Below are 72,089 nucleotides of genomic sequence, written 5' to 3' on the forward strand. Positions count from 1 at the left end.
CAGTAGTTGTGTGTTTTGCTTAGTTTGGTAAAGACTAATTAAATAAAACACGAAATAACAATATATACATTTGTACCCGTGTTATTACGCGCTTTCATTATTACCGTGTGACTTATTGCGCACTTTCATAATTACGATCGACTGGAGCGCATTACAGACTTCCTTCCGTTTTACATCACAAACCTTACCCCATCTGAACACATTACTCGCTCTATCTGCATATTAAAATGCACTACAGCTTTCGGACTAACGGTCTTTAACTCAATAGACACACCATCACGTTCTCCCTACATGCATGAAGTATTCCATACTAGTTTCAGTATATTTTACACCCTTGCTCCGACTTTTTCATAGTGTGCACATGCATCCAGTGAGATATACAAATGACACTTTCAGTTTCTTACCTTCGGTACGCTAGAGAGCGTAGGATTCTTCTCTCCTTTCTCCTTGTTCCTCTTCCTCGCTAGGGAATTCCCCGTCTCGCATACTGGTACAAAGCAGTTCCTACTCATTTTCACGAGAAGTGCGGCACTATCTTTTTAAAGTACGATGTCGCGCATCATCTGCCAACAACTTTCAAAACTGCTATCAAACATTTAATCTGACAGCCATGCACATACGACATCGACGGTCCGTCAGACGAAACAAGAAAATGACTTTCAACTTTCAGATAAGATCGAGGAACCAGTTGTGCCTGTGGAGCGCAAACTATAAAACCATAAACTCCGGCTTAATCCATCACAAGGCCGAGACACCAACAGAACTCATGAGAACTCACTTTATTATGACTTTCGCTTGATATTATAAGTTCTGCAATCTTTATCAATTTAATTCCGTTATTTAATAACTGTGGCGTGTTTTGTCGGGTAAATTAGCAGTATTCCATTTTCAACAAAGGCCAATCGAATGGTACACTTTATGAAAGGGGCAGGGGGTACGAGACCGTCCCTTTAACACCCGCAGCAATTTTCGCCGTTGGTCCATACTGGAAGACGCGGGAGTACAGCGGACGGAAACGGAAGTACAAGCAAGAGATTTCCACGTTTTGGTCGGCGAGCCTTGTTTATTGCCTTTGGTTACCGGATATTGTATTTATACAAAGTTATACTGCGTGTTTTTCACGTGATATCTGTCGCGTATGTTATGCCAGCCTATTATAGCACCTGCTGATGACGAGAAATGCCGCCAGGGGCCTCGATTACGAACTTTGCGCCGGTTCCTAGGCTGCGCCGAGAAAACGGCGTTTGCGGGTGGGTCCGACGTTTCTCCATTGGGAGTGACGTCACGAACCCAAAGCTCGGCGTATCTGCGTCGAGAAAACCTCGTATGCGGTTCCCGCTTTATGCGCGCTGTGTACCACTTAACCCACCCAAGTTTGTGAGCGATGAACCCATCGTTTCTCTTGAAAAATATACAATTTTCTGAAGGGCACGTGCTTTTTTTAAGTATCGTATGATGTTGATATGTTTTAGTGCTTAACTTTTTAAGAGGGGATACCAGCTCCGAAGGCCCCATGTGTAAAGTAAGTGATACTCACCAAGGAAGCAGAGGCCAAGGAAGAGGAAAGTAGCCGATACCATCTTGAGCAATTCTTGTGATATGTGGCGTTATTACTTACACGGCAGGCTGATATACAAATATCCACTGCCATTCTGGTGATCTGAAATGATCACGCTTGCGTCAATTCGTGCTCCATACACAATGGTTAATTAAAGCAAACACATCAGGACACGACGAAAAGTCACATGACTTTGATAACTATTTTTGTGTACTCCATAAGCAAGAAAGTGAGCTCTCCGGTGATACATGTTTGTATAACTCAGGCACGTGGCCGTATTGCTCACATCGAAGTAACCAGATTTCACGAGACCCCCCCCCCCCCCCTTATTGAATTTTCTCATTCGTCATCATATCTGTCTTTTGTTGTTCCGCGAACAAAATGGGTATCTACGCACTGTGAAAAATATCAGACCAAGGTGACGCACTCCGCCGTCATATATCGATGAACTTCGAGCTCGTTGACGAACATGTTCAAGCAATGCGATTGTATAGAGTGAGCTTAGAAAGAAGCAAACAAAATTCTGCTTCCTAGGAACTCCAGTAACAATGGAGAGCCTTTCGCAGTTGTTGTAGTTAACTGAGTCCTGCCGTAATTATGGTTCCCATTGTGATGGCGGTTGTCTGGTGGTCGTCGTGGCAATTACCCTGACCGAAATCACTTACGTCGGCAAAGCATGACGTCAGCCGAGATGACATTATAGGTGAATGTGAAATGTTGATCAGGAGATCCGGACATGCAAGAAGGTGATTTATGTTATGGGACATTTTTTTAAAACTTTCGAGCACACATTCACATACATTATAGGGCACTGCTTTCATACTTGAACAGTTTCACATTTCATACATTGAACTTTCGCGACCGTAGCCATCAAACTAAAGCATGGTAAAGCATGTAATAAGGTACTGTCCTCCACGACAACAGATGTGTGTCGCATTTGCTAATGTTCGTAGGATCCTGAACAAACAAGATGACTCACGTAATCTTATTAGTGACTGTTCTTCTCGACCTCTTTATCTTAACCGAAACTTGGTTATCTCGAGCTGTGACAATCATGGAATTACAGCATTGGTACCGGCGCTTATCGGCGGCATCTATCGTTGTGATCGTGTTCATCGTCGTGGAAGCGGTGTTCTGATTGGTGTAAGGCAGGATATTCTTTGCACCCCATGTCTACATTGTATTTCAACTGGAAATGTGTGGGTTAACATTAGGTTTCTACATATCATTTATCATTATCATACATATCGTTAGGTTTGTGCATATTAGGGTTGTATATAAATACATTGTACATATGCTTCGCTGTGACTTGACACAAGTTCCTCGTAATTCGCTTGAGGTAGCTCTCCGTTAAACCTTACTTTTACTAGCAACACGATTAACGGCTATGACGTTAATATTGAGCAGGGCATTTCAGACCATTTGTTGATAGCTCCCACTTGCGAAGTTCATGCTCCCGAAAAATATATTCTACTGTCGAAGACACCATTTTAGAAATTTGGAAATGCTGATGGTGTATATGATGATGATGTCAATATCAGAGGATGGGATTTTCCAAATGCTGTTAAATGTTAAAGGAAAGCGATCCGCAGGGCCTGATGCGTTTCGAACGCATTTTCGAAAATCAATCAACCTCAATCGGTCTCAAAGTATCTTTGAGTTATCTTTCGCTGTTCCTTTGATTCTGCAACTTTGCTCAACGATTGGTTATGTGTGAGGGCGGTCCCCATTCATAAAGTATGAAACAGGATGCTTGTCCAGTACTATAGGCCCATCTCACTTACCAGCACATGTTGCAACTTATTAGAACAAATTTTATACAAACACATAATTTCTTTTCTGGAAACTAACTGCCTGCTTAGTAGCTTTCAACATGGTTTCGGTCAAAAGCTTTCTACTGTCACGCAACTTGTTGTCACAATCCACGGCTTCGTTGCTGCGACCGATCAGAAAAGACAAATAGATGTCATTTTCTTACACTTCAAAGCTTATTCATACCGAAGCAGCAGAATGTACTGAAAGTCGAGTGCAATAGGGGTGGACGGGTAGGTGGATAGCGTTGAACAGACTTGCGAAACTAAAGAACACTGATAAGACACATACCGTCCACCCCTATTGCACTCGACTTTCAGTACATTGTGCTGCTTGCCAGTTTATAAACTTAAAGGAATGGGATTATCTAACAAGATTACGAACTAGGTGTCTGCCCAAATGAGAAACCGCTGTCGATACGCCAATAATATCAACGCAAACTCCGGTGAACTAAGTGTGTTTCGGGCGTGCCACAGGCTTCGGTATTAGGACCCTTGCGCTTCCTTATCTACGTTAATGAGATTACAGAAGTTATAGGTACGAACGTACATATATGATTGTTTGTAGATGACAGTGTAATTTACTGCCCAATTTCATGCCCCTGTGACGCATTGCTTTTAAATGACAACTTTGCAAGGTTGCAGACTGGTGCGACATGTGGGGAATGAGGATTAACTGTAATATGTGTTCCTGAGTCTAAGTAATAAGAGGCAGGTCACAGAATACCCTTATCACATTAACAACAGCATGCTTCAAAGGGTTGACGAAGATAAATATCTGGGATTAACGATAATATCAAATTTAAGTTGGAATAACAACATTGAAAACATCTGCAGTTCTACATTTAAGAAGCGCTGTTCACTCAGATGCAGTCTAAGACTCGCTCCGCCGGTTAACAGCCTATAGAAGATACATACGCCTCATACTAGAGTACGTCGAAGTTGTATGGGATCCGTTCGTTTAGAGACACATTGACATGCTCGAACGTGTTCAAAGATTATTCGCTAGGTTCGTTTACTCAAAATACATATAGTCAGACTTACGTTCGGAATTGTTGCAACAGGCACACCTAGAATCATTGAAGGCCAGAAGAAAAATACAGAGGTTGAAGTTTTCAGAGTTTTCAATGTCAGAACGTACCTTTTCCCACCTGGCCGTCAATCGGCAATACTCAACCACAACAAAACATTCCTTCCTTAGTGTGTATCTTGTGACATGTTTAAATATTCTTTGTTTTCTGAAGAATGGAACAGGTTGCTGCCTAATATTGTACCCATTGATTCTGTAGTAGGATTTGTTAATGCGGTTCATACGTTTTTCAAAGAGACCTCGTTTTGCGTCTTTTGTAATAAGTTTCGTCTTTTTTTTTTCTAAACTCATTGCTAGTTGTGCATTGTTGTGCTTGCTTCTGATTACTGTAATGACACCTGCTTGTGCCCGAGACTGGCTCGGAGTATTGCTAAATGAATAATAAATCAAATAAATGTCCCATCCGCGATGCCCGTTTCCTCCATGTCCACCTGGATCTGGTTGGACCTCTTCCTCCGTCTGCCGGCCACTCTTACCTCTTCACCTGCATTGACAGGTACACCCGGTCGCCGGAGGCGGTACATATGAAGGATGTCCTTTATTACAACCGATCGCGGACGGCAATTCACGTCTCGCCTCTTTGCTGACACCTGCACATTCCTTCGCGCTCGCCACCACTTCACCATGGTGAAGTGGTGGCGAGCGCCACGCATTGGTTGAACGGTTCCATCGCGCGCTGAAGACGGCTTTGTGCGCCAATCACCAATTTATGCGACCCATTGCGTAGCGCATTTGCCACTAACGCTCCTCGGCATTCGTACAACCTTCGAGGTAGGTCATGACGTTGTACTATCCACCCTCGTATTCGCGTTCGCCTTGCGTTTCCCAGGCCGGTTCTTCGACGCTGCTACTCTTGCCCAGCAGGCACCAGACCCTCTTCACTTCGCCACACGCCTCCAAGAACATATGGCTCGGTATCGCTCACTAACCTCACGCCATTCATCGTCTCGCCCGATTTTCGTGCACACAGACCTTTCCACTGCCACGAACGCCTTTCTTCGCCACGACGCCATCCGCAGGCTACTCCAACCTCCTTACGACGGCCCCTTCACTCGCGGTACACTCGCGACAAGAGACTACACTTATGCTTAAGTTTCTGGATCGGCTCGAGGTCGTATCCGTAGAACGCGTCAAGCCGGCGTTCCTGGCCACTTCGTCGGCGCCTGTCTCCTCGGCCGTCACAACCGCAAACTGTCCTACCAGCTGCGCGACGTCGCGTCCATTTTGTGCCGACTCCCCACAAGATTGCACCTACCCCGCTTCCTACCTATCCGGGAGCTCGCGGTGACGACCCCGCCTTTTTCGCTTACGTACCACCTTCCGCCCTTCCAACCCTTCCAGCCCTGCCTTCGTCAATCTCCGTATAGGGGGGGGGGGGGGGCAGTGCCGTGTATGCCAAAGGGAGTCTGGCCATCAGGAGGAGCCTAAAAAAGAGGCTTGACCTATCAATCAAACTTAGGCGCATTTAATTGGTTACAGTTTTCCTTGGGAGCTGCCATGACACCAAATTTTCTCCAAGATGGAGGCGCTTGAAACAGCGAAGCGGAGATTTCGTGACAAAAAATTTTCACAGACGACTTTCGTTTCATACTGTGAGTATATATCCTCATGTACGCATCTGCAAAATGAGCTTCAACTTTCGCTCCGCTATCATTATTTACGCGAAAAGGGGATGCTTCGTCGCTAACTTGAGGCCTAGTTAAGACCGTGATACCAAGAAAATAGCAAGAAGGACGACCTTTAGGATTTTGCATTATAAAATTGCATTTTATTCATGCATACATCTTTGCACATTTTTGATTCGATCTACTTACATTACGTGATATAAAAGTTCATAGCGGCAGTCGTCTGCTACGAAGAACCAATCACTTCTGCCAGCAACCATTTCTGCAATTCTGAGCCTTCCCAACATGCCTCTCTCTCCACGCAGGTGGCGTTGATAAAAGTGGGCGCAAAATCCGTTGTTTTGGTCTGTTACCGGTGGTATCCGTTTCAATCCGAATCAATCGAGTTTCTCCAAAATGGTGGTACCCAGTAAATAAGGGTGAGGTATAAGTACTACATTGATGTAATAATGGACAACTGTATTTCGACCTGTGATTGGCTAGATGCCTTAAAAAGTTGGCGGAGCCTCAGGTATAGGCAGGTCCCATTAATGGCCAGACTCTCTTTGGCATACAAGACACTGGGGGGGGGGGGGGGGCACTTGTAGCGGCACCTGCTGACGACGACGAGCTCTGCCTGACTGCCCCGCTCGTGCTGGCTGTTCGTGCAGTAGATCGTACGGTTTGTATCCGGCCCTCACGCAGTAAAGATGTTGTTGCACCCGTCTGGCTTGTTGTCATGACGACAAGTAAGACGAATAAGTGCTAAGGCCCGATTTTCTTCGTTATCGACAGCTTGGATATCGTCGGACCACGAGAGGCTAGTATATAGGTTAAGGCCCAAGTATTTGTACGAATTGGACAAGGGACGGGAGAAGGACCGTTGTAGTATTGACGGGCAATGGCAGACCTCGACCAAGAAAAAAGTAGGTGCCGACACTTAAAAGCACTGAGCGGTAGCAGCTGTAAGGACCATCGAGAAGAGATGGAGGTGAGGTCCTGCTGGAGGGCCAGCTGGCCTGAAAGAGGATAGAGGTCGAGGCCGATAGAGGGCGCAGTCATCTGCAAAGAGCCTGACAAAAGATGCTCAAGAACTAGGAAGATCGTTGATGAAGATATGAAGATAAGGAACGGCAGCGGTCCAAGCACGGAACCTTGCGGAACACTGGAAGAAACGGGGAGGAAAGGACAACGAACGTCGTTAATGAGTGTAGCCTGCGTTCGGTTAGAAAGTCAACTCTCGATCCAACGGAGGACATCAGGGTAAAGATTCAGCAGAGAGCGTTTATGAAGAAGGCCAGCATGAGACACCTAACCGAATCCTCTTCTGACGTCCAGAAAAGAAAACGCGTCAGTTTGGATAGAATGATCCACGTGAGATGTGGTACTGAAACGAAAGAATGCTGACTTTCGGTGGAGAGCCCTTTATGAAAACCGTACTGATACCGGAAGAAGTTTATGACCTGTGTTGTCGATACGCCATTAAAATTCCAATCATCATCATCATCATATCAGAAGAAGGTATTAGTTTTTCAAATGACAAGAAAGAGCCGTCACTTGGAAACTAATAAGTTGGAAGCTAACGATAAGAAAGAGCCGATCCAGCACCGTGTGTACGAAATTTTCGGCGCACGTCAAAAGAAGCCCTGGTAGTCGAAATGATCCGCTGTCCTACCCTGCGACAAATGCAGCTTGTCGCAACACAAGTAAGCTGGCTCAACGTATGCGTAAATCTACTCCCAATTTGAAGAAAGAGACAAATAAATAATGTGTTCCAGTATCTTACAGCCTATGCTGGTTAAAGAGATGGGTCGATAGTTGATACGTGATGACCTGTCCCCGCTCTTAAAAACGGAAATAACCTTCGCCTGACGCTAGTCACTTGAGACCACGCTCTGGTCAAGGGACTGCATGAAAATGGCACACAGGTATAATGAAGATGATTCTTAACAACTTTAATGTTAATAAGATCTAGACCACATAAACATGATAGCTTAAGTTGCTGGATAATTTTCACTATCCCTGCCTGTGTGAGCACAATTCTATCCATCCGGATAGAGATATGGCACGACATGGTAGCAGCTGAAAGACTGGGCTGAGACGTACATCTCTTTCATAGAAACACCTGCGAAGGCCTCGTTGAAGGCATCTGCGCAGCCAGCATCAGCAAGTTTAGAACCCTCGGTGTCCGTGGGAGATGTAGGATCAACACGAGAAGGGCGAATTATTCTCCAGAACTTGCGAGGGTTGTGAGAGACCGTGCCACGAGCTGAACTGAATCGAAATTATGTTTAGCCCGCCGAACAGCATTGGTATAAAGTGATTAACGCTCTCGATACCTCAAGCAGACAAAGGTGCAGCCTGTGCGTCTCGCCTGACGGAAAGACAGTTTTTTCCTATTACTAACTTTCCAGAGGTTACCGGAGCACCACGGAAAAACGGAAGACTGACGTATTACAACCGTAGGACCGTATGTGTCCACCAACTGTTCCACCAATGTTATTACGGAACAGCTGTCAGTTGTCATTAACTGAGCGTGAATTCAAGTCAGAAATGAACGACGGGTTGTAGAAAGGAAGCTGATAATCAATTTGTTTAAACTCGGCCCTGTCATACATTTCATAGTTTTTGCCCAGATGGCTTTCGAGGGCGCAATAAGCGTAACGGCACGTGGATAGCCTTATGGTCTCTCAGGGAGGCTAGGAATGAGATATCACCAAAAATAGAGGCGTAATTTACAAAAATTGAGCCAATAATTGATTATCTGGATGATGAAACTCTAGTTGGTCGTGTATACTATCTGTGATAAAGCAAAGTAAATGCATACATCAATAAAGTTAGATTATTCAAGAGAAGTACCACTGGGAACAGCCCCGTGAATGCCAAAATAATTATAATCGCCAAATACACAAATTGTTGCGTTAGGAAAACGAGGAGCAAGCACCGATAACACATCGGTAAACTGATGATGATAATGATTGGAGTTTTTGTGGCGCATCGACAACCATGGTCACAATTTCTGTATTATTTATTGTGTTGATGTGTTGTATCACTTACAGTGCACCTCTGTGTAGGCCCCAGCTGTTGTTGGCACTGACAGCAAATAAATAAATAAACAATCATGTGGAACAACAGCAACAACAACAAAAAAACACAGTATAAATCTGTCTGTCTCTGTCGCCATCTGTAAACAAGTACGATGGTAAGTGCAAACCAAATATTGACCCAACACATTTCCAGTTGAAATACGACGTGAACAGGGGTGCAACGAATGTCGTGCCTGACAGCAATTAGAACCATAACTTAAAAACCCGAGACTAGGGGACAAAAAATAACAAACACAGACAAGGTCTCAACAGGTCCCTTATATGTTTGTGCTGTTAAGCAAACCTTCAGCTGTGTTTGATACCTTGTCTGTGTTTGTCGTTTTTTGTCCCCTAGTCTCGGGTTTTTAAGTTATGGATCTATACCACCAGCTCGCTTGCTACCTCTCTATCCTCTCGTTAGTAATTAGAACACCGCCTCCGCGACAATGAACACGATCACAACGATCGATGCCAAATGGTGCCGAACGACACCATACCGATGCAAACGATAGAATGCCGGTGCCAACGCGGTAATTTCATGATTGTCAACAGCTGGAGATAACCAAGTGTCGGTTAAGATAATGAGGTCGAGAAGAATAGTCACTAATAAGACAAGGTAAGTCATCTTGTTTGTTCAGGATCCTATGAACATTAGCAAATATGACAGACACCAGTTGTCGTGGAGGACTGCACCCTATTACATGTTTAACCACAATAGGCCACGGTCTACGGTCGCGAAAGTTCAATGTATGAAATGTGAAAATGTTCTAATATGAAAACAGTGCCAGCAAACCAAAATCCATACCTGCGATGAACCCCGAACCGCGCATTGAGGCGATGCGTTCGTTCCCGGTAGGAATGCCAATCCCCGAAAAAACTCCGGAAAACGCGCAACTTGGCCACCCGAGTAACGTTCCTGCAAGCTACCCGTGGATCACCCTAGCGATCAAGCTGGGATGATACTGCGTGCGTCTTTTGAGGTATTGCAGTGAAGCATGCATGAAACCCAGAGATCGCGGTTGCCCCTCCTCCCGCTACCCGCCAACTGCCGGGGCTCAGAATGGCGAAAAGCACTGAAACTGCTGCTTTCGAATATCAGTAAAACATATTTATTTCCTAAGCACAAATTGCCTTGTACACAACACGTACTACAAACGAGACTACATAAACACCCACTGTTGGAAAAACCTCTGAAACACAGTGGGCTATTCCATCTCAAATCGAACAATCCAGTACACTTGATGTCTCGAATGAAGGGTAAAAAAATATATGTTGAAGCCATCGGTGAGTTAGGAGAAATAAACGCTTTCGGAATTCTCTGCGCTGCGCGGTTCGGGAAATAGGAAAGGAGGAAGAAACTTCCTCTCAGAAGACGATGTCGTCGCGCGCAGGTTTGAGCGCTCCCTACAGGGCTATTTCTTGTCGCATTGTAGTAATTTCTTGATCTAGCTTTAGACCACCTAGGGCACAACAGGCTCCTGGGTTGGCAGTGCTGTGTCGGTTTTTGTTTGTCTGCAAAAAAATATCAAAGTTGACTCAAAGCGCTGAAATGCACCATATTCACTGCAACTTTGCAGGCGATGTAAAAAACGGATAAGATTGAGCTTTATGCCGTTTAATTTATCATTCATGGGGTTATCAAATTATATATCATTTGTTACTTTACTCTGTCAGGAACGTAAGCGATACCTCTTTATGTAACACAATACCACCGAAAAATGACGAATTTCGGAAGCCTTTATCTAAAAAAACCCACAAAAGAACTACCCTCGAAAATTTTATATGTCGTAGGTAGTCCCTTAGACTATGCACAGAAGAAAAATCAAAATTCGGACTTGACCGGTATGCGCACTATGAATATTTTGCCACCTCTATACACGGAGCGCATTCAAGTGGTGGCCCCGTGTCCCGCGTGTCGCAAAATCAAATTTTCCAAAGGGACTTTCAACTTCTGTCTTCACATGAAAGTAATTGGTACAGTTTGAAGCCGTTCTGAGCGTTTATGTTCATAACAGTGTTGTAATCGCTAAATGTACATTGTGGAGCAACCAGATGTGCTAGCACTTTTTTGCGGGATGTCACGCATGCATTGCAAGTGCTGGGAGCCCGTGAAGAACAGAATGCTTTTACGTCTTTGTAAGAGGTATATCTGTTCAGGGTGATTATAAACAAGCATATTTAGTGTACACATTAAGTCAGGAGAGACGCAGTGACTTCCAGCATTCTTTGAAGCATTTCCTTTCTTACGGCTCCATGACCTATAGGACGGCGGAAATCACACAGAGGAAAGTGTCGTTGTGTAGTGTCTTAGGCACACATTCAAGGCTAATTTATGGTGCCTTTTGTGAATCTTACCGAAACAGTACGACTGGCGCAGCAGTCCAATATGTTCTTCGGTTCGACATGCTGCGACCATGGGAAAATCCTAGTCGGATTAACTCTCGGAAGACACCTTGCGCAAAGTTTCGCATCATTCTCGACGACAGAAGTGCACGGAGTGCCCTTATACAGAGCATGTGAGGATATCTGCATTACTGTACTGTGTCGTCCTGGCATCCCTCAATGGCCTCTTGGTTATACAGCGCTGACCACCGCCTCACACGCAGGAAAAAAGTGCTTCGGAGAAAAAAACTTTCGCTTTGCTTCCGAGATCGTCGTAGCTGCCCTAAAGAATGTGATTCTAGCGGATCAAACCAAAGGCGTATCAGAAATGGCCTAGCTGTGCAGAAGCTGCTTCAAGTACTTCACAGCAAAGGTGGCTGAATCACAGTGTCACGGGCTCCCGGGTTCTGGTGCGCAGCACCCCGGATCCATGAGCAATATGAAGATTCGGACTCAGCGAATAGCACGAAGGGTGCCGGTTGACGAAAAGGTGAAGAGAACACTTGTTTCAACAAACAAGAAATCAAAAGGTTACTCCTACAAGACAAATCGGAAATGCACAATACGAACTACATATATCACAGGCGGCAACACTTTTCCCTCAATACCTAAAACATATCCGAAACATATCGCACGGCAACAATAGAGAGAGGGGGAAAAAAAAAGAATCCAATATTCTCTGAACTCTGTCACGTATGGGCTACTGTCACAACACGACCCTTAATGCAAAACAATAAAATCCTTCAAACAATAGAAACTTAGCTCGCAGCGGCGGGAAGTCCTCGGAGGTGGCCAATCACAGTCCTCGTCCGGAAGGAGTCCTCGGCGATTTCCTTTGAAGTAGTCACACTTCACCACACACAACACTTGTTGACTCAATTCAACCTCACTTGCAGTACTTGCACTAACTTGCTGATCCCACACTTGGGAAAAACACTTACGTTCACGAAGAACAACCCGACCTACGCTCCTTGAACCTTCCATTGGGCGGGAAAGCCGCCGCTACCGCTTCCGACACAACTTTCACTTTCTTCCGACGCTGACCACAGGACGAGTGACCTTATTTCCCTTCGGTTCCCTCTTTTAACCCCTCGGGTCACGGGGCTTCCTACAATGCCCGCAAGACGTGGCCCACTTTCCCTGGTCAAAAATGGGTCGCTGCTTGCGTCAAATTCCCGGAAAGGAAATTCACCAGCTCTTTTACACAATACGGCAACACCTGCCTTCCCACGGTCGAACGGCTACTCGGGCAACCAAATCCAAGATGGACATTTCCATTCCACGTGGTCTGCCACGAGGCTTACATGACAAATGTTAAAAACAATATAAATTGAAAACCACTTTCCATTTGATATACAGTAAATGAAATGCATATATTTGTCGCACTGTGACACACAGTAAGCAGCAATGTCGCCCACATCTCAAGGAAGCTCACAGAGTGAGCCGTTTGTGCACCAGCCCGTCGTGGTCGAAGAAATCATATTATCTTAAGCCATTAACGTCACACCGCTTAAGTAAAGACGGGAGTTGGTGAAGGCATATGCACAGCGGAAACACTCCCAAATACTTTAAGAAATGGGCAGAAAGACAGGCCGTAAAGTGGAGACCGCTTTCGGCGTTGCCTTGCCAGGAACATCCCGGAGTAGATGCCAGGATTGCAGCGAGTTAGCATGTAACGTGAGAAGAGCCTATCAAGAAAATCTGACAAGGACCTGCCATCAAAAGTAACATTAAGGAAAGTGGCTCCTACAACAGCCTAAAGCAGATCATGACACGAGCACTCTCATCCACCCAGGATGATCTGCATTACTTACGTTATCTTCTTACCTTCGTTACCTTGGCTTCTTCGCTGTCAAGTTGTTTTTATTCTGTGTACTGTAAATATGCTTCGATATGAACACTGTGGACAAATGTACCTCTTATAAAGACGCAGAAGTATTCTAAAGCATTCCGTTCTTCACGGGCTCCCAACACTAGCAATGCATGTGTGACATCCCGCAAAAAATGCGACCACATCTGGTCGCTCCACAATCTATATTCAGCGCTTACGACACTGTTATGAACGCAAACGCTCACAACGGCTTCAAATACTAGCAATTACTTTTCATGTGAAGACAGAAGTTGAAAGTCCCTTTGGAAAATGCGATTTAACAACACGCGGGACACAGTGCCACCGCTTGAATGCGCTCCGCGTATAGGGGTGGCAAAAAATTCACAGCGCGCCTACCGATCAAGCTCAAATTTTCATTTTTCTTCTGTGCATAGTCCAAGGGACTACCTACGACATATACAATTTTCGAGGGAAGTTTTTGGTGGGTTTTGTTAGATAAAGGCTTCCGAAATTCGTCATTTTTCGGTGGTATGGTGCTACTTAAAGATGTATCGTTTACGTCCCTTACAGAGTAGAGTAACATATTATATATAATTTAATAGCCCAATGAATGACAAATTAAACGGCATAAAGCTCAATCTTATCCGTTTTCTAGAGTGCCCGCAAAGTTGCAGTGAATATGGTGCATTTCGGCGCTTTGAGTCAACTTCGATATTTTTTTGCAGACAAACAAAAACCGACACAGCACTGCCAACCCAGGAACCTATTGTGCCCTAGGTGGTCTAAAGCCAGATCAAGAAATTTCTACAATGCTACAATAAATAGTCTTGTAGAGAACGCTCAAACCTGCGCGCGATGACACCGTCTTCTGAGAGGCCGTTTTTTCCTCCTCTCCTATTTCCCGAACCGGGCAGCGCAGCGAATTTCGAAAGCGTTTATTTCTCCCAACTCACCGATGGCTTCAACATATATTTTTCTCCCGTTCATTCGAGACATCAAGTGTACTGGATTGTTCGGTTTGAGATGGAACTAGCCAGTGGAGGTACAAGGTTCTACCTATCCTCGCTTCACAAACATCTCTCTTGGAAGAGAAAATAGTAAATAGGTGGATTGTACAGCACACTGAGAAATGTTTGTATACAGGGTGTCCCAGCTAATATGAACCACGGTTTCAAAACAGGCGAACCATTTTACGCGAACAGCACCTGCTGAACTTTGTTAATCTGCGTACCCGTTTTTTCCTTCATGCTGCTAATAAATAACTTAGGGATAACACAGCAAACTTTTTTCACTTATTATATAGGGTCGATGTGTCTACCAGAAGATTTAGACTGGGTTGAGAAGCACCTACCCCCGTGTTGCAGTCAAAGTACACATTTTTTTCTTTTTTCAAGAAAAATGCACCACGTTACAACTTTGAAATCCACAAAAAAGGTGGACATTTTTTCATATACGCGTGGACGCTATTCTATCGAAAATCACAAAGCTCGCGTAAAACAGATTGTCACTTCTGGTATTATTTCGTATTGTGGTAATTTGGCGATCTTTTTGCTGCGAACATTGTGTAGGAAATATTGTGTACAGTACTTCAATTGGATAAACTATGCTCCAGAAGATATCACAATATAACTCCCCTCGGCATTTTTGGCAAGCAGATCTACTCGGCTGCGAAAAAGTGTCGCATTGCAACTCGCCTGCATAAATGTTCTTTTCAATAGAGATCTCTAGCAAAGAAAAAAATTCTGCTACAATGGATGTAGTACTTGTGATGGTTGTGGGCACACCTGAGAAAAGGAAGAAGCTCGGGGGAAAACGTAGAAGGTGTGACGTAACGGGCACGGACAGAGGTGCACGGGCGATTGGGTTCTGGAAGCGAAGCATTCCTGGCTGACGGTCGGCATCGTCTTGGGGGTCCTACCGCCTGGCTCTGGGTTTGAACGTCCGCCTGGTCCTGGGTTCCTGGTTCTGGCTGCGGGTCTGCTCTACCAGGTTCTGGCTGCTGGTGTGCTCCACCGGGTTCTTGCATCTGGCTCTGGGTTGCGTGGTTGCTGGCGTTGCGATGTCCGCCCCCGAGGGTTACCCATGCTCACAGTAAAGTTTCTCATTACAACCTTGTATGACTCTGTCTCATGCTGGCTTCTATCCGAACTACCCTGAGGGCTCTGGCGGCTACGTCCAGTGTAGGCACTGTGAATTGACCAGGTGTCACGTAGGTTGACTCACAGTCTGCCGCATCACAATTTTGGCGTCCGCGACAGGACGTTACGCTGACAAAGTTCTCAGGTCTCGGTGCTAGCATGAGCGGAGAGTTGGAGAAGTGGATAGCGCTTGGGAAATCACTAGGAGTGCGCGACGACGAGCTGAGGGAATGGGTCGAGGAGCAGAGAGCAATGGAGAGACAGACGAGGGCAGAGGAGCGGGCTGCGCGAGCAGCAGAGAGGCAGTTGGACGAACGAGTACTGCTAGCTGAGGAGCGTGTACTCGCGTTGCGTGTCCAAGCCGCGAATCAGGCCACAGCAGCCGTTGGCCCTGACTCGAGCGGCACAGCTAGTGAGAGGTTTCGACCGGGTTCGCACAAAGTGATGCCTGTCTTTGACGAAAAGAGGGATGACCTAGACGCCTATTTACATAGATTTGAAATAGTGGCAGAAGGACTGCGTTGGCCCAAGGAGCAGTGGGCAACAGCCTTAAGTTTATCTCTGGCAGGAGAAGCGCTGGCGGTGTTTGGACGGCTGTCGCCGCAAGAGTCTAACGATTACGAGAAGGTCCGAGATGCCCTGTTAGAGACATTTCGATATACCGCAGAAGGGTTTTGGGAAGTTCAGGTCATTGACGCCCGATAAGAAAGAGACAGCCAAGCAGTTTGGGGCACGCCTCACGCACTTCTTCGATAAGTGGGTGGAGACATCTGAAACGCCTAAGGAGTTCACGTCGCTGCGTGATTTAATGTTACGGGAGCAGTTTCTTTTGAAATGTCCTCCGGCGTTGGCCGTATTTTTGAAAGAGGGTGAATGTGAGACCCTTGATGAAACTTGTAAACGGGCTGATAAATATTTGGAAGCCCAGGGCTTGAGGACGTTGGGAAAGGGTGAGGAGGAGCCGGTAGCACCTAAGAGTGTCGCGAGAAAGCCTACAGGTTGTATGTTGTGTGGCGAGATGGGGCACAGAGCCTCGGATTGTAGGACAGCCTTCACTAGGCAAAGGCAAGGGGCCTGTTGGTCATGTGGAGAGACAGGACATAGGTCAGTGAATTGTCCGAAGAGAAGACTGGAAAGCGGCGCTAAGAACGCTTGTGTTATGGGTGTTGGTTCAGGTCTTGTGAACGATGGTAGCGTTAGTTATCGTGAGCAGCCGCTCGAGGGTCGGTACACAGGATGCACCACGGTACCCAAAGAGTATGTAGTAAATGCTGTGCATTCCAGAAATGGTGACCGGCGTACATCGCTACGGTGGAGTAAAGGTAGAGTCAATGGGCAGTCTGTCAAGGTACTCCGGGATACCGGTTCAAACATGGTCATAGTGAGGAGAGGTCTGGTAAAAGACAGCCAGCTGACTGGTCGTTCTGTGGTGGTACGTTTGGCGGACGGGACGCCGCGCTGGCTACCAGAGGCAGTCATAAGTATTGCGACGCCGTATTTGTCGGGGAATGTGGTGGCGTACTGCATGAATGCGCCGATATGTGGGCAATGTGACGGACACGAGGAGAACTGAGCGGAAGTCTCTGGAGCCTGCAAAATACTCAAGAAATGGGGCCCATGCAGTCGTAGGTGTTGTTCCACACAGATCGAGCGAGTTCGATTGTGCTAAACGGTCAAAGACAACTCAGTTTTGCCCCTGGTTACACAACTCCGATGCGAAAGAACAGTTGAGGCGTCAACAATGTGTAGACAAAGGTGACTACAGGGGTTTTGGTTCAAACAGCCGACAGTGTACCCCAGTGAATGAGAGTAGAGCACGGGGTATTTGGGCTGGCCAGCAGGCCGGCGTCAGACGTTGCTATAGCGAACGTTGTACTAGCGGTACTATGACGGGGAGAGCATGGTACAGAAGTGAAAAGGGCAATACATAAGTGGTGTACAAACGGTTTAGACAGTATAATAAGCCTGTGGTTTCGTTGTGACCAGCATTCTTGTGGAGGGGCTTGGTTACAAGTATGTGGTGTGTCTTTGTATTTTGAAGAATTTCAAATATGTATCTATACAGCTTGAGAGGAAACGACAGTAGTGCGCGCTCTTGAAAGTGGGTCGCATGCAGTCTTCGAAAGTTGTTCGTCAGAAGGGAGTGTGAGAGTTGTTGAACTGACATTTTCCTGGAATGTATATGTCGTTTCGCAAATCATTTTCATTCAAATCGCTCCATTTTCATGGGGCTCATGTAGTGTGCTACACCCCCGCACAGGTTGTGCGCGGCTGGACCAGAGTGTGTGTATTGACGTTGATGTTTCGCACTATAGCTAAAGTGACGTAACGCTTGTGTTTCTTTGAATCTATATGTTTGGTTGACAGTTTGCAGTCAGAGGTGGCTAGGAATGGTCATTGATATGTTTACGTCTACTTTAACGGGCATGATATTGAGACATTGGTATCGTATCAGTTTTCTATTTGGTGGCAGCAAAGTGCAAAGTGTCTGGATTAATGTTTTGTGACGTGGAATTGTGATTTTCTGGAGACATTGAACAATTTGTGCTTGTGCAATGTCTTGCGACGTGGGGGGTTATTGTGATGGTTGTGGGCACACCTGAGAAAAGGAAGAAGCTCGGGGGAAAACGTAGAAGGTGTGACGTAACGGGCACGGACAGAGGTGCACGGGCGATAGGGTTCTGGAAGCGAAGCATTCCTGGCTGACGGTCGGCATCGTCTTGGGGGTCCTACCGCCTGGCTCTGGGTTTGAACGTCCACCTGGTCCTGGGTTCCTGGTTCTGGCTGCGGGTCTGCTCTACCAGGTTCTGGCTGCTGGTGTGCTCCACCGGGTTCTTGCATCTGGCTCTGGGTTGCGTGGTTGCTGGCGTTGCGATGTCCGCCCCCGAGGGTTACCCATGCTCACAGTAAAGTTTCTTATTACAACCTTGTATGACTCTGTCTCATGCTGGCTTCTATCCGAACTACCCTGAGGGCTCTGGCGGCTACGTCCAGTGTAGGCAATGTGAATTGACCAGGTGTCACGTAGGTTGACTCACAGTCTGCCGCATCACAGTACTCAAGAACAACAAGTTTATTATACCTACTGTTACTTTATTACAACTTTATTAATACCAACCTTATTATTACAAATTTATTATTACTGTAGTACTCAAGTAAGTACTACGTGCCAGTGCGGATATTAAACCCACGAGAGAAAACAGGTTTACAGGAGGCAAATAATTTATCCACAAATTTATACACTGGACGAACCTTCGAGCGGGCAACGTTCTAGTCGTTTGAACATGCATGAGAACATGGCAAGACAATTTCAAGGCTGCAAATGGATGATTTGAGTGTTATAAGCACTTTAGTATGCGGAGTAGAGTATATACGAATGACAATCTTGCCCCAGATTGAGGGCGCTGAAGTTCTTTTTTTTTTTTTTTTCGACGACCCTTGTAGCTGAAGTTCTCTGCCACACCATCTGACATCAGTTGACACGGTATCAACCTAGTGGTGTCCCTTTCGTCACTGCCCCCGCATCTCAGAAGAACGTGCTCCCGCAACATTAGGAAGAGCCATGAGTTACTCAACTGACGAAAACAGAACTTTACGCACAACCTTATCCCAAATACATGTAGACAATGCGCGTGGAGTATGCGTGCGATTGTGCAGAACGTACCAATTATAGCCTTTGTGATGGTAAAGCGAGACATCGAATCACAGAAGCCCTTGACGATATTAGAATGGCTCCCTCAAGATGTCATTTTCTGCAGGTCCTTCCACTGGTGCACTTGTTAACTTGGCCAATATGAGGTCAAGCCGCGCGGTGTGGTGCTCCTGAATAAGCTTCATGGTATGCACCATTCTGAGCACCTGAGCTGTAAAGGCTAAAGTAAATGATGTAAATTGCTTTGTGACCTTTCGCTGAAGCAAAGTGGGGGTACTTACTTACGATGTGGGGAGATCTCCTGAGACAGCCCTCGAGAAGCACCTATTAACACCCTAAGACCTAGAAGAAGAAACAACGTATAAAACATGCAATCTGCCACAAAATCAAGGAAACCGTTGGAAGCTACATCCTGTGATCGATGTGCCAAAGCATCTGCTCCGCTACAAGACGTTGACATCTAAGCAGGAGATCACATTTTTTACGTCAAAGCACATGATTGTTTCAACACTATAGAGTGTTTGAAATGTGTTTACAGATTTGGAAATATGTGCAACGTGAATGGAATGAAAAAGAAGAAAAATTGAGATGTAGGCGCTCGTTAAGACCACCAGCTACTCACGCACAATATCTGGGAGAAAGAAAAGGAAAGAAATTAATGACAGTGGGAGTCGTATGCTTGGTATAGTGCGCGTTCCTCTTTTTTCTTTTTTTTTTTTTGTGATGCTGGCTACGGTATTATGGTATGCAATGCACTTCTAACCTATAGGAAAATATTCCTACTATGTGCAGGATATACACAGAAATCAACACAGGAGTGGCCTCTTCCCCGTACTGCTGCAGTCTCACTGCAGCAGTACGGGGGAGAGGCCGCTCATCTTGTTGATTTCTGCTTGGGATACGCACAGCTGAAACGGTTTGCTTTCCAGTTAGTTCACCATACAACAGTCAACACATCACAATATCGTTTGGGAGCATCTCTATTGGCATACCATACTGTGAAGTTAGTGCGTCTGGTTGCCTTATTGGCTGGTACTGAGACAGCTGGGCTGACTGCCTGACTGGCGGAAGTAGACGCTCATCCATTTCCCTCGTCTGCCACTGCATCGTTGTATACTTGGCGAACCGTGTGGAACTCTGTGTGACAATGCCGAAAGCGATACTAAGCGCATAAAGTGTCCATCCAGCGGTTCTGCAATTTGGGTTGGATTGGTTTGCCGACCATGCTTGAAAGTTTAAAAGCGTTTTGTATGGCTGGAAATACATAATTCTGCGTGCCCCGATGGGAAATTTAGGGTCCGGATGCCAAGCTTCATTCACTGCATCTTGAACGTCTTCATTTTACCAGCGTTAAAGTACAGCACGTTCAATGTGAGGACACGAAACAGTGGGATGAATCATACGGTGAGAATAAGGTTGCCACGTAGTTGAGGCGTACGGCACATCCTGGAGTGGTCTGCGCTTTTTAATGCTGCAGCAGAGACAGCGTGACAGTGTTTCTCCTATTTTCAACAAAGAGTGATCATGTTCTGTAACAAAATCTCACTTGACACACACTGGCCAAGTCTTTCAGTGCGGAGGAACAGTCATGCTGCAGAAGTTGGCGTGAAATAATTTTCTACAAAGAAAAATGTACACAACGCTTCCCAAATTGTGGTAATAAAGATTAATTTACCTTGAACGTTGCTCAAGCCCATGTATGTCAGTGGAGAGCGTCCTTCAGAATTGCACTCTGACTGAACATCTGTACAAGCGTCCATGCACTTTAGTCATCAACACTTTGCGATCGGTAACGCCTGTTCCGTACAAGCGTTGCTCAAATTAGCCATATCTGACCCTCGCTGGTGTAACACAAGTGTTTCCCCTTCTGTAGCTTCATCGGAAGCGTCTTGATAAATGTCCCTGACATGCGAACCGCTTGTTTGAGAATTGCGGGATAGAAACGCGCCGTGTTTTAAGAGCATTGGACCGCTGCTACTCGTATCATCATGCCCTGAGTTAGGGTACCGGCTACCCTCGTTGCCGTCACATTGTTAGTTTCGCCGCTGTACCTTACGGAATGTATTGCTTGCAGGCTCTCACTCACGGGGACACTGACATTTCGCCAAAATATGCGTGATGGCATCCACATTTTTTGGCACCTCAGCGTACAGTCTGTTCTAGAGTGGTGTGTTTTCTCCCAGCTACACTCACAAGCAGTAAAACAAATGAACATTTGCCGCTAGTAGCTTAGCTCCGCATAATGGCAAATGATGGACTTCCGAAACTCGCTCACAATTGTAACATCACACCACTGGCTGCCAGCCTGCAACCCGGACGAGCTTGCTAACGGTTTGTTTGAACCACTGATATCGATTGTAAAAGGCTGGATCGCGGATAGGGAGCGAGAGCGTGCGGAAACCGGCCGCCATCTTACTGTACCCAAAACAGTCTCCGCAGCGATCATGGCAACCTCTTACAATTACGGTCGTACCAACCGTACCGGCAAGGTTATAGGGCCTAAATCTCTACAGGTGAGTCATTCTTTATCAAGGAATAAATAGGCGTCCATTCTGTACATTTATTTGACAATTATGAAGTGTTTTTGTGCTGCAAACGAGCACTGGATGCAGGTTGTTTGATCGCTCTTCCGAGGTTCAATCGACCGGAATCGACCACTCGTCACCGGAAGAGTCGTCACAAAGTAGTTGGTCACACGGGCCCTCTGGTACGAGGTCCTTTTGTCACTGGAACACTTGTCAAGGGGGGCGTTTCGTCATCGGAACACTGGTTGCAATGTTGACCCCGTTCCAAAGGGAATGCGTTTCAGCGTGTTTTACCAAAGGGATTAGTCCAGTGCCCGACCCGCACTTCCGCGAACCCGGATTCCGAAGACCGCTGACCGTACAAATTTCACGTCTTTGCTAAGGGCACGGAGAGCATGGAAGTGACAAAAACTCAGCGTGGGGCTCCGTTGCTGGGGCGCGGACAAATATTGAGAGACTGACCAAGGTTAGGTCAGGAGAGCCTTTTACGTATTTCACACGTTGGAGAGTGGGTCAGTTCATATAGAATATGCACCCGTCGAGACTGCCCAAGGTTAGGTCAATAGAGCCTTTTACAATTTCACACGTTGGAGAGTGGGTCAGTTCATGTAGAATATGCACCCGTCGAGACTGACCAAGGTTAGGTCAATAGAGCCTTTCACAATTTCACACGTTGGAGAGAAGGTTAGTTCATGTAGAATATGCACCCGTCGAGACTGACCTAGGTTAGGTCACTAGAGCCTTTTACGTATTTCACACCTTGGGGAGTACGGTGCGGTGAGTAGGTGGCAGGTTCTCTGTGACGATTATTCCGGCATGACGGCAGTTCCTCGTACGAGATGCCCTGTGACGAGTTGGCCTCCTTAACGAGTTCACCTAGGACCAGTTGGCCTGTGACGACCGGGCTTCTGACGAGTTCTCCTAAACCCACCTTTCTGCGGGAACGTTGAACACTATCATTCATGAACACCTCCAGTTTCGGAAAGCCGGGCCTCATCACCAAAGGAGTCCTCCTCCTAGAGGACAATGGACGCCCGCATACCGCGCATCTCACGACATGCACCTTACAGGAGACCAGACCTCGCCCCCAGTGATTTCCATCTCTTCGGGCCACTGAAGGCGTTTCTTGGGGGCCACCACTTCAGCTGCGACGACGAGGTCAAGAATGCGGTCCGATCATGGCTGCTACGCGTCGGTAAGGATTTCTACGCTGCTGGCATCCAAGCCCTCCTGAAACGCTGGGACAAGTGCATTAGTGCAGCTGGAGATTACGTTGAAAAATAAAACTAATTTCTCGCCTGTAAGTTCATTTTACTTTTGCGAAAAATGAAAAGTCCCGGTTTGACTTGAACGCCCCTCGTGTAATAATTATAATTCTTTTTAGAAGAGTTCCCCTTATTCTTTTTAGAAGAGTTTATAATTTTCTAAATTTGGTAAAAGATATAGGATTCTAAACCCTGTTTTAAACTGTTTTAACATCTCACCAGTGCATTTATTAAACAACATAATTATTTTTAACTAGTTGCATCCAAACCAATGTTCTGATGTATTATGACCTTTGTTGTCGATGCAACATAAAAATTGCAATAATCATCATCAATACAGGTTACTTTACAGCTGCCTCGACATACTCAAGAAATGTGTGCAGAACCTGTGTAGTGCCCACAAACTTTGATTACCACAGCACCTCTAAATGTAAAAGCATATGTGTCACGTGAGATTTTTAAAGATATTCATAGTGTATAATACCTTGTATTAACTGTTGTAGATCTAAGCCGCCTCTACAGTACACTCTCAGAAATTAAAACCTGCCAGGGAACTGTGACAATTGTTTCAGTTAATAGGCATGCTCATATATGCTATAAGAAGAAAATTATTTCTTGAGAATGCACTTCTCTGGCTACTGATGTTGTTTACATCTATCATTCATTTATCACATATTATATTCTTATATATTATTATTATTCTTATATCTATTATTTCATTATCACATATTTGATCACATTAAATTTGAAATTCAGCATATACGAGAAAATAAAAGGAGGGCAGTTGCTATTCATTGCTCATTCCAACCTAAAATTCATATTCATGCCTAAAATATATATTGTCATTGCAGGAAGGTCACGAAACAAAAAATGTAGTCTTTTGTGACCTCCCTGCACGTTCATTGTATCTTGAAAGGCATAAGTGCAAGAAATAAATATTGAACTTGAAAAATGTATATTCTCTTTACTCATCATCAGTGATCTTGTTTACAAGAGCATATCGTGTTAGACTTTTTTGTACAGACAAGGTACACGAGGGCCAATGACAAAATCACAACTGCTCCAAGCTCCAAATCATCCTGTTGCAGTTTGCAGACCATAAGTGTGTAGTGCAAGAGGGCCCTTACACATCAAAATGTAAGATGGGAGTCACAGTTAATGCAAAGTGGTTCCTATGAGAGACGTCCATGCTGAAGAAAATTGTGCAACCTGCGGAAGGTGCCATAGAAGATCTTGAGAAAGCGTGTCTGGTCTCACAACGGTGCTACGACGCTCCCTTTTAGATGACGATGATACTGATTGGAGTTTCAGATGTGCAGCTGCATTTTTTGGAACGTGCTCCACATAACAAGCATGACAAAGTCAGCACAGGATAGAAGGCTCCCGTCCCTACGCAGATTTGCTCACGCTGGAGTTCTATTCAGCAAAAGCATGTGTGTACGCAAGAAGGACATTCAATTTGGCACAACCGCGCCTGCAAATGATCAGAACAAATGAAGGAAGAAACAAACAAGCATTGAAGGGCTGTACTTCAACAAGAGAAGTCCTGTGTCTCAAGGAGGTGTTACCACTTTCAAAGTAACTTGATTAAGCTTACATCACTACCTGATTAACTGTCCTAACGAGCGTGATCTAATTGCGTGAAGTAATTATTTGGGCTGCTTCGGTGTGTCCATATTTGCGAGGCAAGGCACCGCTGTCGTTCACTAAAAGACTCTTTCTGCGGCGATGCTTGATATAAATCATACTAAACGCATACACGGCTAAAACAACGGTTGTGATTCTACAGAACGATCTCTTTCTGCCATGCGAGTATATCTTTACCCGGACCGTTCTTTGTGGAACAATGTTTGTCCAGAATGCAGCACGAGGGATTATATACACGGTTGTTGTTAATCTCACATCGTTTCGTATTGAAATATCGGCTGGGTGACGTGCTGTTGTACAATCCCCAGCGCTGCACTGCAGTGACGGTCTAGTTTCGGAATGCAAAACATGACGTAATTAAGAATCGAACGGCAGGACACCTGTGAAACACTGTTAGGATACATCATTATACTGGCACCTTACAAAATTGTGTGACGACAAACAGCGATCAACGCCTGCAGCGCAATAAATACTGACAATATCTGTTGCCGCCCATGTTTCTACGGGCGCACACAGCGCTTTAGGGCCTCCCAACATGGCGGTCCGAATGCTTGCCTCTCCCCCACGAGCCCCTCTCCCATGCGCGATCCAGCCTTTATACATAGAGATCAGTGGTTTGAACGTTTGAACCTCGCTCCCACTGGGCGCCTAAAGTAGTAGCGCAACTCGCGTATCTTTACTAAAACCACAAAATACTGGATGTTGCCATGCGTAAACATGAAGAATGGAATTGACATCGTGTTCGGTAACGATCATATTAAGGATCACGTAGTAAAGTTACGAAATGCAGCCGCAGTTTCGTACCGCGCAAGCGCAGTTGGAGGCGCGGAGGGTTCGCTGCGTCTGCATTCTCGCAGGCAGCTCTCACAGGGATGAATATGGGACCATTTCCTATTGCTCGCTCCCGGAGATCCGGGGGACGACGCATGGACCAACTCATTCCGATGAGGCCGTGAAATGAAACCAGGATGATCCGGGAATCATATGTGTTTGCTGCGTGTGAATGCGTGCTCGCACGGTTTAATAAATTATCCTCTAACATAAATAGCCTTCTTACATATCCAGATCTGCTCATCAACCTTTAATATGTATCCTTTCATCTCATTTCGGCTACAGTCGTACGCTGCCCACGTGTGTGATTTCAATCAGGGTAATTGCCACGACGACCACCAGACAACCGCCATCACAATGAAAAGCACAAATACGACAGCACTCAGTTAACTACAAGAAATGTGCGAAAGGCTCACCGTTGTTACTGGAGATTCCAAGAAGCAGAATTTTGCTTACTAAGCTCACACTATACAATCAGATTGCTTGAGCAGGTTCGTCAACGAGCGCGAAGTTAATTGAAATATGACGGCGGCGTGCGTCACTTTGGTCCTGATCGCTTTGACAATGTGCTGAAACCTATGTTGTTCGTGGAACAATAAGAAACAGAATGATGTTGGCCAATGAAAAAAATCAGTAGGTCGCGGAATCTGGGTACTTCGATGTGTGGTATCCTCCACGTGCTTCAGTTGTAACGTGCTGCATCACCGCAGAGCCCACTTTGTTCATTGTTTATGGTTGTATACAGAATAGTTATCAAAGTCATTGTGTCCTGGTGCACTTTTACTTCTCAGAGTTTGCGTTAATTACCCATTGTGTACGAAGCACGAATTGACGCAAGCGTGATCATTTGTGACCTTCAGAATCGCTGTGGATATTTGTATATAAGCCTGTCGTGTAAATGATAACGGCACTTACAACACCGACCAATACTTGTTAAAGATGGTATCGGCAACTTTCGTCTTCCTTGGCCTCTGCTTCCTCGGTGAGTATTACTTCTCTCTTCGCGTTACAACACTCGCGAGGAAGTGCGGAATTTTAAAGCGACCGCTATATAGGACCGACCATGGTTGTCAGTCCATCACGTGGTTGCAGAACTGTGTTTCCCGTACGCTGAAACTCTGCAACACCCTGAGTGATGATGATGACGAGTTGTTTTATTTGCGCATGAGTAGAGACGGCGGTAATGCGTCAACGAATGGGGAAGATGAGTAATATAAAACTTTTTAACATCATGTGAAATTTAAAACCCCGTGTCTTATAGAGAGTCAAGTAATGATGGAGACGACCGAAGTAAAACATTGGACTACTGAGTTTGAGCTTTATAAAGTAAAACATCAGGTTAAGAAAGTAAAGAGTAAAAGCAGTGAAACGTATCAACATCATACGCTATTTAAAAAAGGTCCCGTATCCTACAGAAGTTTTATACTTTTTCCAAAAGAAACGAGGCGTTCGTCACCCGCCAATACGGGTGGGTTAACCGGTACAGAGCGCGCATAAAGCTAACGAAAGTGCTGCTGCGGACGGCGTTCATGGAGAGCACAAGTGACCGGTGTGTGAGCATCTTTCAGAGGAACGTTACAAAAAAGGTTAAAAGACTTCACAAAACATGGTTGGCTGCGAAAATAAATTTCGTACAGCTTTGCTACTTTTGCTTGCGCAAAGATTTGCCGCCAACGATGGCCCAAAACGCAACAAGACCGCATCAAAACGCGTTCCACACAATGCCCAAAGACACTGACCATGCTATTTTTTTCCGTTCAGATAATGGCTAATACCCTTTTTTGCCAGTATCGCCTCAATGTGATCGATAGCAATAGCAAAGTATTTTACCGTCAACAAGTATTTCACAAAAACGACAATAACGGCTAGCGCGAAGGAAGCATCAGCTTGGAGGCTCTATTGTATTTGTTGTGTTCGTCCATAGATGGACCTCTAGCTCTCATCGGCTCCTTTGCCTACCCATTTTATCGTATATTTTGCAATGTACGGGACAACAGCAACAGCAGCAGGAACAAACAACAACATCTTTATTGTGAGATGATGAAGGGACGTTTCATGACCAGGGGCGATACTCTACCCAATTGCTGGTGCCGATGCGGAAAATGAAATCATGAGGGCATATAACACAGATGACATACAACAGATCGCAATGGAAAACTCATAATGCTATCTAAGAATATTAGAGAGCATGTCTGTTGAAAACTGTAACTTTGCAACAAAATCCAGCGAGCAGGATTGCAATTCTGTGCGGTGTCACTACGGTAACGTTAGCATCAAATGTACTGTACGCATTGAATCTGCTTGTATTTACACGGCCACGTGGGTTCTTCAAATAAATAAGGCAGAACGTTCTGCAGTAGTGGATGACTGAGTTTTATTTCCAGGAGCGCTTTTGTCCTGCCATGGAGGAACAATTGACCAGGTACTGGTACATCGGTGCCCTGATATAGAGTACAAAGGGGTGAGTAAATTCATGATAGAAATGTTTCTTCAGGTATTTTCCATTGTACGGGTTTCACATAAACGGATGTTGTGGTCTCTGGTTACGCGGAGTGATTTTCCAAAATGGTAATATGCAAACTGGATACATGGAGCTGGAGAAGTAGAAGGAAATATTGCCCAGAGTCTTCGGAGTACAAGAGGCGGGACACAAACGATAGCGCACGAGATTCACACCAGCGATGAAACTTGCAAAACAACACACACAAAACATACAAGAAAAACACAACACAGGACTGGGATCTAGGCCAGGTAGGTGAAATAGGGTTGTCCAGGGGAGTGTCAAGGGCCATGGATGGCGGGTTACTGACACAGCGGTGGCCTAATGCAAGCGGACTATAGAAGGGTGTAGGTGATCGGTAAGCGGTAACCGCATAGATGAATTCTCGACGGAAAACCGGCAACCGTCACCGTTTTTCCGGTGAGCCGACGCGAGCAATGGGAACTTCACCGATCTCTCGACGACAGCGGTGGACAGAAAGATCCGACGAAGAGCGGAAGAAGCCGCTCGAGGGCAGCCAATAGGACCGCTCCACGCGCTATCGTACCGCGAGCGGACGTGACCTTACGGCTGTGTCAACCTCTGACTGAGCAATTCTTCCCGCTGCTCCGTCAAACTCCTAAGGTTAGCGCGAAGAACCAAAATTCCCAGACCATCGTGGTTGTAATCAAGAGCAGACTAGAGTAAAGGAGAACTGCTGCGTTGAAGGAACTGACGACTCAGGATGCAACGAGAAAGAGCGACTACAGAAACGCCTTAGACGATTCTAATGCAGAACTACTCAACTCAGTTCAACTTCGTTTCCCTGTAGTTAAGTAGTAGGTAGGTTAGTTTAGTGTAGACTGCAGTTCACTCTATTTATTCTTCAAGGTAGTTAAGTTACCGCAAGTTATGACTACCTGCTCTTTTTTCATATAAGCTTTCACCTCCCTCCGCGAATCTTTCTGTAGTTCACTGACACTCAGAGAAAGGTAGAGCAGTAAGAGGAAGATGATGACGTCATTGAGAACCTCATTTGGCATACAAGTGTTTTGCGCACCTTACTCTCGTTACTTCCACATATATAATGGGGTGCACCCTATGCAAGACATCCTGCTCCTCCTGAGCGTCAGAACAATGAATACCTGCAATAGTGCACAGTCAAAAAGACGTTGCTTCCATGTGGATCCCAAGTACGTTTGGAACGTCGAGTCTCACGCTTATCACTGGGGTGTACACCGCTACCACCAAGATTCTACAGAGGTGTTTTTCATGAAGGGGGAGAGAAGGGGACGAAGAGAGCCCCGGCCCGGTACCATTTAATTGAAGGTATAACCCGGTCCTGCTGGGGCAGACATTGATTGCTATCTTCCAGCAAAGCCACGGCCGAGAGAACGGCCATGGCAGTACCTACGGGAGGGGGGGGGGGAAACTCCATCAAGCCTGACGTCCATTCAGTCTGTGAAGGTAGCAGGTACTGATTCAGGTCCGGACAAACCCTACGGGTCCAAATGGAAGTTAACTAATCATTTGTGTGCGGAAGGCAGTGTCAGCGAAATTGGCCTTTACCATTCAAATAACTCGGGGAAAATATCCTTGTTGGCTTGGAAGTGCAGACACGATTCTGAGGAAATAGTCATCCTGAGAGCTATTTATTTTAAGGTGTATTGGTGTTTGAACGTGAGTTTATAGCTTTGAAATAAATGAAGTGGAAAGTGGCCAGGCTGGTTAAAATCTGGTTAACCTACATAGTATTTATACAAATCAACTTAACTGCACCAACAAAGATGTACGTGAAGCAGTAGTTGAAATTACATGTCCAAGATGTAATTAGTAGAAATCTTAAAACTACTCAAGAAGCAGTTAATGCCTCTTCCTTCGCCGATGTTCACCCCATGCTCCCGATGCTCACTCAATGCTAACTTGAAAAGGCATCGGGAAAATTGCCTGACGCAAGGCACCTGGATGTGACCGTACAACTGCTCTTCAATTCCAGGGCAATGTCGACAAGGTGACGTCCTGCACGTATGGGTGCGGCGGAGACGGCACGTACCAGTACTACGGATTTTACGCCCCAGGATATCCGTGCTGGGTATGGAAAGTTCCTCTCTCTTTATGGCGGGCGTGTAATGGATACGGAAAGCTTGAATGACTGCAGCTCTCACACAGCCTCATGACGGAGATGTGATTATTTAAATTCCGTTCCCCTATTTAGCCTCTTAATAATGAGGCGACATGTCATGCTGCCGTGGATGTCAGCGTCGTACCGAAATGACAAATGATTGTATGTGTCTGTAGTTTTCAAATTTTGCTTCGTATACTTACTTCTTCGTTCATCTTCTATTTTGTATCAAATATTAATGGCCCGATTCCGTCCCAAACGGGGCACGGGTTATTGGGACTTAGACAGAAAGGGTTGTGGGTTTCCTGTCCTGACTGTCTTTCCAACTACATCGTGCATTTTATGTCATGTAGTTATCTCATGCTTAATTTCAGGGCAAGGACGTCTCTGCGGCGCCGAATGCGCCATACTTCGCGGGAACATGCAGCTACGGCTACTGTTTGCGTTCTTCTAAGTGAGCGGCTTTCAAATACGCGTGTGGACGACCAACTAACAGGGTATACATGGATTTGGATGGGTGGGTGAAATGCATATGCGTTAATAAAGACACGGGTATTCATGAAGCATTTTCTTGCTGTTCATGTGGTCGTTATATATATTTTGAGGTTGGCTTAAGATACAAGTAAGCTCGCAGATGGGTACATGTGTACTGTTGCACAGAAGTTCTGGTTCGGGTTGGCTACCCCAAGACGCTGCAGACATCTGTGGCGGAAGGGATTCTGCAAAATCTTGAGGGTCGGTGTAAGGTGGCATCCCCTCGTGATAGAGAGAGGCCAATTTTGATTCCGTACATGCACAGGGTATCACACAACTTGAAACAGATCGCGGCTAGAGTGAATGTCGATGTAGTCATCTCGGCTACAAAGAAGCTTGCTGAGGTTTTTAAATACGTAGACAAGCAGGCTGACCACAGTTTCGGGTGTGCGGTAAAGTATACGGATCCGTTTGTCGGGGTTTCCTCACACTTGTGGGAGACACCATACAGGCCAGATTGGCCGTTGCGTGAATGTCCGTTTAATGGACAATAAGGGTTATGTAGAACGGGTAGACAATGCTGGTGGGATGAGCATTACCAAGAGTACAAATGTGCCCTGTTATTTTGGGACTGCGTTAAGATAGCCTCTCATAACAATGACTCAAATGACTCGGGAGACAGTTGAGGCGGAGAGAATCGATCGCTCGAAAGGCCAGTGTGTCAGCACCGCGTCTATCAGTTTGTCTGACAAAGAGTTTTCATTTCTGCGGCGTACGCCAAGGTCGAATTGCGGGGGCACGCCTGCATGAAATGGTGTTTAGCTTTCCTTTCATTAAACTGTTAGAAGTGCGCCTGTGTTGTCGTCTCCCATCTGGGTCTCTAGCCTGTTTCACGTCAGTTCAGGCAGGGAGGTCAGGCATTACCATACTTGTTATCAGTTTACTCAACTTTTAAACCTCTTTCATCTGATATGTAGACATATATATATATATACCGGGTGTTTCAGTTAAATCCCCGGACTAAACAATTCACCAACAGGTGCACCAATCGACGAAATTTCTTTTTTACAAATATCTCTCCGATACCACGTACAAGCTGCGCACCGTGTGAATGAGTGGGAGTCGCTCATTATTTAAATAAAGATTCAACTGTGTTTCGTAAAAAAACATAACGTCTGAAGCAGGGCGCCGGTGACATTAATATGGGCACTACCCCTTTTCGGACCTTCACTGGCCACCCTCTGCCACCGGAGCGAGTAATTTGGTGCTGTAATTAATTGGCTACGGTTTACATATTTTGTCGCGTCTCGTCGCAGTGAAGCGCAATAGGACGCTCTTCCACTCCCTTATCCCCCAATGAATTATGTCCTTACACCAATGAATTACTCAAATGAATTACGTCCTATTGCCCTTCACCGCGACCAGCCCCAGCAGCAAATTAGCCGCTTCGGTGGCAGATTTCTATCGAAAAGGTGTCCCCTGAAGGTCCCAAAGGGGTAGCAGCCATTTTAATGCCGACAGCGCCCTGCTTTAGAAATTGTTTTTTTACGAAACTCATTTGAATGTTTATTTAAATAATGAGCACCTCGCATTCACTCACACGGTGCGCAGCTTCTAGGTGGTGTCAGACAGATACTTCTAAAAAAGAAAGTTCGTCGACTGGTGCACCCGTTCGCGAATTATTTAGACCGGGCATTTAACTGAAACACCCGGTATATCGTGTGCCTACCTCATACAGGTATCCGCTCAAACAGGCAGATGTTTAGGCATATCTAAAAAACAAACAAACAAACAAACAAAAAGATTTTGCGCATCAGTTTCTGGAAAAGGCGCTTTTTGATTTCATTTATATTTTGCCAGGAGCTGCAATTCGGTGTTAGATCTTTCATTTGACGTAAAAAATTCTGCATCAAAAGGCGTTCACTGGCGATTAGCGCGTTAAAACGCGGCCCTACTCTGCGTACGTACGTGCCGGAGCCCGGCTGGCGGTACCGCGGGATGGCGGGCCTCTGTCTATATTGTACAAGGAAAAGGACAACTTTGTGCAATCAAATGACATCTTGCTCGGGTGAACGCAAGTTAGGTGTGGTGTGGTGGCATCTACTTGGTTATTTCACCGATCCTGTCACACGCATATTTGTCGTGGCCCGTTCCTGTGAACAGCCATGTACATGGCTCGTATCAACAGTATCAACAGCCACGAACGAATTTTCGTTTTTGCAGCGTTTGCCTTGATGCGTTTCTTGGTGGGCCAATTAGGTATACTAGCTATGTCTTCTTGGAAGAAAACGCAATCTCAAGGTGCATTATTTTGATGACGTCGGCGTACTGTAACAGAGTTGAATATTTAACAGATGATCCAAGGTAATTAATGAAAATGCTGAAGAGCAACGGGCCAAGATTAGAACCGTGCGGAATACCTGACGAAGGAACGAAAACGTTAGAGCGAGAACCAGAGGCAAGAACAGAGCAAAATTTGGGCTCGCGTAAATAACATTCAAGAAAGCGGATGTGACACTGAGAGACTCTATGCGATTGCAGTTTCGAGAGAAGAATATCTTGATCTATTAGGTCGAATGCTTTGGAAATATCGAAATAAATAACATCAACTTGACCACGTGTGTTGACAATTGGAGAGACTATCGACGGAAGAGACAGAAGGTTGGAGAGTGTTGATCTCCCTGCAAGAAAACTATGTTGATTCTCTACAAACTTGCTTTTGAAAAAAGAGAGGAGGTTTGGAGGAAGCACTTTGGAGGAAGCACATAATATGCTGAATGGTCTATAATTTTGTACAATTAGTTAGTTTGCTGACTTGTGAACAGGGACAATTAGAGATGACTTCCGTTGACTATAGGAAAAACCATGAGTTTTAGCGACAAGTTACAAATATACCAAAGTGCAGGCGCAAAAATATCACAGTAAAATATCACAGTAAGCTTTGAGGAATACTGCAGGGATCCGATAAGACCCCGGTGTAGTCGTCGGTTATAGTCGACGGATCGCACCAACAATGTCACTCTCAGTAATAACAATGCACACCATTCATTTGTATACATCTCGCAGTCGTGCGTTGCCGCTGATGCAACTTACACCCGAACGATCCTATACGATGTCAAACAACACCTTTGTGCTTCTTGGGGTGTCTTTTTCGTCTCAAATATAAAATGCACTTCTGCGGTTCTTTACAGCTTGTTAACTGCGAGCGCACTACGAATACAATAGAATATAAAACAAAACTAAATAATCGAAATGTAGGTCGGCACCCTATCAAAAATTAATCTGGTGGTCCATCAGAAATCTGCACGGTACATCAGAACAATCTGATGTAAGTTGATGGTCCACCAGACGACATCTGATGTAAGTTGATGGTTCACCAGGTGACATCTGATGTATGTTGATGGTCCACCAGAGCACCCCTGGTGGAGCCTGACGTTCCACCAGACAACCTATGACGGAGCCTGACGGTCGTCAGACGACCTCTACACTGTTAATTTCAAAAGTCATTTTTTTGGTGTAATTTGGACGTAATCAGTGTGTAATCGTTTCAAACCTCCTCAATTATGCCATTTGTGGAAACAATGTTTTTCATCTGGGGTGTAAAATAGGTGTTAGAGCAAAATAACTCCCCCTTTCCAGCATATTTAGAACTGTCTGAGTGTAAAAATGGTGTTTTCAGTATACACAAAGTCCAGCTCTCATGTTGGCTGCCTTTTGTTTTCTTCAGTAATGCAAAAACAGAATGGGAAGTAGGGCACGCATATGCATGGTTGCAAGAAGTTTGTTTACTGCTCACTGTTTCATGCAGCACCTGATTTCCAAAACATACAAACTTCGATTCGATGTCATGAAAAGTTGAAAACTGGACATAAAGACACAAGTGAAGAATCGAGATGATTAAATCAGTACCTAACGTGGGTTTATAAGATACACGTCGCCTTTCTTGTGCACTTTTGTGTAAGCCTAAGAGCTCCTCAGAAAGAGATATTTACCCTGTTTTACTCTTTCATTGTATCCTTTTATAGATGGTTCTCTTTGGTCTGAGTCAGCTCCAGAAAGATATATTTCTTTGCTCTTTTATTGATTGACTATAGTTATTGAAGTCAGAGTTGTGTCAACCACAGGGACAGAGTTCGCTTTTCAATGTACCAACAGGGAAGCGCTGTCCCACAGTGTCCCCTAACAGTTCGATGTCTTTTGTTCAAGCTGAGAATCACATTGGGCTGGATGTTGGAAGTCCTCACACTAAATCAGATGCCCGTTGTGCACCTCTTCAAAGAAGCGGGGACCCGTGGGATGAGGTACACAAGTGTTACACAGAAGCGAACAGCGTTAGACAGCGGGTACAAAACCGTTCCGAAACAAGGAAGCTGCGGATTTGTGAGGTACACAGCTGGTACAGCACGGTCTACCGCATGAATACGACGTGTAGCTGATACCTTCAAGCATGCCTTCAAGCAGGGAATTTCCCAGTACACCCTATACCGCACTAAAACATGCAGAGCCTATCAGCAGACATGCAGTGACTATCATATTATACAATCCTTAAGGGAACCTACTCGGTTTGGAGAAAGCAGGTATTATTATACACATATATAACACGTGATGAGTCGCAGAAGCCATCCGCTTCATCCCAGCATAACTGTCGAATTTTCTGGTGACAGGGACCACATGCTCGCGGATCGCAGGGCCACGAATAGCTGTCGGTGTCTGAATGAAAAAAAAAAGGAACCTGTTAATGATGTGGTAAACCCGAGCACAGGCAACGTTAATTGACTGAATACGCTCTGTAAGACATGCTGTCGTTACGCGCTTAATGTCGACTAATGACAAAATTCGAGGAGCCCTGCGTACGCGATCAGGGTGTCTGCCAGGCAGCAAATTTTAAATTCCCTGACTTTTCCAGGTTTTCCATGACAATTACTTTGAGATTCCTTGACCACACCTATTGCAGAAAATAACATCGGCTCAAAATTTTAATATATGCCAACGTTCTTTGGTAACAAGGAATGGCGTTTGCAAACGCAATTTCGCAACCTAAGTAAAGCATAATCGATTTACAGTTCACAAGCCTTTATTAACTTTTATTATCTGTATTAAAATACAAACTTCCTGCATGATGGTCACTCTTTCAGAGAGTGAATTTTTTCTTGGAGCAAGGACGCCTCATGTTGCGCTTCGGCAATTATCTTTTGCCTTTTCTGTTCGAGGTACCTTATGAGGGAGGCCACCCTCTTCTTCTGCTTGAGGACCTCAGACTCGTCTTCCTTTTCTTTCTTCTTTCTGTGAAGGTCTTCTTTCCAGTTTCTATTCGCACTGCGAACTGATTCGATCATCCTGTCTGTGATGCTTATCTTGCCCACACCCCCAGCCGCCAAAACAGCGTCATGAACCACCCTCTCTGCAATAAGTGACTCTTCCTTTAAGTTTTCAACGAGACACTCTTTGTTGACAGAAAAACCTCTTTCAACGGCGGCATTGCCATGCGTCATGCACAGGATGATTTGAACAAATGATTGGAGGTCCTTCTCCCCTTGACACAGTTCGAACCACAGGACGTCTAGCCTTTGCTCGCTTCTGTCAAAGTCTTTCAGGCACTTCTGTGCCGAGCTCAGTGAACAAACCTTCACATATGACCGATGGGCCTTTTCTGCTTGCAGTCCAGTCAGCCACTGGTGCTGTGTGAGCGCTTCTAAAGCAAGCGCAAGCCGGTTCTTACCGGCGTCCTTTGACAATGCGCAGGCGGGATCTAGGCAGCAGGCGCCTTGCACCAACTTGTACCTCATGCAGGACCTCTCGATTATCTTTTTCACACATGCCTTGATCAATGAAATACAGTCACGCATAAAGTTGAGCAGAGTAAGCTGTGTCTGCTTTTTGATTTTGCGAAGCTCGGTTCTGGCTGCGAGACCGATGTCAAATGCGGACACAGAAATGTTCTCAAGTGTTCTCAAAATGTTCTCAGCCTGGTCCAGATCAATTTTGAGCAACGTCGGAATTCTGTTCGCAGCGTTCAAAATCTCGCTTCTAACGATTCGACATAGCAGAGACCGCAAAAGGCTCTCTATAGAGCTGCTGCAAGAAACGGGAGCATCGGTTTGTCGGTTTGAAATTCAGCCAAAAATGGCTCAAATTCCTCAGCAACAGAGAGCATGAATGCCAGTTTGACGGGCAGCATTTCGTCAGCTACTGCCTCCTCGATAACGGTGAAGCTACTGCAGGTTGGCTTCTTGTTTGACTTCTTTACAGAGTCCCCATACTTAGCCAGGTATGCACGGCCTTCCAGTGCCCTTGCGATCACTCTGCTGTTCTCTAGCCACCTCACGGCGCAGAACTTAAGCGGAAATAGCGTGCTGCCAGTGAGGCTGATATAATCTGCACGACGCGCAGGAACACACTTGAACAGATTGTAGGAACACCACCAAGTTCCAGTGAGTTTCGGCATGTTCCGCCTTGAATGCACCGTTGACGACGTGCAGCCCACAGCTTCCAATATCTAGAATGCGCTGAGGATTCCCCAAGTCACTGAGTTCTTTTTTTGATGGACCTTAGGAATTTTAAGTTGACATTTGGCTCGTCCATTGATATTTGCAGTATCTTCTTGCCTCTTACGCTTTCCGTCGCTTTCTTGAACGCGCGTACCAAGTTCTCCGCACGGGTATGCCCAAGGAAGCACGATGCGAGATACTGCGTTTTCACGATTGAATTATTTGAGTCCCAGTATCTGACTAGCACATCCATCTGCTCCTTCTGGCTCACCTTGTTTAGCGACTCGTCAAACGCGATAACCAAGAAAGGTACATTAGCAAGCTGACAGCAGCTTGCTCTGGAAGTAAGGGTAAGGGAAGTAAGTTGTCCATAACAGATTGTATACCCGACTTTGTCTTTTCCCAACCGCATTTTTGAAGCGATTTCACAGCCGGGGAACATGACGGGGAACAGTGCAGCAGACGCAGTGGCAGAACGAAACGATCCATGCGTCATTATGGTGTTTAGGCACCACAAAATTTCGGCCTTGGTGACACCTTTCTTCAACAGAAAACCTCCTATTGTGTCCACAGGAGGTGCCGTGCTAGTTGAGGACGTGCTCGAAACGTTCGCTGTACTGGTGGCAGCCGGCACACAGGTGTCCGCTAGGGTCGAAGTCGAGGACGGCACGGTCGCGGTCTTCTTAAAAAACGACTGCACGCTAACTTGAGAGCTGGTCTCCGTAGACCTCACCACAGCTTGATGCCTCCTACTTTGTGTGTGGCTAGACACCGAAGTTTTGCCCATGTTGCTGAGGGAGAACGTTTTCCCGCACCACACACATTGCGCGCTATTCGGGTCATTCGGGAAATCTCCGGGTTTGTCCAGCCCGGATTGAAGCAACACTTCTTGGACGATGACATGTCAAACATTCACAACTATGCATAACTCAGAACGTCGCCAACAGCTAGTAGACACGAACTGCGTATTTCGAAACTATACGAACAAACGCAGTTTTTGAAACGCCGCGGAGAATGCAAACAGCGGCGAGGGAGGCCGCTGTCGGTCGCGAAGTAAAACAATGTCTGACACTGGTTGACCGTGATTTCGGCCCTTGTATTTCGCAAACAAAGAGGAAACACTGCCTTTCTCACAAATTTTTCTTCTATGCGATAGTAGCCACTACGTATAGGCCCACCGTATTTTCTTTTCCCTGACCTTTTCTAACTTTTCATCGTATTCCCTGACGATTCCATGACTTTTCCAGTGGACTTGAAATTCCCTGACAATTCCCGGTTTTCCCGGTCGGTAGACACCCTGGCGATGCACGCTGTTTTCCTCTTCATGCGCACCAGTGTATTAAACATCAGACACATTCAAATAGCGGAACAAAACGCAACAAGTAACGCCACACAGAATCATCAACCAGATCGTGACTGATAACAGGCAGAAAGTGATGTAATACGGGACAAGGCGTACCTCCATGCACACAGTTAGGCGACAGTATTAAACGTCTGATCACTGACATGCATCATACGTTTGTCTCCTTACCTTTCATTCAGGCGTTCGTCCATGGCTCGAACATCTTCGAAATCCACGAAACGAAATCACCGTCTGCTCACATACGTAGACGCCAGCCACACAACGGTAAGACGGGTCGAGTAAGCCAGATATCCCACATTGGACACGCTCCGATCTAACCCTGGGAACGAGGCTTAGGCAGAACTGAGCACAGTCTCGAACAACTGCGGGGGGGGGGGATACCTCCCGGACCCCCCCCCCGCGCGTGTAATATGTACTGACCTAACCTAACCTAACCTTACTAAGGAATTACAGCGCAATTTATTACTAGCGTACGCGCGACTTCCGGTTAGCCTTGTTCCCAGGAGGGGGGTCCGATAGGGATGACTCTGGTTTACACTTCGCAAAATAAACTAAAGAACTAAAAAAGAATAAACTCCTCGAAATAAATCACGAAAAACTCCACGGTGTAAAGATAAAGCCGTAAAAATCAAGTTTTGCGATACAAACGCTTCAGATTCAAACCTTCAAAATAAATCGTCTCTGATTGGTCGACAGGCACGACAGCCTCAGAGCAGCGAAGGCTTTTGGCTCTCACGTCTCAGAATAGTTCCCCGCAGGGTGAGGCTTTTTGCGGTGGGCTGGGAACGAGAGTACCGAGTCTGGACGAATCGTTTGCTGTATTCTCCGCCGGCTATCAGGATTCTGTTGACACTGCAGTTATTAATGATTTGTTCTGCTGCTCGCCTGTCAAATTTGAGTATGTCGAACTCTGAATTCGTGTCGTGTCACCAAATGAGTTCCCGGTGTTGGTTCCAGCTATGGTGGACACCTGCTATATTATGAACATTATCGCGAACATCGCCATTCTCCTGCAGGGCTGCCTTGGTTGTGAAGTCGTAGAGTTGAAAAGTGATGATCGACGAAAAAGCCTGATTCCGATACCGTGTGGATGTGTTGTGTTTGTCCGTCTGTATGTGTTTGTGTGTGTTCCAGCCTCAGAACCGTAGAATCGTGAAATCGGAACCTGCCTGTGGTTTTCCTTGTGTGCCTACGTTCTGATAAACGCAGGGAACAGGTACTGGACAGACTCTCGAAATCCAATTATGCAAATAAGCTGCATATGAATGTGAAGAAATTGTTTGCAAGAAAAAACTATTTTCTCTCAGATGAATAACTTGAGTCAGCAGAGGTGCCCTAATTTTTTGTAACCAGCATACGGTAATCTCAAAGTGTAACGAAATAAGATTATAATTTCAGAAACATCCACATTGATTCGCGCACCTTCCTAGGCAACGATTTGCCATGCAAAAGCTGCAAAAGATGTATCTAGACATAATACTTCAAGCACTTTGTTTTCACTGGTCTTTGAATGCTCTGGAACGTAGAACGTGAAGAAAAAACAATGTACAAGTTTCCGGCGATGCAGAATAAAAAATAACAAAGACGGTTAAGAGCATCAACTGTTTACTATATACATAAAAACAAGACTTTCGTGCAGTAGGCTGCACTTCTTCAGGTTTGAGGACCTGTTACAAGTGGTGAAGCGTATACATTGATGATATTTTTGCCATCTGGACAGCTGACGAAACCTCTCTACTCTAATTTTTTGATCATTTTAACTCACAGCACAATTCCATCAAATTCACGTGCAACTACTCTCGAACTTCAATCAGCTTTCTAGACGTCACTGTTTCTCTCGAGTCGGGTAAACACGTCACAGATCTCTATAAGAAGCCGACTGACAAACGGCAGTACCTTCATTTCAACAGCCATCACCCTAGTATCCAAAAGCGAAACATTCCATTTGGACAACTCACACGTTTAAAACGCATATGTTCCACTACACAATATTTTTTGAAGCATGCAAAGGACATGTGCAATGACTTCAAGGAGCGCAGATATCCCGACGAACTCATCGACAATGCCCTAGCCAGAGCAACCTCCCTAGACAGGGAAAGGTTGCTTTCTCGTGAATCCAATAAGGCACAAAGTCATAATAAATGCACTTTCATTACACCTTACAACTGCGCACTCCGTAATGTAGGATCTGTGTTCAAACGCCATTTAAACATACTCCACACCGATGAATATCTCAAAGACATTTTCGCTAATGCTCCGGCTATTACATTTCGGAGATCATGTAACATACGCGACTTACTCACTTCCTCCCGCAATAATCAACAGAGTCCCGGTTGCGGTCCTTGCAACAGCAACCGCGGCCAAACTTGCTTATTTATTGCAACATGTACCTCCACCTGTAGCACTGTTAATGGTTTCGTTTTCTCTATTCGGCAGTCTCTTCACTGTAGCTCATTCAATGTCTGCTATCTCATTACATGCAAATTGTGCAATAAACAATATATAGGCGAAACACGTAACACCACCCGTGAAAGATTTTATGGCCATAAATCAGATATTGTTAATAAACGTCAATCGCCCGTATCGCTACATTTTAATCTTCCGGGACATGATCTGCATACACATATACTTATCACCATTTTAGAATCCGGGTACGCCAATGACATCAAACGCAAAAATCGAGAATCCTTTTTCATTTCAAAATTTGCAACGTTACAGCCGCACGGCATCAACGTGTACGGCAGCCCATTACCGTCCTTTATACTATGAGTCTATTTATTGTATTATCACTCGTCTGCCATTTTTCACATCACACACGATGATATACAATCAGTAAGACACCAACTCCGCGTTACTTTCCCAGAGTCTGGAAGCTCTTAGCCATCAAGGTGCTGTGTGTCCTGAATCCTTCGCTCTTGAGCCCTAATTCCCCGTACGCATTCTAAAGCTCTTTGTGCCAACTGGCTGATATGCCTATTCATGTGATATTCATTGGTTTCATCCACCTACAACTCCGACTCGTCTGTATGTCTGTCTGACCTTGTCCATCCACCTCCTATTGATTGCGTTTTGTTTTTCATTTTTTGTTGATATTTGTATTGCGTTTGTTGTTCTCTTCACCCTTACCCTTTTCTCTTGTACCATGTGACTTGGTTTTTGATATATGCTTCACAACTTGTAACAGGTCCTCAAACCTGAAGAAGTGCAGCCTACTGCACGAAAGTCTTGTTTTTCTGTATATAGTAAACAGTTGATGCTCTTAACCGTCTTTGTTATTTTTAATACTCTGGAACCTAAGAATGCCATTATCTTAAATACCATGAAATTTTCTCACAGAAATTTTTGCATCTTTTTTATTCACGTGAATATACAGTGCAAATTCTGGTTATCAAATGTCGGAACATCAAGAAAACCAAGCGCAATAAGTAACTGAAATCAGAAGTGCGAGAAATGAATGGCACCCTCTGTTGTATTTGTTTGCCTTCCTTTCTCTGCTATGATCTTCACATTCAGAAATCCCGAAGTACGTTTATTAGCAGGTCACTCTTTATGCCAAGCACCCACGCCAAGAAGAGCTCTAAAATTTACGGTACCAGCTGCTTCATTGTATGGTACCCTTGCCCCTATTTTTACAGCTTATAAATATTGTGCTGAAATACGAAATCGCTGTAAAACTTGCATCCTGCACGACATTACATTAAATGTGCTGCTTGCAATTCTGCAGCGTTGTTTCTTCCTCACGTTCAAGTGAAAAGGCAAAAAGAACGCTCCGAGACTTACTCTCACACAACCATTATTTCGGGGCCATGTCCTCACGCTAAATGGTCACGAGCGTGCTTTTGAAAACTACAGAGGCACATAGGGAAACCGACGTTGCATTTGTACCGACATTCTATTTCCAATAATTAAACGAGACCTAATTAGTACATCCACCTCGGATGTAGAACATGTTGTCGTCCCTTATAACTGCAAAAATATGATTTCTCTAAGAATAAAAAATCAGTCCATGGACACGCTACATGCACCGCACCTACTAGAAATTAACCAGTGGTTGCTGAAAATATACTGGTATTTGTGTTTTATGTGATGTATGGCCCACATTTTATTTTTGACCAGCTATGCCAGTGTCAGAGCTCCTATGACAGACTAGCTAATTCCTCCTCTTTGTCCTCCATGCAGTCACATATATGTTACACTACAAGAAAGCTAGCTGGTACCACAGTACCAAACAGGTGAATTAACATGAACACAATCACATAGCTGAGTGAATAACAACCACCATTATTGACTTAGTTTGCTTGATCGATGGCAACTGAAGGTGGCATATTTCTTTCCTCAGATTTTTTTATTGGTTTGTTCCAGCTAAAAACAGAAGCCATACACTGAGCAGCAGGGCATAATAAAACCCTCCATAAGCATCACTTTGCCTCTTCAACTTTGGCAAGCATGGCTTTGCCTCCACAAGCATGACTTTGACATAATTGCTTTGTGCCGTGATATAGGGTACTATGACTGTGTTTGCAGTACCATTTAAAACGTTGGCACCTATAGGGCTAGATTGCAGCCCCCTATTGTGCGCAGATATTCTGATGTCTGCAGAGCTGTAAGCTGTTCTTCCGGGTGAAAGAAAGCTTGAAGACTGCATACGTTGTGGCTCACTGCCAAAGAGATACGGTTGGAGAAGAAATTACGGGACATAAAGCACAGTGAGGCATGCTCCACCCAGGCCACAAGGAGGTACTATTACTTTGAGCCACCTTCTGTTAATGCAGCAAAAACACCTATTTCCACTGAAAGAAAGACTGTTAGCTTTTTTTCTGTTGTGGTTGAAGGGCACACGAGATCATAATAAATTGTTTCCAAAAGCTGTTACGTCGCATTCTGACATGATCTGAGCCAATATGGTCCGCTGATGCTATAAGATCTACAGAAAACACATGCCAGCAGATTCTGAACATGCTATAGGAGAGGGTATGCCCTTGAAATGATGAGAATTGTTCACTTTCCAGATGACTTCAGGTATGTGAAAACAATCATAAATGTTGACAAAGCTGTTGTGAAGCAGCGACTGCAACTAATCTGTAGAACTGGACAGAACAGTTGAATGCAAAATTTGTTCAAAGTGTGCTACAGCGTCATACAGATGGGATATGAAGGAGATGACGAAACATTTTTCTTGCGTAAGAACATAGGTTCTCAAAATGAAAAAGCAGAGTGTCGATTTTCGCAGGAGAAAGCCACAAAGGCATCTTTTTTTTTTTTTTTTCTAGATGGCCTCACCTGACGAACAAGCTGCAGCACATTATGGTGACATTTTTTTATTTTTTTAAAGAAAAATAAACCTGTAGATTTTCAATATGTTGCAGGAGAGGACTAGTTATACAAATAAGGGAAGATTTCTTTTAGACGATCTATATGTGAATATACTATGCGAAAAAAAGTAATTTTTTGCAAGTGCTTGATATTCTCAAACACATGGTTAAACAATGAATATAGATCAGCTTGATATTTTTATGTGAAGCTAATCACAAGCAATCATTTACAAGCATAAATATTCTGGGGCTCCTTCAAGAATGCCAATTTTTCAGATGTTTATTGTAAACTTGACCCCAAATGGGCTCCGTTCTTGAGTTCTCACCACGTCACCAGATTTGTTCTCGTTCTACATACCCTTTGGAATGACAGACCCATGCTTCCCCTCTAACACCAGGCAAGGAAAGCGCACAAATGATGTATATGTAGATGTCAGAAGGAAGCTCGTAAGGGACAACTTCATATTTCGGCACAGTTTAATGCGCCCCCATTGTTCAAGAAAACAAAATGATGATTTACATTCGATATACGCATCGTCTAAAAAATGCGCAAAATGTTTTTCAGTGATATTTAACAGAGTCAAGCTACATCTCTGGCTGGTTTTGGCTGGAATAGCCCAGGTTGACAGTTGCACAGGCTGATGTATGTCAGCATTGAAAATACAAAGGAAAAAAGGCAATTTAAAATGCCTCACTCAATTTACTACATTTCATAGCTTACACCTTGACAGGTGTTTTTTTATCCTAAAATGGTTTCATTGCCAAAATCAACGAGAATGACCGTCATCACATTAACAAGTTTTAACTAACTGTATAGCAAGTAATAACAAACATGTGCTTACTTTTTCTGCAATCAAGATGTGAATTACATCGTTGAGTTGCAGGCTTCAGTGAAAAATCACTGCTTGTGATGTCACTGCTGAATGAGTAGTGGCACTGCTAGTGACGCAACATGTGATTCCAGTGTCTTTCACCCCACCCCATGTTATTTCATGAGCAATTAGCATCAGAATTAATGAGCTTGCATGATGCACTTATGAAGGGTAATTTCATGTGTGCCGATAAACATACTGCAGTGCTAATTTTCAATGTAGTTTGTGGCTGTGGAGCATACTCATATTGAGTATGCATTGTGAACTAGAGGAGCATTTTTTGCCATAAGCATTAGATGAGCGAAGACCCCAAAAAATGTAAGCACTGTTTACGTGCATTTGACAACCTGCGTTTTTATTACTGAGAGGCTCTCTTCGTAGCTAGAGGGAAAGGGTGCTGACAATGTGGCACATGTTCATAAGATGTAGAACCAGAGACACAGAAAAAAATTGACAGCATATCATGATCTCAATCATGTCATTGTGTCCGTGTTTCTGTCTCCGGTTCTGCATTTGTTAATCTTTTTGTGTAGTTGCTGGATTTTAGCCCAACAGCAGGGGTCAGCAATTAGAGAACATCCAGAACATGAAAGGCATACATTTCCTCATTCTCCGCATTCCTCATTCAAGTAACGTTGAAGAAGTAACCATGCGAAGAAACAATACAACAGTGAAGCTGGCTTCAGTACACTAGAACATGTCACATGTAACAATATACAGTATGCCTCAGTGTTTCCCAAACCATGTGTCAGGACCCCCATTGAGGCCGCGATAGCCCAAATGGGGCCCAAGAGGAAGCAGATGAAGTGAGCGCAATATGCCACAAAACCAAGGAAACTATCTCTCTACGACTGCATTATATTGAAGTTGTTTTAGAAAAATGCAAGTTGAATTCAACGCACAATCAGTCGGGAAACAAGCTAACTCGCAGCAATGCTTTCAATCAGGTGTGTCGCAGTATTCCTTACTGTATCATGACGAGACCCTGGACCTACATCAGACGCTACTTGCACGCACTAGTATAACATTCATATTTATTTATTTATTTATTTCGAGAACCCCGAGGGTCCGGAGGATATTACATGTGGGGTGGGAACTGGAGCGTAAGATACATTTAGAGCAACTTGATAGAAACAAACAAGCAAGCAAAAAAGAACAACACAATTAGCAGTAAGTAAACAGGAAAATAAAGAAACGACGACAGTACAAACTTATATGAAAAGAAGTATTAAAGCGTGAAACAGGGAGTTCGTTCACATAAGTACAGATAATTAACAAATATGATAAGGGGGAGGAGAAAAATTTCATAGCAACTGACATACAAACGTGGTGGTCTTGTGGGTGGAGTGAACGGGAGAGGGTGTTACAGAATACTGTATGTTCGATAATAGTTGTGAGAGGTGATGGGAGGTTGTTCCATTCGATGGCAGTTGAACGAAAGAATGATCTGGATAATGCATTGCTATTACAATGAAACCTTATTACTGTGGTCGATGCGAGGAAAAATGACACTCGGGCGGGTGATGGGCGATTGGTGCGGTGGCAAGATGAAAAAGAACCTATGGAAAAGGGCTAACTTGGCAAGACGGCGACGACGTTCGAGTGAGTCGAGGTTAAGATTTGATTATAATATGGTTACAGAGGTATCGAATTAGTAGTCGTTGGAAATGAAACGGGCAGCCCGATACTGGATGGCTTTGCGTCAGCAAAGAGACGAATCGTGGAAGATATGCCTGAAGGAAGGTCATTTGTATTGATAAGGAAAAGGAGAGGGCCGAGGACTGAACCCTGGGGGACACCAGAAAGCACAGGTACATTTGGGGATAGGTGGTTGTTGCAAATAACAAATAACGTACGATTAGTCAGAAATTGAGCTATCCAACGGATGACATACGGGTCGAGGTTAAGCAGATAGAGTTTGTATAGAAGCTTAGGGTGCGGCACCATATCGAAGGCCTTGCGAAAGTCTAAGAAGGCGGCGTCAGTCTGATGATTATTGTCCCCGTGGAGAAAGATGTCGTGAACAAAACTGGCCACTTGAGTTTCACACGAAAAGAGCTTTCGAAATCCGTGCTGCAAGGGATAGAAGAAGCATTTTTCTTCAAGGTACTTAACTACGTTGGAGTATGTGTTCGAGAATTTTACATACTATAGAAGAGAGTGAAATGGGGCGGTAGTTATTAACGATGTGGCAGCTGCCTGATTTGTAAAGCAGAATCTTGGAGTGACTGAGTAAATATGCAACATAGAATCTTGCTGGAAATAGATCTCGTGTTGTATAGAACCTTCAGGTTAATAGAGTCCGGACCAGCACTTGACGACAGCTTAAGTGACTCAATGATTTTACAAATGCCATGAGTGCTGATATGAATGGAGACCACAGGTGAGGAGGCGATTACTGATAATGGAGTTTGTGTGTACCCGTTATCGGTGCTGAAAACGGATGAAAACAAGGAAGCGAAAGCGTTGGCGCAGTCGTTGTCAGCGGGTGTCAGACTGATAAGGTGGGATTTTGGCGGAGATAAAATTTTCCAAAATTGTTTTGGTTTATTCGTCAAGAGAGACGGGAGGTCGATGGCAAAGAACATATGTTTCACTTCTTTGATCGAGCGCCTGTATTTCCATTCACCGTTGTGAAATTTAGCCCATGATACGTCGTCGCCAAGACGGTTTGCCTTCCTGAATAAACGCTTTTCCTTGGTTAGCAAGATTTTAAGACTTTTCGTGAACCAAGGATTGTGATCATAAGATTTCACTCTTATCTTTGGAACGTGGTAATCGGTAAGGTAGTTTATGTTGTCACGAAAGAAGGAAGGACCGGTTATCCTCAATGGAGTGAGGCAAGGTGCCATGAAATGAATTTTCATACACAGCTTCAAGACCCTCGTTGATGGCTTGGAAGTTAGCGTAGTAGAGTGAAGTAGAGCGTAGTCGTATATGGTTTTATCGTTGAATTTACGAACATTTGGACTACTTGAAGAGATATCTTAGAAAATGGTTATTCGGGTTATTCGGGCATGAGTTATTCGGGTAGGATATGGAACGACATGCGATAGATTAAATGTAAGGCTTAAATCCACAAACACTGTCTCTTGTGAACTCCGGGAAAGATTGCAGTGGAGCAAGCACCAATTTATTGACCATATATGTATCATCGTATATTGAAGGTATATATTACTGTATATGTATCAGGGCAGATTTCAAGCTTCCTGAGCGCGCACAGACGGTGATCTCAGTTGTCTCGCGACGTAACAGACGGAGAAAGACACTGGCTGTCACACACACAGACATCCCGAAGGCTATGCCCATCTTTGTTGATGCACCCACGAATCCACAGGAAGACTGCCGAAGCTCTCCCACTCGTATTAAGTACCTGTAGCTTGAACTACAAACAGTTTGGTGCACACTCCACAAAACGAGAACAGCTGATTGCTGCTTTCATGGGCGCGGCCATGCGAGCCGAGAAGGACGGTTCAACAGAGGAGCAATTTTAGGTAAGTTCGAACGTGGCGCCAGTCGTCGGTGCAACAATTTCCAGAGTGACCCGAGCTCGGTCAGCTCAGAAAACGCTTTTTTCATTCTTTTTCTTTTTAGTATTATTTATCATTATTTTTTATTCATTTCCAATTCTAATTCCAATTCCAGCTCAACCGCACAGCGCGCTGACACTAGTGCAACGTAGAGTCAATAAATCTTTCGCTTCCTCGCTCCCCTAAAGAGAAGAGTACTTGAAGTATATTCGTGTTGTGTGATTCCTTTTTCCCTCTCTACGTTCCAGAAACATGCGGTTTCTGAGCCAAGATAATATAGTTGCGAGCGCAATTGACATACAAAAGTATCCCGTACCGTGAAGACCACCACTGCAAATGTGGTTGCCACGGTTTCGGTTTTGGCCCATTTGCATGTCAAAATTCAGGGATTGATATTTTAGTACACGTACGCGTTTCAAAATTTTTAAACGTGGATTTTAACTAGGACAGTCTCTCATATCGGTATCTGGCTTTTGTTCAAGACGTCCTTATTAGAGTTAATTAATGAATTTAATTGATTAGTCATCCTTATTAGTCATTATAGTCTCTCTTGGGAAAGATACGCGCCCGTAGAACTCAACTGTGAAAATGACGTGCTCTCGTGACTTTTTTATAAAAGTTTGTCCAAGCTGAAACACACACACACACACAAAATAAACGGGGTGCCACAAACGCATACTTCATGGTCGTAGCCATTGTTAATAGAGATTTTTTTAAAATAAAACAACTAGGACTATGTTTACATTAGTTTCGCACTTACGCGTACGCGAGTGGAGGAAAACCTTATCTGCAAGGTATTTTGGCATTGTAATTTGCATAATTCACTAAGGTGTTTTTTTTTGTGTGTGAAGCTGTTTTTCTTTCTTTCGTAAGACAGAAAGAGCAGAATTGCTGGCAATCGGTTTAGATATGAGATGAATCCTTCATCTATATGCTTCAAATTATTATCCACAGAGGTGACATTTGTTTTTAGTGCACCGTTTCAGATTTTCCATTATGGAGATACCTCGCTTGCACTAACTCGGAAGTCGGCAAGAGGGAGCGAGCCCTAACCTAACCTAACCTAACCTGACGAAGAGCACTGCTCGACATGGAGTTAGAGATTGAGAAGTACGGCATTTTCAAAGAGGTCCTCGGAGGGAAAATTCGGGGGGGGGGGGGGGGCAGAGCCAGCACCGTGCAAACTCGAGGAGCGGTGGACTGTTCCCCCTGCCCCCACATCCCGATTTATACCGAAACTAAACAGGAGCAGCTTTCCAAGCTAGGGCTCCGGAACGAACCGACAACAGTAAAGAACAATAAAAGAAAAAGAAAAAACAAGAAAGAAAAAAAAGAGGAAGGAAGCACAAAAAAGGCATATTCGCTTGAACCGCAACGGGTCAAAAAACATCGCAAACTCGTTTTTCTTGTGCCGGTCATCAGCATTTTAGCAGCTTTTCTGAACCGTGATGTGGATTACAGGCTGAAATAATGACAAATGAGCAAGCTCCCATCCTCGCTGCTCATTTTTGGTAATTTACGTCGTTTGAAGTGCAAATTGTTGCGCCTACCACTAGCGCCACATTCGCGTTCAAATTGCTCCTCTGTTGAACTGTCCTTGTCGGCTCGCATGGCCGCGCCCATGAAATCGGCAATCAGCTGTTCTCGTTTTCTGGAGTGTACACCAAACTGTTCACAGTTCAAGGTACAGATACTTAATCCGAGTGGGAAAGCGTCGGCGGTCTTCCTGTGGATTCGTGGGTGCATCAACGAAGATGGGCATAGTTTTCGGGATGGCTGTGTGTTCGACAGCTGACATCTGTGCGCTGAACTAACTTCAATTTTTTAAAAACAACTTGAATATATTGCAGTTGTAGCGTGATAGTTTCCTTGGTTTTGTCGCATATTGCGTTCACTTCATCTGCTTTTTCTTTTCGCCAAGTGGTGTAACCCCCGCTTTGACTATTGCGGCCTCCCTAAGGTTTATGTGTCAGTTTTGGAAACACTGATATTGTATAATGTAAACACCCCGAGACTAGGGGTTTTTACATTATGCATCATCTTCACCAGCTCGCTTGCTTCCTAGCCATTTTTTCACTGATATTGTTACATGTGACACATTGTAGTGTACTGCAGCCAGCTTCACTGTTTGACTGATAATTTGCACGGCTACTTCTTTAATATTATTTGGATTACTTTCATCTGATACTGTACCATTAAATAGGATAGGAATCCATTATGGTTTAGAATTATTTTTCCTTTGCAATGTTCCCACACTGATCTTGATGACAAGTTGCCTCTTATTAAATTCCTTTTGGGTTGTATTTCACACTGCTTACAGCATAATATGAGAATGAGAAAATGTATGCTTCACATGTTCTCAGCATCCTCTACAGCAACTGCTCCTGGGCTTAAAATCCAGAAACTACACACGAAAAAAAAAACTGTAGAACAGACGACACATCAAAAAGGACACGACAAAATGATTGGGACTGTGTTATGCTATACTTTTTTTGTGTGTGTGTGTCTCTCTGGTTCTGCATTTTTGTGAACATGTGCCATGTTGCCGGCACCCTTGCCCTCTTGTCGCAGAAACAGCCTCAGACATAAAAATGCAGACAAAAAAGTAGAGAACTCCAACTTAACATAACAAGAGAGAACAAAGATGGGGACACAGGAAGCTGCTAGAGTCTTGGCACATACGCAGTGACCCCTCGGTTTATAACAAAAACCGTGGCCCCTCCCCGAACAATACTCCCATCTCCTTGAATAGTGACCGGTTGTGCAATCCCTCATTCAGTTTGACACTGATGATGTCCGTCGCATGACGGATGAAACGTCTGAGTAAACCTTGTTATTTTGTTATGTTAAGTTGGAGTTCTCTACTTCATTGTCTAGTTGTCGTCTCCCGGCTTTTGGAGTATTTTTGCATAAAGCTGCAGGTTATGAGAGGTACATAAACACTGCTTACATTGCTAACCTGTCTATCACAAGACATGTGAAAGGATTGCCAAATTAAAATTCAGTAATACAAAAATGATTCTGATATATGTAATTCCAATAGACGGGTGAGTAAACATTGGAATAACAGGTACAGGTAAAGCACTGAAGTGTTGGCATTCTTCTGATGTGTATGATATACTGCTCTATTTAACCCATGGCATGTGTTGTCAAACATTAACTTCTTGCATTCAACATCAAGATGCTATACCTATTCCATCTAAGCGACTCGTCTTTACACGGACACATGGCACGCCATTTTGGCACAAAGATTTGATATCTCTGCTTGTTGGACATATCAATCAAATACTGTGCCAAAATTGTGTTACCTACATGACATACTGCATCTGCTCAGATATGCTACAAGAGAAATACTCGTGAAGCAATTAAAGCAAGTGCATACGAGTACATATGCTTTGCAAAGTTGTTCCAAAGTTGCAAGTAGTTGTTACAAAGTATGTTCGTGTTGAATTGGAAAAGCATTAGTCATCTCATAACAAAGTGATGAAAGAAACTAGTGAGAAATGCAAAGCCACAAGCACAGTTGCATGGCCATGTTCACAATGGACAATGACGCTTTTCACTTTGCGTACCGCGGACTGACTATGCTCAATGAGTGGTTTGCAGTGTCTATGATTGATGTAGGCCATGGCAACTAAAGATGAACTTTGCAGAGTGTGCAATGATATCTTTTGTGAACAAGACAAACCTCAATATATTCCCACGTAATTTCGATCCTACAATTAATTGAGTTGAGGGTTTCAGGTATTTAGGTGCACACCTCTCTTGGGATATTTAGTGCAAATCACACAGTAGTTACGCATCCTCTAAGCCTCTTAAAAAAATTGTCTTCTTGAAGTGGACACGAAAACTACCTTTCGCAGACAGTACGCTGCTGGCATACAAAACCCTTGTACAAAGTGCCTTAGAAACGGTACAAATGACATCATAAAAACAAATGACATCGCACTGTTCAACAGACCCACCAATTTGGTACAGCTGAGCTACGCTCAAAGCTAGGGGGGACGAGTTCGCGTCTAAAAGGCACGTTCTTGAGGGGATTACGGTGGTCTCTGAGAGAGCAACGCGACTTTCGGTCCTACTTTTCTTTCAAGAGGAGGCAGTGAACAAGTGTCCATTCGTGGAGCCCAGCCCTCCCCTTCCGATTTGTTTCGGTATCAGTCTGTCTACCAATGTCATGATGACATTTATATTATGTTGAGTTTCTTACGTGCTGTCCGGGACATGAATGTAGGTAGGTATGCCAATACATTTTTTTATTATTAACCTTTTTTGTAGTTTGAATCCCTCGAAAAACCATTGCACAGCACCAGAACACAAAGGCTACATGATGACCCAGTTTCACCAACCTTTTCAGCATCTGAACTAAGATGAAGAGTCATTAAACTATCTGCTTCACTAAATGAGTTATTACTGAAATATTCCCCTCATCACCGATGGAAAAAAAAGTGTCTGTTAAGTTCAAGAATTGGCAACCCTTGATATTGGTTCAGTTAACCAGAGTTGGTGAAACCGGGTCGATGGAAGTCACCGAAACATTCATCACATCACAATCCAAAGTTTGTAAAAAGAATTGAGTGCTAGCATGAAGTTTTGGCAATTGTGAGTAGCATTTGAACTGCTACCTATGTAGCTGCAGCATAATTACGAGTAATTCAGAAAAAGTAGTACAAAATTTGAGGGTACTCTACTCTATATTCCTCTGCATGGTACTAAAAGCTGTGATGATTCCAAGTGTTCATCGTCTTGGCCCACATTTTGCAGCAGATTTATCAGCCATTTGTGTTCCTATTTGTGGTACTGTGGCAAACTAGCCACTCCACCCACATACCAGCATTCCTAGGTTACACATAACATGTAGTTGAAGTGTATACGAAGAGGGGAGACAAGTCCTGTAGATCACATAAACAAAATACAGAAACCGACACTGAAGATTATTGTTGAAGTTTAATTTGTACAAGCTTTCGCGTGGAGGCCCACTCTTCCTCAGGTAGGACCTGAGGAAGTGTGGTCCCCCACGCGAAAGCTTCTACAAATTAAACTTAAACAAAAATCTTCAGTGTCGGTTTCTGTATTTTGTTTATATAACATGTAGTTATAAGAGTGGTTTAAACCACCTCGCAGAAGTTGCAGATGTTGTTCATCAACTTTCTTTTGAGATGGACAGGGAGTTTCATTGCCTGGGGCGATAGTCTACCCCATAGCTGCTTGTCGTGTGAGGGAGGAAATAATGTCCCATGGAGTTCCAAATTGCCAAAAGATCTTTGAGAGCAGGCATTCGTGGGCTCAATTTAGCCATAAGCCAAGCAATTTTATCTGAAAATGGCAGTCTAGAAAGCTTGGTAGCAGAGGCGGGGAGTTTTCATTTTCCCGGGGGGGGGGGATATTAATAAAAAAATAAAGGAAAGGTGAGCCAGATGGATGTCTGCTTGTTATTAAAACAAATGTGAAAGGGGAGGATAAAAAGGCAAAGAAAAGCAGAACACAAAAGAAAACAAAAAGAAGGAATAAAAAGGAAAAGAAAAATGAAGAACACAAACTAAAGCTGAAGAATCACACAATCTGGCGGGATCCTATGATGTACGCACAACTGGTATATAAATAAGAGGAAGGAAGAGCAGGAAAAAAAACAAACAAAAAAAAAACAGAGAGAACGTAAACAGTGAACATGTGCACAACTGAAGGCATTACGCTTTGAAAACTGAGTGCATAAGGAAGAAAATGTATTGAATCCTCGGTGTTTGACCCGAAGTGCGCGCAATATAATGAATATGGTCAATGAAATGGAGCCGCGGAAGTTGAACCCGCTCCCAACGGATATGCGTTCCGAAGATCCTACCGTTACACCTCACTGGCAGCTGCTGGTGCCTTTTCGACTGCTTCGTTTCATTGATCTGATTGCTTTGGGCAAAATTCAGGCTATGTGTTGTGTCATCCTCTGTGTTTCTTCGCCTCACCTTCTACTGTGATAATGAGTATGGTGGGCGGACACGTATTTTACAAATTGCAAGATGCATTTTGGAGGTTGGTGCCTCTTTGCTCTTTTGACCCGGGCGCGCCCTGAGCCCCAAAGGTTGGTGTCAGTCTCTTAGCGGGACTTCCCGGCGACCCCCCCTAGTTCAAGTTCCGGGGGGGGTATGGGCCCGCGCGCCCCCCGCAGTTGGCGCCTATGCTTGGTAGTGTGGGCAATGACACAGAATATACTCTGGGTCTTCTACAGCACTGCAGTGACAGTATCTGAGAGAGTCAACTTGCCTCAGATTGTAATGACACTGTAGCTGTAAATGCCCCATTGAGTCACAGTCCATGAGTCACAGTGCACCATCTTGGCGAGAAGTGTTTCGTGGCATCCAAAAACCAAGCTCTGGGTCAACATTACTCAGTATAGACGGGAGGAAGACTATTTATAGAATCCATTGATATGTTGGTGAACGAGATGTGCCGTCTACATGACCAGTAACAGTCCTTTGCTATCTTTCACTGTGATTTAATTAAACACCTCCCTCATGTGACGGTGTTCCCAACACAGTTTTACCTTGCTGAACCACTTTTCGCGGCTCTTATCAAGCATAACATTAGCGGTTCTTCGTAGGCTGAGGCCGCGGAACGCAAGAGACGTTTACATGATGTTTACGTGATTACCGTCATGACAAATGGTCGACACAGCAGTTTTGCGGTACGTTTTATATGTTGCTCATCCTGGACATTTTTCGCTACCTGATTTCCTGTCCAAAACAGCTAAGGCTGCATCGATGTCACTTCACCCATGAATTCCTTTATGAGTTACGCGCGCGTGTTAGCACACCAAATCGTTACACGTCTGAAAAATAAATACCTGACGAAATCGGCAGAAGAAACATATGCTTTATTAGAGCTTGCAGTGATTATCCTTTTTATGCAACACCATACGGCTCCGTCGACACTCCATTTTCTCAAATAGCCTCGTCCTGAATGGTAGCCGAACCGCTGAAGCGGCTGAAGCGTTGTTTTCCTAGTATTCATACGCGTAGTTATTTACGCCTGTAACTTAATTAAATTAATGAATAATTGAAAGATACATGCTGAATACGACACAGAATTGCATAAAAACTCGTTATTGTGGAGTGTGACCCTCTTAAACACTGATTTTCTCACGTAAAACCATGCTTAACACTGGACTGCATAGACCCATTGTGATTTACTTTGACAGCTTGGATTTCAAAGGATTGGAATTTGAAGGGTGGATTTCTTAGCGTGGATTTCAAAAGTTTTATTATTAAGAGTGGGTAACTGGGTACACCCGTCCGATATGGGGATTTTGCAATTTCGAGACAGGTCGGCGCATCGGAGAAACGAACGCGGGTGAAGCCTGAGGCAGTAATGATCGAGAAAGGTCACATGGGGGACCGGAGCCAATGGAAAGTACATAGCCGGAATTTGGCGGGAAATGCCAGCGGCGACACTATGTTCGCGGTGGCGAAACCCGCTTACTGTGCCTCCTCTGTCCCGTACCGCACGCGCATACCTCGCCTCGCCTCGCCTCGCCACGGAAGAGCCATCGTCGCTGATATCACCTGAAAGTTACGCAATCCAATGCACATTGCAAGTTTCCACTGGCGTTCCAAAGGCGCTCGCTCGGATAGAGTACAAAGGAGGGCGTCGCAATGGGTAAGCTGATAGTTTATGTTTTTCGTCGTTTGTAACCTTTCATTAAGTAACATGAAAAACGGTTAGGAGCAACTAATATTTATTCGAACAAGAACTTTCGTGCAAGAGACTGCACTTCTTCAGGTTACACAACTAAGTGCGACACGAGTATATATATCAAGTGAACAGATACAATAAAACAGGTTTCCAGAACTAAGTAAACACAAAACAACCAGACAGTAATACAATGCATCACGTGAGCAACCGTCACATAAGAATCAGGAAAGAGAAGGTGTACGGGTAAATGAGACATTCGGAGAATTGGGGTTCAAAAGATTTGGTGGTGAGAAAACGGGGGCACAGGTGGATGTCTAGCCGTGTACGAGGGGGACACAGCTTTTCTTGAACTGCGTGGGAAGGTACGGGTGACCTTATGGGCTGAAGGGAAAATGGAGCTAAGAATGCTAAGAACAGAAGGCGAATGGAGTAGCTTAGCTGGATGATGGGTTGAACAACTGCAGAGGACCGCCATGAACGTTTAGTCCCCGTGGTTTTAAAGAAGAAAATTTTGAAATGAAGAAGGACTCGCGATTTTTGCGTTTGCAATCGGTGGTGTAGCCAGATTCCAGAATTGCAATGGACAGGTGTGTATCCATGTCGTGCCCGGGAAGATTAAAATGTATAGCAACGGGAGTGGGGCGATTATTGACAATGTCGGATTTATGACCGTAAAACCTCTGACGCATGGTGTTGGAGGTTTCACCAATGTACTGAACATTGCATTTCATACATGTTATTAGATAACAAATGTTAAAGGAGTTACAGTGCAAAGATTGTTTAATTTGAAAGGTGTAGTTGTTTACGGTACTGGAGACCGAGGTGCAGGTAGAAATAAGATTACAAATTTGGCAGCGTGTGCCGTTGCAGGGACCCGAACCAGGTGTTGTAGTACGGCCAGTGGCGTAGCCACGGGGGGGCTAGGGGGGCCCGAGCCCCCCCTACCTGCCACTGACCGACCCACGCAATTCGTGCAAATCCGAGGAGAAAATAATATATGGGGGGGGGGGACCAGTGTGACGATCGCGAATGTTCTTACAGTTCATGGCGTCTATCTAAGCGGCACACTTGAATGGTTTCCAAAGTATGAGCTTTTCAATCCTTCCAATCTCGTGACACCACCTCATTGGACATCACAGTATAATCGTATTGTGAATGTCCAAATCAATTATTTTCGTTTTTTTGTTTTTTTTCAACCGCATGCTGCGGTGTGCACAAGTATTGTGGGTTGTCGCACCCAGGATCAGCGGGGAGGAGGGAGTGGGGCGGGTTTTCGTATAGAGCACCCCCTACCTTGGAGGTCTGGCTACGCCACTGAGTACGGCGCAAACGCGAAGAAGTAAGGATATTCCCTCTATTCCTTGACCTGCGGAATGTAACAATGGGGGCAGAAGGAAATAGTTCTTTCAATTTTTCGTCACTGTGTAGAATGTTAAGATGGCGCTGGAAAATACTTTTCGTGTTACGAAGGGCTTTGTTGTAGGTGGTCACGAAAGTAATATTTCTGTGTTCCTCGTTAGGTTGGCTGGAAAGAAGTAACTCTCTGTCCAGCGAGCATGATTTGGTGAAAGCATTTTCAATTAGATTGCTGGAATAGTTACGCTTCCTGAAATCAGCAGACATTTCGTGAGCGCGTCTGTGGAAATCGTCGGTATTGGAACATATGCGCTTGAGTCGTGTGAACTGCCCAAAAGGAATATTTGTTTTCTGGACATTGGGGTGATAACTACTAAAATGAAGATACTGACGTCTATCGGTTGGTTTCTTATAAAGGTCGGTGATCCCCCTCACCCCCCTCATCGTGGGGGATGTTAGTTCATTTTATCTCCTTATAAAAGTCCACAAGGAAAATAACCCTGGCAGACTTATAATATCAGGCATTCACACACCAACAGAAAAGATTTCCCTTCTGATAGACCATTGTATAAAACATGTACCTCCGCTACTTCCTTCATACGTCAAAGACACAAATGATTTTCTCCTTAAAATTAATTCTATCAACAACCAGTTCTCAGATCTGACCAATATGACACTGGTAACCATGGACGTAAAATCACTGTATACTAACATCCCCCACGATGAGGGCCTGAATGCAGTGGGATCCTTTCTCCTTTCTTTTCCCTCCGACATCCTCCACACTTCTGCGGTCATCCCACTACTTGAATTGGTCCTAAAGTATAATAACTTTGAGTTTAATGGCAGACATTTTGTCCAAGTACATGGCGCAGCGATGGGATCCCGCGTGTCACCTAACTATGCAAACCTCTTCATGGGTCAATTTGAAAAGAGGGCCCTTGAATCCTTCCCCGTACAGCCGCTCATGTTCTTGAGATACATCGACGACATTTTTGTTGTGTGGCCAGGTGACAACTCTCCCTTATTGCCTTTCTTTGAACACTTCAACTCCTTGCATAGCACTATCCAATTCACCTGCAACTATTCCAATGTTTCAATCAATTTTGTTGATGTCACTGTCTCCATTCGGTCTGGAAAACTAGTCACCGACTTTAATAAGAAACCAACCGATAGACGCCAGTATCTTCATTTTAGTAGTTATCACCCCAATGTCCAGAAAAGAAATATTCCTTTTGGGCAGTTCACACGACTCAAACGCATATGTTCCAATACCGACGATTTCCACAGACGCGCTCACGAAATGTCTGCTGATTTCAGGAAGCGTAACTATCCCAGCAATCTAATTGAAAATGCTTTCACCAAATCATGCTCGCTGGACAGAGAGTTACTTCTTTCCAGCCAACCTAACGAGGAACACAGAAATATTACTTTCGTGACCACCTACAACAAAGCTCTTCGTAACACGAAAACTATTTTCCAGCGCCATCTTAACATTCTACACAGTGACGAAAAATTGAAAGAACTATTTCCTTGTGCCCCCATTGTTACATTCCGCAGGTCAAGGAATATCCGGAATATCCTTACTTCTTCGCGTTTGCGCCGTACTACAACACCTGGTTCGGGTCCCTGCAACGGCACACGCTGCCAAATTTGTAATCTTATTTCTACCTGCACCTCGGTCTCCAGTACCGTAAACAACTACACCTTTCAAATTAAACAATCTTTGCACTGTAACTCCTTTAACATTTGTTATCTAATAACATGTATGAAATGCAATGTTCAGTACATTGGTGAAACCTCCAACACCATGCGTCAGAGGTTTTACGGTCATAAATCCGACATTGTCAATAATCGCCCCACTCCCGTTGCTATACATTTTAATCTTCCCGGGCACGACATGGATACACACCTGTCCATTGCAATTCTGGAATCTGGCTACACCACCGATTGCAAACGCAAAAATCGCGAGTCCTTCTTCATTTCAAAATTTTCTTCTTTAAAACCACAGGGACTAAACGTTCATGGCGGTCCTCTGCAGTTGTTCAACCCATCATCCAGCTAAGCTACTCCATTCACCTTCTGTTCTTAGCATTCTTAGCTCCATTTTCCCTTCAGCCCATAAGGTCACCCTTACCTTCCCACGCAGTTCAACAAAAGCTGTGTTCCCCTCGTACACGGCTAGACGTCCACCTGTGCCCCCGTTTTTTCACCACCAAATCTTTTGAACCCCAATTCTCCGAATGTCTCATTTACCCGTACGCCTTCTCTTTCCTGATTCTTATGTGACGGTTGCTCACGTGATGCATTGTATTACTGTCTGGTTGTTTTGTGTTTACTTAGTTCTGGAAACCTGTTTTATTGTATCTGTTCACTTGGTATATATACTCGTGTCGCACTTAGTTGTGTAACCTGAAGAAGTGCAGTCTCTTGCACGAAAGTTCTTGTTCGAATAAATATTAGTTGCTCCTAACCGCTTTTCATGTTACGTGTGTGATTCCCTCTTCGCGGACTCCTTGACAGTGTTTTATTTTTTTCTCCCCTTTTCGACTTTCATTAAGTGTGTGATTGCAGTGCAGGTATATTTATCCATGGCTTGTCGTCCTGTACTTGCCGTTGAACAGCGGCTGCAGCCATTGCTTGCGTCCCATCCATGTAAGCATGTAGAAAAATAGGTTGGTGGCCGATGTTGCTTCTGCTAATTTCATCGTCGATTTTGTAGGCTTCCATTTGTGGTAAGGTAAGCTGTTGAACCAAGTTGCAGTTCGAAGATGACTAATCTGTGATCGAACATCTCATTTCAGACCTGGATTTCTTCATGCAGGTTTCAATTAGATCTTGAAATGTACGAAGATTCATCGTAGCATAATCACAAGACGAAATGCGGACTGCACGAGTCATTGTCTGTCCGTTGTGATACCTTGTAATATTGGAGCATGTGTGCGTGTGAAACACTTGCCGACAGTGTGCACGGTATGTTCCGTGTGACTGTGTCAATCTGGATACCACTTACAAGGTATGTATTTTCCTAATAAAATACTGCGTTACTGTGTGCCTCATTTCCTGTCTGTGTTTTGTTCGCGTCGCCAGTGTGTGAAACTGTGAAAATCAAATTAGACTTCCCGGACGGCATGGTTCCCTTTTCCACGTCAGGTTGGAGGCATGAAATGACACGGGGTAATGAGACCTGACAATGTTTGACGTTTGTCTGGTTTCTCGCGTCCGTGCATATGCTTCTTCCATTCAGTGACGAAGGGGCATCGTATCGTATGCGTACCTCATGCACCAAACCGTTCCGTATCCCATATTCTATCAGGTTCGCCGTGTATATTTCTTGAATCGTGAGGCACAATTAAATAACTTCATGTACTTGTTTATGCTGTTTATGCGGTTGTTTATGCGGTTAAAAAGAAAGTTAAGGCATCTATTGGCAATATCAAGCATTGCATCAACTGCATCAGAAAGACACACTCTTATGCGGAATCCATACCGCAGGCAGTTCTTAAGATTCATCATATGAAGTCTGTTTCATTTTTTCACGGTTTTTGAGATGCTTCTTACTTGTAAAATTTTTATTTGTAATCTTTTTAAAGCTCAGTATATTTTTACTGAATATAATTGTATGTATGGTGTTCAAAAGATTGTCTGCAGCATAGAATACTGTTTTCAGTGATGCATTTGTCAGTCATTTCATTATAATTATAACGGATATAAGAACTATATGTACGAAATGTTGTGCATCGTCTTCTGATTTGCAAGTCCGTCTAACTCATTTGTAGGCAGAAGCTTTTGTGTTCTGACCGCAGACATTGTAAATAAAATGTCTAACAGGTTCATGCGTACTGTGTCTTTTCCATCTGTCACAGAAAACACATTTGCCAGTTGGGTGTATACTTGGCACGGGGTGTACACATACTACGAGAAGGGAGTAAGTTATGGTACCTAAGGTGTACACACACACAAAAAAAAAGAGTATAATTGCACGATTTTGGGGAGGTGTAGGCCTCGAAAGGGGCGTTAATATCCACTTGTAAAGGAGTAACTTATGGTATGTGTCAATTACAAATTAAAAGAGTGTTTAAGATTAACAGTGCAATGGAGCCTGATGGTACATCAGGCAATCCTGTTTGGATCCCGATGGCCCACCAGTCCTCTTCTGGTGAAGCCTGTTGGGCCACAAGATATCGAGGTGTCATATATGTTACAACATGTATTCGCTACGAGATCGACTTATAGGTGAAACACCGTCACCGTTCACGCCGGCTGCTGTTCGCAGCCGATAGCTCTTTTCCGTAATTCCTGGGTATATTCACCAGAACATCACAATTGTACCGCGATGGTACGGTACTGCTTGAGTCCCTAATAGTACACCTACTGCACTGAACGCGGAATAAACATGTAAAAGCAGACGACGTGAGGAAGCTAGCCACACTGCTGTAGTTCACCGTTTCTCCGCAGCTCGCCGACACCGTTCGATCTCGGAGCGAATAGCACAAAATTGCTGCAAGGGTCTTCTCAGATGTGATTACTATTTCATGCAGACCTTACTGTCCCGTGTCCTGGTGCATGAAGAAGCACAGCCTTACTGTTACTTACTTCTTTTTCTCTTTTATTTTTCTACCTTTCCCTTCCCGTAATCAAAGAGATTGTCAACATTCAATCCCTCTCGAAAGAATTAGGGATGTCACATAAATACATTGTATGAGAAATACAAAGAAAGACAAATGCACTGTCAACATCGTGTCCATGCGGTGACAACAAACAGGGATTCACCTTCGGGACGAATTGTGCATTCTACAATATACTGTACTTGTCCGAGATCCCATGAGGAGACTATGACCTCCTTGCACACCAGTATTATGTTTCCACTTTGTACACAATTGTATATTGTGTGAATTTCAAAGTACTTGCCACTGGTCGTTTTGACGAATCGGGAGCATGTTTTCTGCGGTCTTGTGTATTCTGCACTGTGTACAGTTACGGCTGTTCCAGACAGCACGTAAATACCGCTCAACCCATAGGACGTAGCCTGTGTGTCGAACAAACACAGAATCGATGAAGTGATCCAAGTTGCTTGTCAGCTGTGGTGCACCTAGAACACTGTTTTTCGATGCTTGCTTTTGCCATCTTAACCGGTTATAGACAGTTTGCAGAACAATGCGAAGCTGTACAAACGACTGGAGCCTGTCTAGTTGTTGTAACACTACACAAGGTTCAGCCCCTTGAAGTGGGACTGTTTTTGCAGCTGTCACCTTTTTGAGGAGTGTGCCGTTTGCTTCTTCAAAAGGGAACGTTGATGTTGTCCAAAGAGGACCAAAGTTCCGAACTGTCTGTGGCAAGTGCAACAGCTGATGGACGTTAGAAGTGCACGCAACAGTCCCTTAATAAAGTTCTACCAGTTTCAAGCAAAATTCACTCAGCAGCCTTTCTGCACCTCACATCTTCTTCTGAAACCGTGTGCTCTAGAAGAACAAACAGTGCTAGGCTAAGACCTGAGAAGTGCATGAAGAACCTGTTAAGTAAGATACCTTTCATACAAGGAAGGCAATAATACGGTGTTCATAATTTCCATTCCGTTGCCTTCCATAGTGATCTGCCCTTTGTACTCCTTGGAAGACGGGCGAAAGTTATTGGTGGTTGAATTCCACACAGTCAATGATGTCGGCTGGTCTGCCGATGTACGCGGGGCTATTGGCATCTCGAAACCAAACTTCTGCAATCTGATTCGCAACGCCTTCTAATATGAAATGCATATAGTCTGGACATATTCCAAGGACGATGTTGAGACCCTTTAGGTTGACGATTGGGCTCACACTCTTCACTCCGTTGACAATTTGTTTTTGTTCGCGTTGAATTTTTCATGTCCCTTAAGTCTTCGTGGTGCTGTCGCTGCTCTGTATTTGGACGACAAGGGTACCTCAAGCTTCCTGTAAACGGAAATTTGTATTCCATGTAGACAACTGACGACTGCATAAAACACGAGTGGGATCAACTATGTTGTAATTCTACGCACAAGCATATGATATATACAAAAAGGGTCGTGCCACGCCCAGTCCTGCTCGTACCCCTCATTTCCTTTCCAAAAAAAAAAAAAAAGAAAGGCCGTAGATACTTTTTTCCTATCAACAGGATATACGGATATTTTACTGAAAAATACTGAACCGCTCACTAGCTATAAAGTTTAAAAATTTATTTACACAAAGGCGAAAACCACACTACGAAGGAAAAGCCAAGATGGCAGTCTTCTTCACGTGGACAGGGCTTTGTGGCACAGAATGACCAAATGAGGCCGCGGGAAAGTGCCAAAGGCAATTTCGTTGCCCACTTTTGAGTTTTAAGCACAAAGGCAGGCATATAATTTCGCACTATATCTTGCATATCTGTGGTTCTTTTGAGGTACCTTGTGTTCAAGGAGGAAGAACGGGAAATTTTGTGCTTGCTTAATACTCCTCACACAAGTTATCGGTACCTTCTCTAAACTTGTCGAAGGAGCAAATTTTCCTAGCTTAAATTCTAAGCATGATAGTTATGTCGATCCACGGCTGTTTTCGCAAATTGAAGCAGTCAACGGGGAAATGTGGCCACATAAGCCTATTTTGTTGCACAGGAGCCCAGAGATTCCCCTGAAATGTCTGGGACACTCGAAACAAGGAAATAAGTGGGATCGAGAAGCGTTGCCCCGTCGAACGCCATGCCTCGTGCTTACGGAAAAGTAGTAATTGACTGGGGATTTCGCTCTTTCATTTTCAACGTGTCTCATATTTCTCCATCCACCACTACGTTTCTGAGAACAGCCCTGAAAATAATCATCTTTGACAGAACTGTCATGTTCAATGTAGCAAAATCTGCTGCGCAGAAAAGCTTCAAAACATGCCAACATGTTGTATGGGGTGCGGTAAAGTTAGCACAAATTATTCTGGTTTCCTCCTTGAATGCGAGGTACCTTAAAAAAATTGCAAACTTGCCGGAAATAGCAGTGGAATATGGGTCCGCTTCTGGTGCTAAAAATAAAGCACTTTGGGCACATTGTCGTGACATCGCTCTGTCATTCTGTCCATGTGAAGCCTCTTGGCTTCTTCCTTCACTATATGCTTTTCATCTTTTGCATAAATTTTGAGCCCTTGTAACTTCGGGTTGGTTCAATATTGTTAAGTAAATCTTTGGGAAATGCCCATTGGTAGGACACAACAGGGCCAGTGGACCATTTAGCGTGGGATGACACTGATTTTTTATTTTTTTGAAAAGGTGCATCCCATGAGAAGGTCACATGGGATAGGGAAAGATAAAAATCTCACATGTGGTGACAACAAATTTCACTTGAATATGTGAGATGTGCATCTGTTGCGTTTAGCACGGTTAAGAGATGTATAAGCTCTTGGTTATAGCACTAAAATCTGAAATTACAATGATCACAAATGCTTTGTCTACTACGTCTAACACTTCAAAACTTTCAAATGAAATGAAAAAGGAAATCAAAAGCCAAGGAACTCTGTGCTGGACACACCTTGTTCGTATATGCCAGGATGGCAAAACCATGGGCAACCAAAGGAACCATTAAACTGTTTCATGTTGAGCAGCGCCGCTCTTGCTGGTGAATCAACGACATCACATACTGCATAAACGTTTCAAGAGATACGTTCACCGTTACTTTTTATCCAGGATAATTGTCCAATGTTATTGAGTGTGTCAACAGAGGCTTTCATGAACAGCAGCATATTTGGATGACCGTTCGAACACCAGATTCCAGCTAGAGAGACATTCTGCCATCGTGGTAGCACAGGGAGCTCATTCAACTGGAAGTGAACTGGCCAGAGCGATGACGTGCTTGATTTGAACACTGACGCACCGTCAGAGTTAAAAGTGATGGCTAAATCATAGGGCGCACATCCCAGACCCCGTCGTACTTTTCTGTACAGAGCACCACCTGTGATGTCGGAAAGGAAGGACGATGCTGATGTATGTATTTGCTCTAGATTTTTGGTGAGTATGTTCCCAAATCTTTGCGAGCAGCTCAATTTGGGACTTCAAGTTGAACAGAAGAAAGAAAGTGCCATCTTGAACCATATCTCTTGTGTTTTACACCTTGTCACATATTGCGCTCTTCTGTTTTTCACCACCTTTCAGTTTGTTGGGTTTTCCCATGTAGTACTGACAGTCGGCACAATAGTAATGGTATTCAACCACTTCAGATCTGGCTGAATGCAAGGTTTTTCGCAGCATGTTCTGTGAGTTTGGCAGCACTTTGTCACCGAACAATGCATTGATCAGTTTGAGGAGGCCATCTGCTTGAGACCATGAAGGCCCTGCTGTCTCAACATATACAAGAATCCAGGTAGAGTAGTCTCACTGTGTGTTGCCATGAATGAGTGAATGTCACGATCAAAATCAAATTCGGATGCTCCTTCATTATGGAAGAGTGGCTGATCACTTTGTTCAAAGATATCTGCAACAGCTGCACTGTGATCATTCAAACTGCCATCTTCAACAATATTCAACTGAGCAGGGCCCCAATCCACCCCCACGCACTCAACGTCCGGTCACTGCACTTTTATCCAAAAAGGTAGACATTAACTCCAGAAGAGAAGCAGACAGCTTGTCCCATAGCGAACGCCTCCAGAGGAGTTATTTTTACCATTCTAGAAGGAGTAGGCCTGTACTCCTTCTGGGCTGTAGCAGACGTACTCCTTTGATGGAGTTCTGTAGCTCACACGATATATCAAATCAGGCGTGAAATACGAAATACCGAACGAGAGAAGTGGAACACGTTAGTAGTAAAGTGTCAGGCCGTACTCTAGGGGGGATGAGTTAGCAACATGGACCCCTGACCCCGGCGTGTGTGGAGGGTTGTCTGCGCGGTTATAACATGCATAGACATGCAAAGAGGAGTCATACAGAAAAAGTATCAGTTGAAATATATTTATTAAAGCCGATAGTGCTGGGAATTGTACCAACTGTAATGCGCATAGTGCTGCCAATTGTGATGCCAGCCAGGTGAAGGAGAAAATCCCAGCCGAAAAACCTTCACGAGCTGAACCAGCTTCTATGGCGCAGCGGTAACGCGTGCGCTTGGAGACTGGGAGGTCCGCGGTTCGAATCTGCGGGCCGGCTGTGCCGTCTGGTGTTTTTCCTGTGTTTCCCTCAGATGTGTAATAGGCGTATGCCGGCACACTTCCCCTGAAGTCGGCTCATGGACGCAGGTATCCTCCCCCCGAGCGGATTCCGCTCGGTCTTCCACTTCACCCTTTCCTCCCCTCCTCTCCACCACCTTTCCCTTCCCGAGAAACATGCCGCCTATTCAGGCAGGCAGACCTCTCGGTTCCTCCCAACGACACTCCTCCTCCTCCACGAGCTGAAACAGAAGAAACAAAACACAGGACAGTACGTGTAAAGAATATACATAATTTATTCACTATTAATAGTTCAGGTCATCAGATTTTGAAAGAAAACATAATATCAACATTTATCACATTGCTTACCAATTGTTCACTTATGGAGCCCCGCACCAACGACCTGAAAGATGACATTATTATATGAAACTACATTCGCATTCAATAATACATACAATATTGCGGCCACACTGGATAATCTGAAAAAGACACATTTTAAGATCAACAATCACACTTCCATTATAGCAACAATAATCTGAAAGAGAGTAGTAGTAATGACTCGACACAGAATGCCGCCAACTCACAACTTCCTCTAAACACGATTTAATTAGCAATAAGAGCTAATTGGGACCCCCCACATTAATCAGCATCCTCCAGGGTGTCACCACACTAATTGTGGAGCATCTATCTCGTGTCCAGACCAAGCTGTGAGTTGGCGGCAACCTGTGGCCGTAAAAAAGAAAAGAAAAAGAAGAGAAATAAATAGAAATAGAGTGGAGAGAAACAATTTATTGGAAAAGCAACGACGCCGTGGCGAAGAAACCGCTCCGAAACGTCCGAGTGACCAGCGCCCGCCATGTTGGTAGTTGGCGACGGGCAGTTGAAAGATCGACGACAGGTGGCCACTTAGTTGCAATGCATCACACCAGATGGTGCCGCCATCATAGCTCTATGCGAGAAGGACAGAGAACAACAAGATACTAGCGGCGGGTAAAAATGGCAACACTGCTAAACAAGTCTATAGGCATGCAAGAGAAAAGGTCTAACCGCTATTGCTAAACAGCACGGAGAAAACAGTACACATCGGGGAAAAGGCTTGATCGGTTAGGCCTAACCACAGCGTCACAACACTATGCAGCTAACACAAGGCGGGAACCACTGGGCACACATCGCTAAACATGCGTCAACACAAACAAAAGGCTTGCTCACTGCTAAACAAGTCTAAACATGTGCGTACGGCGAGAAAAGGCTTAACACAAGCGCGGTCAAACATCGGCAAATCACTTGTTGGTCACCGCTAAACAAGTCTAAACACAGGGGCACGGCAAACCTGCGAGAAAAAGAGCGCGGTAAAACAATGCCGCAAATCACTCTCCTTTTTCCCCGCGGCGACGTGTGCGACTGCTCCATCTTAGAGCCGGGCGCGGGGACTGCGGAGCAACCGAGCGCACGTCTGCTCTCCGCGACAGCCAGCGAGCAAATGACTGGGGCGACACGCCGCGGCAGCTACGCGTGCGCGCGCCTTCTGTGCCGTCCGCCCGCGGGTGGTTTCGGTTTCGGCTCTCTGCTCCTCCCGCTGCGCGCGCGCGCTCCTGGCGGCGACGGGTGGCTTCTTCGTTTCGGTTTCGCTCTCGCTTCTTTGCGCGTTTATCTGTATAAACACACCGCGCTCGCGTCATCAATACGTGAACATGTACAGCTACCACTTGTTACAAAATTGTTCCCGCACCCACGCTTCTTGGGAAGAAGTGGAGAAGGAATGTTTGAGCAGCAAAAGTCCCTGCAACGAGCTCGTCATCACTGCTTTTCGCTACGTGATAGACATGGTAGGCTTTGGCAATATAGGAGAGACCTCGCCAGGGCCGCTGCAGGAGATGGTGCATCGGATGTACGCCCGTTACAAGAACGTCTGCATAATGGTTCCGGACGGACCCCTGGGACTGATGAGCGAATTTGTGAGCTTGGCCAACGCAGAATTCAACTACATCGCTGCAGACATCGTGGACCTTCTCGCTCGTGCCATCGCTCATATTAAGCACGCCCTGCGGAAGCAGTGACATTTGCAAGCAGTCTACATCGTGAACTTCATTCATCAACTGTCATTGATTTATTGAAATACCGCCTGGTTATCGAGATGCAACGCATTAAACAGTCCGAATAACTTTGACAAGACTGTGTTTTCTTTCACTGAAACACGTTTATTGAATACATACAAAAGAGTTGGTCGATAGATGCCTGCACCCTCCCTCACTTGTCTGATCTCACGAACGGAGCATTACGAGATGATCAGACGTGCCAGAAAAGGAACAGGGAATCTTCATCGCAGCATCGTCATTGCGCGGGTCACTGCACCAGCGCGACGACGGAATGGTCATTGTTTTCATACCCCCATTCCGCTACCACACTGCCACAACGACCCGTGTCTCTCCTGTCTGCGAGAGAGAGAGAGAGAAGCATGTCTCGAGTAGAACTTTTATTCACAATTATATGCGCGTGCAGGTCTTTGTTCCACGGTCACTCGGTCCTTGATGTCGACGGTCTCAGGCTCTCTTCCGGGTTTTCCATTGCTGCACAAAGAGGGAGTACTATCGTAATGCGATACGCGTCATAACACCAGCAAAGCTTACCGTATTCGCAGCTTCCATAAGGGAAGGAGTGTACTGCATCCACGAGGTAGCGTTTGTCGTCGTAGGGGACCAAGCTCTTCTTGAGTCTCGAAATGGTGTACATTGTTTGCTTTATACTCTGGATGGTGCACTGCTTCTGAGAGACCGTCTTTTCATTGAACTGAGAATCTCGGTACACTTAGTGCAATAAATGTTTCCTCACCACGTAATCCGGGGGAAGAAATTCGTTTTTGAACCGCTTCTGGAAGTCCTGAAAGGACGGAAACTCCGATTGCACCCGAAGCCAGCAAGCGGCGTCTCCGACCAAAGCAACCTGCAGGATGCATTGGATTAGAACATTGTCGGGAATTCCCATACCCGTCTGACAGGCGGGAAGGTCATCCAGGAAATCGGCAACAGACTTCTTATCGGCGTAACCTGAGAAGGTAGGCACCGGTGTTGAGTCGTAGAGGTGCTTGTGCCTGCGGCGGTGAAGCCAACTCGGCATCCAGGTGTTGAACCACCAGCGAGCAAAACTCCGTCGTTGCGATGGTGTCTGACAGCGGCGTGGGCACCTTCGCCTTGTCAGCCATCAGCTCCGAGGGCTCGTCCACCGGGTGGGAGCTGAAAAACTCGAAGAAAGAACACACGCACAAACACAAAAAAGAAACAGCAATGAAACACAAACAATTGAACCGCAAACTAAAACAACTACCATAAACTAACCTAAAAACTAGTACAAACTAAGCAAGATGCGTGCCGCGTGTACCCCGCCAGGGAACAGACGAGCTTGGACCCCAAACGTTGGGCGCCAGTTGTGGATACCTTCCCACAACCTCGGGGTGTCAGCCCGTCCGTTCCGCGCACGAAGGAACAAGCAGCACACACAGAAATTCAATGCAACAACATGGTTTATTTTACCTCTTCGGCTTGCATCCAGCAAATCAACCCTCTTTCCCAGCGGATGACCGCTTTTATCCCCTGTAACAGGGGTACGCACCCCAGAGCACGGCTGCCCTGTGTCGCCGTGATACCTGGCGCTTTCTAATCGCCACAAGTGACATTCTTCGTCTGGACAACGACAGTGGCTTCAACCATGGCCCACGGCAGCGTTCCGTCGTACGGAACAGGGAGTAGCTGGACCGCGTGGCTGGACAGGCTTCATTTCTATTGTGAGGCGAATGACATAACCAGCTGTGAAAAGAAGCGTGCATTGCTGCTGTCATTTTGTGGGAAGGAGACTTAGGACGTACTCTGTGGACTTATCCTGCACAGGAACGTTCGGGAAGTCAGCCACGAAAAAATAGTGCAACAGTTGACCAACAGGTTTGAAACCAAGCCATCTTAGTTGGTTGGTCGGTCAAAATTCTACAGAAGAGATCAACAATTGTCGGAGAGTATCGACGGCTACGTGTCTGCACTCAAGACGCTAGCGAAAGAGTGCAACTTTGGCGGCATTCCCGAGACAACTCAGACAATGCCGACAACAAGTTCACAGACGGTAGAGCCCCCAGTTATAGTGTCCACAGCATCCTCATTGTTGATGACAACGGCTTCTACTACAGAATCTGTAACGCGTCTTCCCCTGGACGTCATGTTGAGAGACAGGTTTGTGTGTGGAGTGCACGACACGCACCTGCAGCAGCGTACTGGCCGAACGTCACCTGACGTTTCGTCTTGCACTCCACATGGCAAAGGCAGCTCAAGCGGCTGCACAACAACAAGCAGAGCAGCGTGGTCAGGCACAAGAGGGTGCCGTGCATTTCTCGCACAAGAAGAAAGGCGGCTCCCACGATGGTCAGAAGACGAAAGAAGTACAGAAGCCATGTTTTCGATGTGCTAGTATGCACCATCCAGGCACTTGTAAATTCAGGAGCACCGTTTGCAATTTTTGTGGGAAAACAGGGCACATTGTAAAATCGTGTCTTGGCAAGAAAAGGACACAGCAGAAAGCAATGAAGAACCATCACGTGGATAACGCTGAGCCAGGCAGTGAGGAAGCAATGCTGTATGATCTTCATCACGTACACGGCATCACAGAATCGTTTCGACGGTTTTCGGTTGACTTGAAAGTGCAAGGGAAGCATCTGGTTTTCGAGGTGGACTCTGGTTCGGCCTACACTTTGATTAGCGAAAAAACTTTTCAACTAACGTGGCCTCACCCCCCACTGAAGTTACGCCAAGATTGTGTGCAACTACATACCTGGTCCGGTGAGGGTCTACACTTGGCAGGTGCCTGTGACCAGTGGCGTAGCCACGGGGGGGCTAAGGGGGGCTCGAGCCCCCCCTACCTGCCACGGACTGGCCCACGGAAATCGTGCAAATCCGAGGAGAAAATAATATATACATGGGGGAGGGGGGGGGGGTGACAGTGTGACGATCGCGAAAGTTCTTACAGTTCATGGCGTCTAAGCAGCTCTCTTGAATGGTTTTCAAAGTGGGAGCTTTTCAAAATCCTTCCAATCTCGTGACACCACCTCATTGGACATGACAGCCTATACATGTAATCGTATTGTGCACGTCCAAATCAATTATTTTCGTTCTGTTTTTTTAACCGCATTTTGCGGCGTGCACGAGTATGTGTATGTTGTCGCGAACAGGATCAGCGGCGAAGGGGGGATGGGGGGGGGAGTAGGGCGAGTTTTCGTATCGATCCCCCCCTACCTTGGAGGTCTGGCTACGCCACTGCCTGTGACGTAAGAGTTCGATGGAAGTCTAAGGGACTACCTTTTGCCACTACTTGTAGTTAAGGGCACAGGATGCAACCTGATGGGCCGGAACTGGTTCGGACCCCTCCGTATCACATTCAAAGGCATTTTCAAGTTGGAGCAGCATGATCGACTCACGGACATTGTGAACAAGCATAGTGCAGTGTTGAGCGACACAATAGAGGGGCACGTTGGTCCGCCTGTCGATCTCGAGCTGAAGGTCAATGCAACCCTACAGTTTCAGAAGGCTCGACGCGTTCCTTTTGCGTTGAGGTCAGCTGTGGAAAAGGAGCTTGAAAAGTGGGAGGAGCAAGGTATCATAGAGCCAGTACAGCATGCAGACTGGGCAACGCCAATAGTGATTTTCTGCAAAAAGAACGGTACCATCAGGCTCTGTCGAGATTATCGTAGCACGGTGAATCAAGCAAATAAGAAGGCATTCTACCCCTTGCCTGCAGCGACAGAAGTCCTGGCTGGCTTGCAAGGAGGGACGTTTTTCTCCACATTGGATTTGGGAGTGACTCCAGTACTCCAGTAGAGTGACTCCACGTACAGAGCACATATTGACACTG

General features: G+C 44.9%; 1 protein-coding gene, 1 long non-coding RNA gene and 1 pseudogene across 2 annotated transcripts in view; 1 reads left to right on the top strand and 2 right to left on the bottom strand.

Moving 5' to 3' along the window:
- LOC135392303 (uncharacterized) overlaps positions 1-512 on the bottom strand; it is a 10,675-nt gene extending 10,163 nt beyond the window's left edge. Inside the window, exon 1 of the mRNA XM_064623020.1 lies at positions 405-512. Coding sequence (XP_064479090.1) covers positions 405-512 — 108 coding nt within the window. The remainder of the gene's footprint in view (positions 1-404) is intronic.
- Positions 513-26,344: 25,832 nt separating this feature from the next.
- LOC135392959 (uncharacterized) lies at positions 26,345-29,970 on the top strand. Its single transcript, XR_010422334.1, has 3 exons — positions 26,345-26,402; positions 27,805-27,881; positions 29,896-29,970. It is a non-coding gene; the product is annotated as an uncharacterized LOC135392959 (long non-coding RNA).
- Positions 29,971-36,559: 6,589 nt separating this feature from the next.
- LOC135392304 (uncharacterized) lies at positions 36,560-37,770 on the bottom strand (annotated as a pseudogene).
- Between the last annotated feature and the right edge of the window lie 34,319 nt (positions 37,771-72,089).

Source organism: Ornithodoros turicata, chromosome 4 (genome assembly GCF_037126465.1).
Source record: "Ornithodoros turicata isolate Travis chromosome 4, ASM3712646v1, whole genome shotgun sequence".
Taxonomy (NCBI): Eukaryota; Metazoa; Arthropoda; class Arachnida; order Ixodida; family Argasidae; genus Ornithodoros; species Ornithodoros turicata.